The following is a 55,148-nucleotide window of genomic DNA, read 5'->3' as shown; positions in this document are numbered from 1 at the left end:
ACCTTTTAAGACCTAAAAAAAAATGAAGATCTTAATACTTCACACTGCTCTACACATTTCATATCTGTACCATAGGCTGTCTTCCTTTACGTGCACTTCTGGGGGGGGGGGTCAGAATAGAACAGAGAGCTGCCCACAATAAAAACACCAACATGGCGGCTTGGAAAAGAAAACAGAAATTACCAGCATGTAAAAACTAAAAAAGAAAAAAAAAAAAAAAAAAAAAAAAAAAAAAAAAAATATATAATATATATAAGATATATATATATATATATATTAATATATATATATAGATATATATATATATATATATATATCTATGCAAAAACAAAAAAAAAACTGTTTAGAGAGAATGGCTATGAAGCTTAAAAGCTAAAAGGCACTGTTTTTCCCTTCTCAGATACATCATGTGTAAACATTTTGCTGAGTGAATGTGTGTCTGTGTATACTTTGTATGTTTGTGTGTGTAAGCGTGGTCAGAAATGCATGACTGCATAAAATAAATGAAGAATATTCCTCGACGTGTTTTTTTTTTTTTTCTTTTCCATTGGTCAGGTATATAAATCTGATTCATATCTTTTCAGAAAAGATAACTGATTCATAGCTGAAAGCAGTTCATCCTCAATGTCCTTGGGTCCAGAAGAGAAAAAAAAAAAGATTCTCTCATGTAAGAGTATGTTTCTAATTTTTTTTTTTTTTTCTGTTTAGGTTTATCCCCTTCATCGCAACAGTTCCCGGGAAAAGACAACAAGTGATCACTCACTACATTCTCTGCGTAGTGGAGCTGGGAAGGGCAAACGGAGACAAGCTGGGCAGGTGAGCAGGGGAACTTGGGGAAAGTCTCAATAGGCTGATAATCTGGCAATTGGACAGAATTTTAGGGGGCAAGTAGAGAGAGGAAAAGGTGTTACTCAGTGTCGTTAGTGAAAACAGCGATTACACACTGGAGGCAGGAGAGAGTAAGAGGCAGGCAGCCACCAAATGAAACCTGAGGACAGGGCCGTGGACGGAGGAGGGGTCAAAAAAAAAAAATGTCCAAAATGCATTCTGCCCACAAGACATTCAGAGTCAACATATTTCCCCTGGAGGACAAATTCTTCTTGGTTAGCCAACAGGAAGGGCTACAGGTCGGAGGGTGGATGTCCTACCATAGATTGGCCAGCGTGAACAGATTAGGAGGCCAAAGGTATTGTGCTCCGAGATTAGGCCGAATGACTGAGGCCTGGAGGGGAGTGGCAAAATTCCTAAAGGGGGCCCAGAAAAAAAAAAGAATCAAATCAGAGTGATAGGGCAGAGGCAGGACAAGCAAAGGCTTAGGGCTCAGGGTGAAAGCTTGGGGCCCCGGAGAGGTACACGGGCAGGGCAGAATTTAAGGCATCGCTTCACAGTTTAAGGCAGTCATTTCTGGTGAAACAGCAGAGGCTTGACGCTCCCGTCTTTGAATTTTGGTATCTGGTTGGAGATGATCTCCGCCAGCATCTCCGGGAATTCCACACTGAGGGTTTTATTCACGAAGGTGTAGAAACAGATCTGGAGAAGACTCTCAACCATCTAGAGGAGACATCCACAGGGGGAGGACAAGACACAGTCAGAATAATTAGTCAATAGAAACTGCTTTAATTTAGCCTGAGGTGTAAGTGTTTACTTCTTCAATAAGAACGCCTGAAGTATATGTGGTGTCTCTAATTGATTCGACTGAACCACAATGCACTTGGATCTGTGAGTGTATTCTTCAGGGTTTTACACTAAGCAGTAAGGTACAGGGAACTCAGAAGTACAAGTTATTGATGCATTTAAACCGCAAGATAAGAAAGAACAAGCCTCGCTGACATAAAAGGAGGCCAAGGTACACTTAAAATGCAAGACACATCTGCTGTTCAACATATGTAGCAAATCCTATACAGAACAATGTAAAGCATGCAGTATATATCTGTGTGTGTGTGTTTCTCTAACCTCCTGCATTGAGTCCAAAAGCTTAGTTAGCTGGTAGAAGCGCTGCCAGTTCTGACTGGCGTTCTCCTCTCTTTTGACGATGGCTTTTCCCAGCTCTTTGATGTACGTCATCCTGATCTCGTCAAACACTGCCTGGCTCTTCAGGCCATCTTTCGGTACTACATACAAGACACACACACACATACATACACATCAGTGTTCAAGTAGCAATGGTGAGATTGAAAAGAAAACGTTGATGACTCACCTAGCACTGATTTGGTTGTTTTATTTGTAGCTGGTGCCACTCACTGAACTACTTTAAAATCATATCAGGACGTTGTTGCTCTATTAGGCTGACAGTTAACACAGAGGCACCCAAAGCCAAACTTCAAATAAATCCACATTAGACTGAGAACACAACCCCACAGATGTCCTATCTAAGAGGATATGAATTTTGATTATGTCTATCAATTCACTGTCTCTCTGTTGTTGATGAGGAGATAACAGTGGAGGCAGGGAGTGCAGTTGTACATACAGTAGTATTTATCCTTTTATGTAAATAAAATGAAATTGCACCAATGTCATTTGCACATACACAGTTATTTATAACTCTCTTTTGCCTTCTGTACAGCTGTTTTTATGTGCATGTAAACATCTGCCTCAAACTGATAATCCATCAGCAATATTGCTTTTTGTCTATTCCTTATCCTGTTCTCTGCTGCAAATAACAACACAGGGTATTAAAACTTCATTAAACCTCACTGTGTGGGACCCAAACAAAGACCCTTAAGAGATGCTGTCTAAACATACACAGATGCATGCACGCAACTCCTAACCAGAATGCCGTAGGCAATGGAAAATATGCAAAGCTAAAAGTAACATCAATAGTTTCTGTGCAGTGTGTTTCCAATGTGGATGTGGTGTGGATGAGAATCTAAGAGGAGCAGGAAATGTTGGACACAAATGGACACACACCTCATAAAAATCAGGAGCTCAGCATGGATTTAGACTTCGCTACTGGCTACTGCTAAGACGCCAAAAACCACAAAACGGCTAAAAAGCATCCGTATGCAGTTGTCATAGCGTCCACGTCAACACATCGCGGTCTCCTTGTCAGTCTGGTGCCTGGCAGTGGGCCCAGGCAAAGCCACAGCAACTGACCTAAAGATTATGCAAAGCCACAGAGGGCAGGGTGAAACAGTGTCCGATTTACATAATCAGATAAATGGGAGATACTGCAGTGCAAGTGCTACCTGGCTTCTTCATTATGCATGTTCAGGTCTGGCCGAGAGACAAAAAACAGATTGGCCTTTCTGCTCTCTTCTCTGGATTATTTTCTTAAAATAAAATACCTGAATATAATTTAGTAAGTGCATTTGTGGCCTGCCTTTTGATGTTAACAGGCACGTTATCTACGGTAAATATGTGGGAATTTTCACTCGCGTGCATGGGAAATGATTAAAACAGCTCATCCTGGTTGTCCTGACCTGATAGTAATTCCATCCCTGAGGGGAACAGATGGAAATAGCTCTCAGGTATGAAAATGCAACTAAGGCTCGGTATGGAAATGTCATTTCCTCTGCATAACTAGCAAACGCACTTCTAAAGTGCATCCTTTACCCTGCTGCCAGTCACCAAGAGCGAGGTGGAAGGGAAAATTCTCTCCTGCTAGGCAAAGAAATTTACATAATAAGGCAAAAGTTTGATTTAGACTTTTTTCATGCTGTATTGCTCCTTGGAGATAGTAATAGCGATAAATAAATAGCTTAACGGGTGGCCTTCAACCTTTATAACTACATGTCTGTTCTTTTACTTTAGAAAGGAAACTGAATCTTTGTTTTTCCCCTCTCATTCGAAGACCCTCCTCTAAATCCATTAAGAAAAACATTTCTCGGCTGAATCCCATTTTCAGTCGACAAAATTGAAATGAGCTAAATTGGGGAAAAGGTTTGTTTGGTTGGTGATGAGGTTTTTCATTATGCAGGCAATCTGTGATTGTGGCGATTACAATAGCAAGCCAAACAACAGGCTGTTTTCTCCTCTGAGATAAAAAAAAAAAAACAGAAAGTTTCAACTCATTTAACTCTGAGAACTTATTTAACTCGTCTGTTTGAGAATTTCCAAACAAACTCTGGAAGCAAATGTGTTACCACAAGTCAAGGCAGCAAGTGTTCCCGTTAATGAGGAAAACAAACCAGCTGTCTGAAGAGATGAAGTACCTGTGGGACCTTTTCACCTGAGAGTGACAGAAGATGAACAGGCTGTACTTTCACAGAAAGTACAGCCTGACATCTCAGGAAACTGGGTGGAGTGACAAGGTTGTAACGAGAGGCCCCTGAAGGAAAATTTTTACCTTGCAGTGTTACCGATCATTAATCTGTGACAAAATGCTTTTAGATGACTGCCAGACACCTGACAAGGTTTGTAACATAATTTGAAAGTAACAGCATGAGCATGAGAAATCTGCGCCGGAATCTGGTATCTGGTATTTTAGTACTGATGTGTACTTCTGTGTGAGAATTTTAGTGCAAAAATAATCCTGAGAGAGCTGTACACGTAAAAAAAGACACCGTCCGACCAAACAATGGACTCTTGTCTTAATGCTTGACACGTTTAAAGGTGTCTTCTTTAATCCCAGTGCAAACAAAAAGAAGGCTCCGCTGAGTGACTGACACTTAAATGATCATAAGAAATGTGTCTACAAATATGACAAAGGTTGTTTTTCACCAGCAGCTCAGTTTCAACACTCAAACCTTTAATTACTGAAAAAAAGGACGTCAAATAAAAGAAAATCATTTGTATTTATTGTTTTTAGGCTATCTGATTCTCCCTCAATCTGCATTGTCAGAACTTCTTGGGCTTTCGTTCTTTTTCTGCTCCGGTTCATATTTCCAAATTCATCAATCCCCCCTAATAGCTTTCAAATATAGTTAACTGTAGCTTGTCATACAGCAACCTGCTTATCAATAGATAAACAATGCCATTGCTAGGCAACTGGATGTAGCGAATGTTGAGCGCAGGTTTCTATAAGAGGTAAAAATGATCTGTCTGTGGTTGTAAGTATAGATAATACCATCTATTTATCTTTCTTTTTATCCCACATCTCCCATAATTCACTAAAATATGATGAAAAATGACCCCTTAGAGGTTTTAGTGTTAAATATTCTAGTGGAAACAGCCTCTGTGAGCTCTTAGATGAAGAGCTGCAGGCGGGTTTCTTACTGCAGTCTGTGAGAAACAGCACACCTTCAACACACAGTGTTATAAACTGATACAACACTGACAGAGCAGGTGCTCAAGGAATATTTATAATATTTAAGGCACTCACTTGAAATGGAAAGTTTGCATTGTTTGACTGGATGACTTCAAATGTGATCAGAGAAAACAAGCTATTGGCTGGAGAGAAACTTTTTTAATGATGGACTGAGTATGTTTGAGCCCTAGTTTGCACTGTTGTGTCAGAGTAAAAAAACATTTGGAGACGTCTACTTTGCATCTGCCATCACATATTCATACGTTCATCCATGAACAGCTTTCCTATCTGTAGCCATTATGAAACACAGAAATGTGTACGGATGGCACACGCAACAAGACTATGTCACTCATACATTCTCATTCAATAACGCTGAGTGGAAATCTACAATACAGTTTGCTCTAATTTCTCTAAATATACTTCTCTGCTGCGACAGAATGAGCCTACTTCACACTAATGAAAAGGCTGTGGCAGTGTAACACAGTTATTACAATGGAAAACTGATTTACGTTCTGTGTAATCCCAAAATAATTGCAGTTACAGAGGTATGAAAAACACTGCTGTGATTTTTCCAAAGAGAAATGAGTTCCATTACCTGTACTGAGCAGTAACAGGACCTTCATGCACAGGTACTCGTCATAGGACACCTGCAGTCTGACAAACTCATTACAGATCTTCAGCATCTGCTCGCACTGGTCGGTCATGAAGGGCAACTTCATACGCTCTCTGAAAGGCAGGCGAGGGAGAGAGTAAAGATGAGGCCAGAGAGATGGGGGAAGTGTAGAATAGATGGAGACAGCAGGGGGAGAAATGGATGGAAATGGAAGGAAGAGAGTTAGATTAGACTTTTTCACTCATCCTGTTATTCAATTCTCAATAAACAGCCCCAGCAGGGAGGCACTACAACCATGCTGGAGGAAACTGGACTGTGAAATCAGTCCTGATGGATTTTCACACCTCACTTCCACTAAAACACTTCCCACATTACTCGCTACCTCTAAAATCAATACAGCACATACTCCAGATAGATTATATAGCCCTAGGTACAAGGCTGTGTATTCATTCTGACCAACTGCAGCACTGCTGGCAATGACTTCTTCATCTTCCATTTTTTTCCCCTTCAAAGTCAGTAGTAAAAGCAATAGCCATGACCAGAACCAATCACCAGGTACTTATCAAACTGAAGTAATTAAGATGTGCCAAAAGCAACACCTATTAAAATGTAATTAAAAAGTTGGTCAGACTCAGTCTGGTTTACTTGTTGTTTAATTTAATTATTATTTTGCTAATTTGTTACTGTTTTTAAGTTATAATAGTTTTTAATAATAACAGTTGAATTAAGTATCTGAGTAATCTCTGATACTTTGATATGTTGGTAGCGAAAGCAAGAGTATTGAAATCACACCTATCCCTACACAGAAGCTTGAATTGAATTTTAACAAAATAAGTTTCTCTTTGTTAAAAATGATTAGCTGTTCACTGGTGGGAAACAGCAAAAGCCCACTAAGGATGTTTGGTAAGTTGAGGATGTTTGACTACTAGCACAGATAACGGATAAAATGGGACAATGTTGTTTTACCCCTAAGTAATTTAAAATCTGACCGGTGCTATAGGAACAGACAAGCTGACAGGAGATGAGCCTCTCCCTTATCCTGTTTCCTGCAGGGACTACAGAGACTGTGGCAATCGCAGAAAACTTCTGAGCACAATCAATTTCTGCAGCCGGTGATGTAACTGTGGCTTTGTAATTAATACGGTGGAGTTGTACCTGAGCCGTCCCTCTGTGACTTCAAAGGAGCACAAAAGGTTATTTACTGTTGTATTCTCTGTCTGTGTGAGGAATGTGTGTTCTTGATTGTGCTTTGTTGTGCGTATTACATTTCCTATAAATATTTATCTCAGTGAATCACTACTAATGCTTAGAATTTAGTTTCACTTCACTCCTGCAACACAAACCAGTGGTTTCTTTAGCTTTTGGGATGGAGTACATGTGTGCACTTTTGTAATATTGTGAATCTTGATCCATTTTCTAAACTTCACACTGCAAATTGCCTAACAAAATGTGCAAAAGAAAAGCCTCCATCAATCTATAATAAACCTAACAGTGGCACGTACTCATTGATGACAAGATCAGGGGCAAAGCAGAGCATGCTCCCGTTACACTGCTCGTATGACCTCCACCCAAGACTGAAGGACATGAGGAAGAGCCAGGAGCACTGCAGCAGTGTCATCTGGTCATCCAGGTGCAGGTTTCGGAAGCCTAGAAAAGTCAGATAAAGTGGGTTAGAAAGACACTCAGACCAAAGCAGACATAAATCAAGTCAACAGCTAATGATTTAACATTAAAAAAGAGGTTATTACATTTGATCATTTAGTTGTTCCTTAAACAGAAACGTAATGATTACACAATTATGTCTGTCTCAAGATGAAGGTGTTTTTCCAGATTGGAAAATAATGATTTCTTGTATATGTCTGATTGTGTATGTTGCTGCCTGTGGTACTATATAACTACTGTGTCTGTGTTATTAAAAAAACAAGCAGCAAAGAGATACAGAAACAGAACAGAGTGAAAAGTAATTGCTCAATACATCATTAAAACACAATTACCAGAGCGGCTTACACGAAACAAAAAGGACAGTCTAGTGAAGTCGATGTTCAAATTGGAATGAAATTGCAGTTCAGTCATAATGGCACAGTCAAAACTCTCAAACTGCACATGAAAGCTCCTTTCACGTTACATTTGTTTTAAACCGCAGCTCTTTTACGCAAGAGCTTTTTCCCCTCACTATCACACTGGCAGACTTCCAGCTGTGGACAAGGCATTCACAACAAGATCGGAGCCAGATTTGTCCCTTCATCATACTGTCTTACAGAGAGAGATCACAGCTTTTACATTACGGTTTCATTTTCTGAGAAATCTGATCTTAAACCTTCAGTGTGACCAAAAGAAACAATTAGAGTGAGGAAAGAGAAAATCTCCAAGCAAATACTTGAAGCGATTATCAAGTCATGTGCCTTCTTTCTCATGATTAGAAAGTAGCATGGGTTGTTAAAAGTCCAAGCTCTCGTGTTTCCATTTTTGGTTTTGTGGAAATGAAACAGAGTAGTCTTCATGCCCAGCAACTCTCTTTGTGTCTTATGGCCATGAACAATAAAATATAAACATCCCTTGATGAACTGAACTCCCATAGCAGGTTCAGTCTAACACCAGAGACTTGTTCTTCTCCTGAGACGTCACGTCTTTCGTTGCGCTGTGACACTTCTAGATAAAATAATCCAAAAAGGTCATTTTAAAGCGAAATTGTTCCCTCATAAGTGGTCATTACTCTCCTCTTCTGCCTGTAATTATGGATTCAGCCATTACAGTTGACATTTCTCCGTTTTTTCTTTTTTTTTTTTTTAAATGGCTGCCAAACATCTGTTGTTCTTTGGCTCCACTGCCAAGAGGAGTCATTTAAACATAAAATCCTTTTCTAGGAGACACAATGGTTGGAGATCAGTTTAGATAACTCTCTGGCTACCAGTCTAACCATAATTAAAATCAACTAAATGTTGAACTTGAGTTTCTCATTAACTGTAGGATACCGCTTGTTCAGCTAGAAGCTGCAGTCTAAATCTGACCAGAGTAATCTCTTAACACCTGCCCTAATGACTAGAAGGAACACTGACATTTTGAATGATGGTTGGTTCTCTTCAATGAAAGTTATCCAAACCAAACCAAAGGCAACACATGGTAAGGTGCTTTTTGTTACCTGGCAGTGACTTAGCCCACTTGACTGCAGAGATGACCTGCTGTCCTCCAAGCCTGTTCAGAGTGGTCATGAGCCTCGTGGAGGTGTCAGGCAGTGTACTGTCATATCCCGAGTAGATGACTTCGGGCTCGATGGCCTTGAGCATAGACAGCATGGTGGGCACGAGTTGGGGCATGCACTTGGGGATGACTGGAATAGGCATGTTGTTGATAGGCTGTGATGATCCAGAGGGTTTCTTCATTAGCTTCTTGTTTTTCCTCGCTATGGTTCAGGTCGGAGTAGAAAAAGAGGGAGGGAGACGGGAACCAGTGAGCAGTTTTACTTTTTATGTTATATTTCTTATTTCATAGACGAACAAAAGGATACAAACAAACACAGATCAATCGGTAGAATAAGTTAAAAGATCAAACTGTCTGTTAGAGTTTAATACATGAAAGTGTAACACACTTAGATCGCCAGAATGAATTCGTTGAGAGGTGCGGTGGTGTTGTCTCCAGAGAAACATACTGTTTGGTACAAATGTGCACACTGCCTACAAGAACGAACAAGGTGAAACAGCCAGACCTAGCAGGCTACCAGAGGGTAAATCCCAACTAAAAAGGAACATCGCTACAGCTACATTCATCATATTCATCATTCATAATCATTTGGTCCATCTTCAAATCTTCTGTTTTGTCTGATGAATTGTCTAAATTAAGATATTTCACAGATCTTTTCTGCCCTAAACATCACTAAATAAGGAAGGAAAAAAAGCTTAATAGTGAACCACATGAAATAAAAATTCCACTGCTTGTGTGACACATTTGTTTTCAGGAATCGTGACTAAACACCAAGACCACCAACACCACAAGAGATGAATAATGGTGTGGGTATGAAAGCAGCCTGATATGTTAACATTTGTAAAATTAAAAAAACTTGCCCAACCACAGCTGGCACACATAAGGAATTACACTCTTTCCTGTTTCTCCTTTTCAGCTAAGAAATCTCACAACCTATTTTAAGAAGGAAGCAGTGATCAATCCACCCTATGTTACACCTCACCTCAGCATGACAGACACATTAAAGTATTTCACACTTAATATTTTTTGTATTTGAAATGTGTTGCATCAACCTATTCTCATTACACAGTATTTTCCTCTTTATAACAGATTTCTTAATAAAGAAACTATACTTCTTTTGGAATTTAGGCCCCTAAATAAAGGGACCATACATATTTCTTTCATTAAAATATGATGTTACAATATCTTATAAATCAGCTAATTATCTAACAAATGCTCTTAAACAATATAATATCATGTCTTTGGAATGTTTTTACTCTTAATAAATCAAGAATAATCAAGAAACACAGTGGGTGTGTGACTTCCTGTTATAATATTTAAATCAACTTTCTTTAATTTTCACATCGGTAATACAGGTGCATAAACCTCCCTTGTGTGCAACACAGTTTGCATGACAGCGTCTGAGTGAATGTGAGAAGATATGCTGAGCAGTTGGCATCTTACATGGCAGCCAGTGCTGTAAGTGCAGGAATTTGTGAATGAGTGGGTGAATGTCAAGTGTAGTGTAAAAGCAGGTCGGAAGACAAAAAAGGCTCTAGTCTAGCATGCTAGTGCACTATAATAAAGCCATAAAGTCTTCACTTACTTACTTTTATTAAAAAAAATATTCCCTTTCTCTTTTAACATTTTTTTTCCAGTTTCTCTTGACAGCTATAGCAAATTGCTTTGCATTTGCGCACAGTATCCAGATAATCTGGGTGTCGTTTTGACATTTTCTACCACTAAATGTGCAAAACATGTCATGGGTTGAGAGGTTGCCATAAAAAAAAAAAAATGTTTTTTTCTACTCACTACCTTTTTTAATTTCCTCTCCTGGAGTTTCTATGGCAACTAAGAGCCTTTCTGGTGGGAGTCTGTCTGCTGATGTGTTGACGTTCATCAAATCCCTCTCTCTGTCTTTCTGTCTCTCACGATTTGTGCTAACAACTGACAGCAATTTCATGCCTCGTAGGAAGCATCTGCTGGAATATGACGATGACCAAGTTACAAGCACTTAAACTGTTGTTGTGCTTCACCTGTTGCTCCCCATGTCCATCGTCTGAAACCTCAACACAGCTTAACTGTTGCACCACAATTTAAGCATTTTACCCTGGAAGCAGAATCTGGTGACATGGGACTTTACAGTGGATTGTGCACTGATCAATGTGTGTGAGATTGTGACATTCTTTCAATCTGCCTGACCTGCATACCAGGACACATGCACAGAAGAGCACATTCATAAACAATAGCCCTCATGCACAAGGTCACACATGAGTGACCAACTAGATAAGCAAACTTAGGACAAAATGTTCGGGAGGAGTTGAATAGAAATATAGACTTTTCAATGATGAACACAAAAGGCAGATAACACGGAATGACACTGTAGGTAAAATAGAGAGATATACTGTATAGTATGTTGTTGATTTAATAGTGTGATGTGTGTGTGTGTGTGTGTTTCAAGTGAATTTTATGAAAGGGAAATAAATATGAGATGATATTGTTACATATGTTATGGTCTTGTGATAGTGTCTTTTGTCCTCTAAAAGACAGCCCTAATTAATTCCTGTAGTAGACTGATCATTTTTAATATTTGCAATGTTAGTATAAAAAAGAACTTTCATGAACTTTTAGAAAATATCATTAATTAATATTGTGGTTAGGGAAATGTAACTAGTACAATTCCGTTGAAGTAGATTTTACAAGTAATTTCAAATACTTTTAAATTTCATTATTGATTTTCTCACGTTTGAGCAAGATGTGTATTGACATCATATTGGAACCAACGTGACTTTTCCATTATCTTGGCTAGTACAAACCAGACACACTGGAGGTTTTAGTGCAGGCATGGGGAACCTGTTCCACAAAGGGCCGGTGTGGCTGCAGGTTTTCTTTGCAACCAAGCAGCAGCACACCAGACTTGATTCATTTATTTAACTGATCTCAGTCTTCAGAGAGTTGATTGGTCAAACTGTGTTCTTGGTTGGTTGGAACAAAAACCTGCAGCCACACAACCCTTTGTAGAACAGGTTCCCCATGCCTGTCTTAGTGGAAAGAGTGGGTGGCATCGTCACAGCCGTTAATGGCAAAACACTCACTGAAGGGGATTTTCGACAAGCTACTTCTTAAAGACACAGTGAAAGAATAAAAAAAGAAAAAATTCTAGTCATGTGACCTGGTGTTAATCTCTTGGCATATGCCAACACATGTTAAAGTTGAATATATTTTTGATGAAAGCACTTGAGGTTTATATATAAATGTGTTCAATCAAATATGGTTTGGAAACAACACGCAGTAAACGTGTGGATGGACATCGCGTTCAAAGAAGGCAGCCCATTCCATCCCATCACATACGCTTACTGGCTGCATACAGTATGCTGAGAAAGCCTGTGTAGGCTTCCACGTTTCCAAGTTTTTGGGCGTAGAGAGCATAGAGCACCCAGAAGAGTCCTTCTAAAGCTGAACCAGTCGACAGCATGTGCTTCTGAGACTTCCACTGGTCAAACTGGCTGACTTCCTGTTGGCTCCATTAACACGTGAACGGGATAAAATAATTGAATCATATGGCTCTGCTAGACTTTCCAAATGTTATTGGAGGGAATTAATCAAATTCCAATAAGAACAAGAGCCTCCTGGGGGCGTGATGAGCCCCACCCATCATTAAAAAAAAAAACAGACAAAAAAAACACTTGACTTTTAGCTTGTGGTTCCTGGAACATGGAAAGTGAAATGTTAGTTGGAGGTGTGAATGTAGATGTCGGTTGGAAAAACCTTGATGGTTTAATTATCTGTCACCCCCATCCTCCACCATGTGATCTAACAATGTGGTTGAGGAAAGTGGGGGTGGGGGTTCGAGGATGGGTCAGACTGTTTACCTTCCAAGTTCATTCCGGCTTGAAGACATTTCCTGAAGCGACAGGCTGGACAGTTCTTCCTCCGGATCTTATCAATGATGCAGTCATTTCTCCCCGCGCACAGGTAGTTGTGTTGGCCTGTACAGAGGAGAGGAAGAAGGAGAGGCTAAGAAGATTTATGAAGGATTAACCTGAGCAGTATGTATTATGACCACACTAACCACCTACTGATTCTGCAGTAAGCCTGACAAGCCCGAGGCATCCCTCTGGTGTGGACAGCTTTGCTTCCTCAAACTTGCACATTCAAATTGTGGTCGAGTGCACTAATGTGAAAATGTTCCAGATCTGTTTGCTGATGATGATTAGCTCCCTCATAATAACTCTTTTGCAATCTCAGTTTGAATACACTACATGATTAGGATGTGCAAAAATAAACCAGAGATGAAACTGTGATTAGATTCATTTAATTAAAAAAAAAAAAAGAGGAAGCAATAAGTATTCGACCAGAGGGAAGAAATTATGAGTTGGTGACATCAAACATTTTCAGGACAAATGTTTGTCAGTGAAATGCACACTTTCTATGGAAAAACAATCTTGACTATGACTTTGAAAAACTTTAAAAGTTTGGGATGTTAAACCTCCCTAACCCTGGGCCCCAAACCCGCTGTTCCTACTGAATACAAAAATATTTAAAAACTGTTCACAAATATATGGTTTCATATATATATATATCACTTAATTTACCGGAGGTTTTTTCAGAAGCCAGGAAATGAATATATATCTTATATCCTATTGTGCTTCCTTTTCATCATTGTAATCTCTGTACTGATATCATGATGTGATGGGAGATCTGAGCCATAGTGCAACGGTGCCTTTTAACATGTACGATACTTGGTGTGGCAGAGCCTGAGGAGTGTGACATGAATCTCATCTTACCAGAATCAACACATTCTTTGGAGTTCAGACTGAGACGTAATCAATCTAATAGAGAGAATTAATAAGGGGAGGTCCCACAACATCACACCAAACAGGCCATGGTCATCTTTTTTTTCATCTTAGTTTCACTCTGACAACTGTTTCCTGAGATCAGATTCACTAGAATCACCTCTGATGTGCCAGATGAGTGTCTAAACCAAAAAGAACACGGCATCTGCTGCTGTGAGCACACTGTGGGAAAACACACCGTACACAGTGATTTAGAAAGACTCATCACTGCACGTAATCTCTCTGAGAAAACGGCACTTGTTGGTTTTGCCACATCCTTCATTTACTGGTCACTGCTACCAGGAAGTCAGCAGGAATGGAAAAAATTCAGTGATGAGCTTTGTATTCTCGTCATGGCTAGTACAAAGTGTACTGAAGAAGCTATGCCCAGTCACAAATGAAAGTAAAAAAGAGATTCTTCCCTCCCACTCAAAAGCACATCTTATCTAAGTGCATATGCCTCTTCTGGATGGTTGGAACCAAATTATAATGTACTCTGCCATAAACAAGCACTTATTTTCAGAGGTAAGGTAAAAAGGACTGCTCATTAGTCACTTGGGTATAAGAGCATCCGATCTACACAGCTGTGAGGAGTGTCTGAAGCAGAGCGCACAATAAATAACTTTGTCCTTATATGTTCATCAAACTTGGCACTATATCCTGAATTGATACAAGACATTATCATGGATGACACAATAAATATTACACTTGTTTCACTGCTGACACTACCCAGCAACCCTCCATTTATTGTACACACTGCGTGACTACAGATTGGCCGAAACAAGACCTTGTACAAAGTCAACAGTGACAAAATGCCCTTTGGGACCATAAACATTGTTACTCATCTTTGAAATATCATGTGTTTGATGCAGGTTTTTTGAACTAAAGGGCATTCGATAATACTGCTGACGTCACATAATAAAATGTCAAAATAATACTGTACAGTTGTTTTCCTGTATCATAAAATCCCAGAGGCGATGCCAGCATTCAGTTCTATATATTAAAATGATATTCTTAGTACTGTAAGAGGCAAGAGCTGCCTTTGTATTCACAAAATGACTTTTTCCTTCAGATACACTGTGAACGGAACACTGTGTTCCGTTATGTGTCTACCAATTAATCATATCTAATCTAAAATCACAAGTTGGCTGGCCATGCAATGGATATTAATTTCCATTCCCAACAGTGAGTAAGCATTAGTGTCATTTGTGATGATTAAAAAGATCGTTTCCATGATGAAAATGAGACTAAAAGTTAGTGAAAGTCAAACATAACCTTCGAAAATGAAAAAATAAATACCAAAGAATGGATTAAAGCTTACACCAACAAATAAATATGTCTGTGATGACAGTAATGACAGCTACAATCTGAAAACACATCCTGAGATTTGACACGGTAAGCATGGGTGCAACATTACTACGTTACTTTTTATTGAAAGTTTTATGTTTTTTATGTTCATCTATTGTTAAACTTAGACAGCAAACATTATTTTAGTGAACATTTTACTACCTATTCAGTATTTATACAAAAATATCTTTTGAGTATTTATGTCTGAACAACCACTGTTCATATTTGATGTGCTGTCCATGCACTGTATAGCCTCGGCTGTCAGACCTCTGTGGTTTCCTTCATAACAATGAGTTGGTTCATAATAAACTCCCTACCTCATGCAGTTCTTTACATTATTTTCCCTCCTCCTGTACACTCACACACACTACGAGAGCCTAGATGCACATGAACACCAGTAAGCAGTGGATCTGGGACATCAAGCAAATGGTTAACTCAGCTTAATGATGTTCCAGAACAGCAGTGCAAAAAACATTCTGTGTTCAAGCTGGAGCAAATAGGTGTCTGTATAGTTTCATAGTTGGGACTACTACGGCTACATTTCATTATATTATAATCAGGTTTATACTTATATTAGTGCCAAAAGCAATGCTTTTCTAAAGAGTGGAAATTAAAAATAAGAAATTAATTCTGCAGGGTTGCTGGTGTGATGACAAGATAGCAGCCTGAGGGGCTGCCAGTTGCAGCCATCACTGATGTCACAGGAAGTCATTGGAAACAGTAAACAGCCATCTGTAGTGTCAAAACTGCCAGCTGAATCCTATTGATATCCTGCCCTGATGGGCTGACCGTGCCAAGCTTCTGGGTGGGCTTGTAGCGAACATTAGCATGTAGCGTTAAAACTAATGAGTGTTTGCTCAGTGGGCCAGTGGTGGTTAGCACTGTCAACTCACAGCAAGGAGGTCCAGAGACTGAACCTGACCACGTATTTTCAATTCAGCAATAATTACTAGTGACTTCATCTGAATGAGCAGGGAGGGACTGCTTGTTTGTGTGAATCCATAACCAGCAAATGTTTAATTTTTTACTTTTTAATTAACCAAGACAATTAAAGTGCAATCTGATAAAAATCACATTTTGTGAGTGTAAAAATGTTCACTGTTTATCTAACTACCCGTAGGTAATTGGAGGATGTACAACCCACTGCATTTTCTCTCTGTTGTGTTTTTCTGCCATGCAGCAATCACCAAAAAAAAACACATAACTGCATTGCAAACAATGCATTTTTGCCTAAAATCTACTATTAAGCCATTGTTTCAAAGGCTTACTATGATCTTGAAGAGGAGCGAATTTGTGCTACGAACTTTAACACACCAAACGCTGAAAAAAAACAACAAAAAAACAAACACTGGAGATGACTGAATATGATGAAATTTTGAGGACGATTGTGCCAAACTGAACCGTGAAAACAACTGTTAAAATAATGTTCAAATTTTTAAGTAAAACATGGAAAAAAATTAATCATAAATCATAAATAAGTCAAATAATGCTGTTAAGAGTTACTTGTGAGTGTGCAGTTAAAAAGTTGGGAGACAGGGGAGGTGAGGATGTTGATGATATTATATTTACCTACCAGCTGTTATCTAAGAGTGTTCAGGGCTCCCAGTGTGAAATGAAAGCTGGTGCTCCTGAACAAAAACCTCCTGAATGTTGTTTTTTATTATCAAAGCTCACTTGTCACCCAGTTTGTGTGTTATGTTATTTCTTTGTTCGCGTTATTCAATCTCCTTGTGGTTTGTCAGCAACTTAACTCATGAACTTATTCTGAACCGATGGCCTGCAATTTGTTGGTCTGACTGTGAGACTGTGAGTCTCACTCACTGTGTAAACACATTATTTCTTATCGTTGCTGTCAAGTGAAAAAAACGAGGCGATTATGAAATGTTGAGATAAATTGAAGGATTATGTGTTGATAACATTTTCCTGTTAAAAAACCCAACTAGATTAAATGAAAAAAAAAAGAGCAGTCATGAAGATAAATGCAGGGCTTCTGTTCTCAGCTCAAAAAGATATATGGTTTTCACAAAAAAAGGATCCTGGAACCTGAACACGGCCTAAATACGGCTATCCGTATGAACAGTCAAACACACAACATAAACACACGAACAGCACAAGGAGGGACCAAAACTGAAAGGTGATTTTTTGACATCAGATATCTGGAGGTTAATGTGGGTCAAGTGCAAAAGAATAGGCCTAATTAGGGACTGGGTGTGATTGTAATTATTGGATCAACCACCTGTGATGAGGTGGAGCATTCCAAGCAGAAATTGAGGAGCACAAAATCACTCACAGGCAATTTATGCCAACTTGAATTACCAAATCAGAACATTTGCATGCATTAACAGATAGCTGGCAGAAGAGGCTATGCATGTGTCTAGGCAGATTGGTCATACTTCAGTGCTGAAGGAATACAGGCAATGGGCAAATCAGAGGTGATAGTATTACCATCATAATCATCATCATTACTATAATTATTATTATTGTTGTTATTATTAAAAGTGCATTTATTTACCATCTGTGTTTTGTCGTGCTCTCCATCCTTCACCATAGAGACAACGACCGGAGAATAGAGAGGGGGAGAAAAACAAAAATAAGTGATGTAACTTTCTCAGTGCTACTGTAGACAGCTCTTTTCAAAATAAAACTCACACTTCAGTTGGAGTGCTCTGCATTTACACCGCCACCACAGAATATAAAAAAAGCTGATAATGCTAGATGTCTGTACAACATTCAAGAATCACACACAAAAAAAAACGAATTAACCGTAGCAGATTGTCCAATGTCAGAAATTCACAAAATATATCCCCAATTACTGTTTTTACACATGTTTTCTAAAGCCTCAAATAAATGTTTGATTCTTTGCAGGAGACTAAAAGTGTCCATCAGCCATGTTTAGGTCCTGAACTGCTGCAGAAGCAGAAGCAGAAGCAAAGATTTCCCTGTGCTACGTTTGCTCACTATTATTATTTCACCAGCAATGTTAGTTACAGATAGAGATAGTGAACACGGTAGCAGAATGAAAGAGAGGCTGTCGCCCTGCTAACTGGGACATGGAAGCAACACATTAGTGTGGGTCAATAAATAAAGAGTGAAAGGTAAGACAGAGTGGTTTATTTAGTGTTTATTAACATACTCCTCAGAAAGCCTTCTTAAAACTAATATAAAAACTGTGGAGAGATTTACATGGAGAGGAAATGAAACAGTAGCGGAGATGGAATGCATGACAGAAATGACTTTCCGTTTGTCAGGTGCATTCCTGCCTCTCCCATCTCAAGACTGTGCTCAAACTTCTCTTAGCCTCAGACAAGAAATGAATACTGTATGAGAAGAGATCTGTTTGTGAAGCAAAGCAGAAGAATGACTGCCTTACAAGCTCATTAATATACTAGTGCTCTATAAGACAATACTACATTAAAGGACATGTATTGCTGTAGTAATATTATCAGAACAGGATTTTTTTTTGCATATTTTTATTATCAAAATGATTTAGCAGTCATCTGTACTTTGACACAGGGCAAACAGGAAAGCCAGCAGAAGAGGAGGTGTTGACATACAAGGTCAGGACTAAGACTCAAACCCACAAAAATGCAAGTATGTGACATGTGTCTGCTAAAGCTCAACAAAAACCCTGATCTTCCACTCTGGCCTTGGATTTTGAGAAATCATTCAGTTTTCTGCTGCTGAACAAGAGAGACAGAAGAAATGTGTCTCTGTTGTGCAACAGCTTCAAGAGCTCATCTTATGTAAGTCAAATGAATGGGACAAGATGTACAAAGTTAATGGATGCTAACCATTGCCATTAGGTGCACATGTACAAGGTTGTGGCTGCTTAATCTAAAATACACGCACATTAATATGTAAATCTGATTATGCCCTTGTGTAAATGTGGCTACAATTCATCGCTTCAAAATGAGAAAAAGAAAAAAAAGAAGGACGTTTTTCATATTTGCATTCTCAAACTTTTGCTAGATTTGTGCGAGTGAGGTATGAACATGTGTGAGACCAACCTTCGACGGCCCTCTTGAAGAACACCTTGCAGCTGCCGCAGGTTACAACCCCGTAGTGGCATCCTGAGGCTTCGTCTGAACACACTAAACAGATCTTATGCGACTGACCACTGGGCTTGGACTGGACCGGCACCACAGGACTGCTGGTGTCTCCTGCTCTGGGTGATGAGCTGAAATGCATACAGAGAGAGAGACAGAGAGAGAGAGAGACAGAGAGAGAGAGAGAGACAGAGAGAGAATGGATATAAAAAGCTTTAGGTTTTTTAAACTCAAGGTAGGCTGCATAGGTTTGTTTTTTTTCTTTTTTTGGCATAGACAGACTCAGTGGTATATTGTGCTGTTGCTAAGAGACTGCTATGGAAAATATCTGAACTGAAAACAGATAAACACTTCTCTGATCGATGAAGCCTTTTCGTTTGGCAATGGGTGGATAGGGCTTGAATGTTCAAAACAAGGTTAAAGAATGAAATTATATCGTACTGCAGGAAAAAAAAAAAACAAATAACTGAAACAACACACTGTTATATAGCACAATGATGCAAATGATTAACTTTAGTGACTGGTAGATTGTCCTAAAATGAAGCTCTCTGACGTGATAGAGTTGATTTCTTTCATTTTTATAAGCTCACTGGTAGTTCTTTTCACCAGAGCCAAACCCAATGAAGCCTATCACAACAGCAACAGCCTCTTCTGTGCAGTAACTAAATCTCATCCCAAGCCTCCAATTTTTGTTACAATGCACGTGAGAGCCTTGTTTGAACCTCTGTGTGAGTTGTCATTACCACCAATTGTCTATAATTAGACTTAAACTAACCAACACCTTAAATGCAGAGAGAAGCTCAAGGCTGTGACACCAATTTGTCAGATATATCGCAGGCAAAGTGTACTGTATATCGCCGGTGTCAGGTTTAAAGTTGCAATGGAGCCAAAAAGCCTCCAGACTAGGCTGACACTGTTGTGTAATCCATGACAAGAATTTGACCGCATTAGGAAGGCTTAAGCCTTCGCTTGTTTGTTTTGACAGCACAGCAGTTGGAATGTATATGGTTATTACGTAATAAAGTTGGCTTGCTGAGCTTGATAATGACTTTATGTGCTGGCCCATAGATATCTTGCCCTGGTGATGATGCTGTCCATCAACTAATGCTACATTTGCAGGACAGGGAGGTGATATAACTAAAACTTATTAATGTCTGTTTCACAGACCAGAAGCCACCCCCAACCATCTCCCCAAACAAGCACGATCTAAATTCATGGCAGTGCCTCATGGTCATCTGAAAGACGACACTGTGTTATGCTAATTGGAGTGCGATCAAGGGGGAGTAGAGGTGGTAGACCTTGGAATATGTCCAGATAAAGATTTTAGCCATAGCTTAACACTGAACCAGCCAATATCATTCCCAACACATGTAGAGAGGTTCAAATAGTAACAGGATTCAAACAGAGATGCCAGCTTATGTTTTGGCAGTCATCTGAACACAGGGAAAGGCAGAATCTATACAAATGTGCATCATCAGAAATGCTACAATACAAAGTCAAATATTTTCCCTTTTGCAGCAAAAAATGAATTCATGACTCTGACACAGCATGCTGCAATGGTAATTAAAAGACGATTAGATTAACTGAACCCAAATGAAAAATAATGGTGAGAAGCAGAGCAGGGCTAAACATTTAATGAAATAACAATGACTTAACTTACCTACCTAACTTATCTAGATGACTATGCATGGCTCATTCTGAAACTTATCAAACCCACAACTTGTAACCGTCTTTAATGCTCATAGAGATACAGTAATCGATCTTATCAAATATATCCTAACTCAAATATGTACCCAACAGTCATTCCTACCTTTATGCAACTGATCCTGCACATACTGTAAACATCACAGACAATGTGCAATGGGCATGTTATTAGTAAAGTTTCCCCATAATAGTTACAGGATTTCCCAGTGACACTGAAATGAACTAATTCAGCTCACCCTTATCATGACCCGTAGACACTATGGTTAGACTTTATCTGCAACACGAGCTCCACACATTTTGGCAGACACTTTCTAATATGTACCGGCCTTAACTTTGGATCATCAGTCTGGCAGTAGTAGGGTATTAATAGAAAAGGTCCTCTCTGAACCCCTGTTATGAGGAGCGGTGTCCTCCTGCCATGTGTTCATCTTTCTAGTTCTCTCATTATTCATCTACTTAAAGTAGCTCTGGGTGTATTTGAGAGAAGATGGTGTGAACACTAATTATCGGGCAGTGCTTGACCTGTGTTGGCTCTCTTTAGACTGCTCAGCCACTGGAAAAAAAGACAAGACTACCAAGTGAAACAGGATATCTCACGATACCGAGTCGAGCAAGCGGAGGCATTTACACGGTATTTGACTTAGCCATTTGAGTTTTCTCAGATCATTAGAGTTTTTATTAGTTACAACTGCATTTTTTCATGCGTGCAATGTATTTTATGCTTAATGGGCAGTCTTCTTTATCAGTTCTTATAATTTGTGCCATTTTTCTTTTAGTATTTTGAAGTGCGTTAGAGCAAAATTATTACATTTTTGCTCTAAGATGACTTGAAATGCTGGTAATGTTAAATGACCACAGGGTGGTGTTTAAATTAAACATTTATATTCCCCCACCCTTATTCCTGGTCTCCTCACATGCTCCTCCCATTGCTGAGCCAACAAGTGTGGCTCTGAGCCATGCAGCACAGATTCAAGCCTCATTAGGAACGCCTTCGTACTGGACCAGAGTGCAATAAATGGGCACTTACTTGCTCTCGCTCCCGCTCGCTCTCTCTCTAGCTCACACACAGAATGTGTGTGTGTGTGTGTGTGTGTGTGTGTGTGTGTGTGTGTTGGTTCTTACCAGTCAAACACCGGGTCTTATAAAAAGGCAAGTGTAAGAAAAATCTGAGCAGGCTGGACATTGTTTACACACTGAGGCATGCTGCCAATCACTTCCCTGGATATTTTACTTCTACCTACAAACATCTCTCTCTGAGTGCGAACACATGCTAACAATATGTGTCAATATAGAGAGACTGAGCAGATATATTGGGCGGACTTGGCAACAAGACATCAGAGCAAAAACAATATATTAAATGAAATCCTGCTACAACAGACAGCACAGGTCTGCGGGGTTATGTTAAGAATCCACAATCCTCTCTATCTATACAAATACAATATTCATAGAATGTGTACAATGTACAACTGGAGATCTATTTTCACTTCCCTCCCAATGACAATAATTAAACAGTGCCTCCTTGTACATTATATTTCATTGCTGATAAGCATAATCCAATAACCAGGATGTTGATCTTCAATTAATCACAAAGACATGCCAACCGTTAATTGAATTTACATCAGAATAAAATCAAACCAGAGCTGATATACAAGTAATAAATTAGTTATACGTCTTCTTAATGACATATCATTACTTGATGAGGCGGTGGAAAAGACAGAGCAGCACTAATGACAGCCCACGACAAATAAAGTATTTGTTGCTACTATGGAGGGAGAAGTGAACTGCGCTGACCCTCTGAGTCACTGGGGAATCATATACCAGTAACTGTAGTGGGAACTGACGAGAGGAGAGTTTTTCCATTAAGATCAAAGCTTTTTTAGGCTAATGTGTGGGAGCAGAGTTTGAGATGTGCGGCGGGATAGTGAAGCAGTTTCTTTCAGCAGGGGAGATGTACAGTATGAGAACAGTCATAGTGCTGAGGTTCGACACATGGAAACTGATTGACTTTGCCAAAAACATTATGTTGGACAGTTGGGAAAACAAATGTATGCATTGGTGTGGTTCCTAACTCGATCTGTTGAGTAAAACTGTCTTCTTTTGATAAAATAAACTACATTGCTGTGGAAACTATGTCCAAAACCATTGGACAATATTCAAAAATACATTGTCTGCCTCAATTTAGTCGCCCAACATTTCTGATGACAAACACAGCTGCTTTCTGGATGGAAGTCTACTGTTTCTGGTTATGGTTTGCACTGGAAAAAAAAAAAAAACCTGGAGGGTAGAAATGAAACATTTTGATTTTTATTGTATATATTCCAAGCACATTTATCTTCACTGAACAGTTATGTGTTCATGTTTGTCTCTGCAAAATATGCATTTCCATCTCTGGCACATAATGAGCATGCTCACTCATAGTGAGTGGGCTCTTTGAAAGGGCCAACCATTATTGGAGACCCAGAGAGAAGAGGCTGTGATCTACATTCAAAAGGCAAAACATGACATTACTTGTGTTCACCAAGTAATGTCAGAATAGGGTGATATTTTCTGTACTGTGTGCTTATTAGCTTCTGACTTTCTATATTGTGTAATTTAACAGTTTTACTGTACTTTTCCTTTCCTGCCTTTCCTAACTCTCACTTCCTCTCTCTCTATCACATCCGTCTCTCACCGACTCTTTCTCTCGCTCTTGCTCATTGCTCATTCCCCTTCTTCCTCTTCCCCTCGCGCCGCCTCATCTGCCAAGGTTATATAATATTCGTATTACTGCTGCTGGGGCAGACCCCCTCCCCCTCCCCTAGCACACAGCCTCTCAGCCAATCGAGTGTCACTACTGGCAGAAGTATGGAGGAGGTCAGGCGAGTCATGGGATTATCCAACTCACCTACCTGGAGACAAGCATACACGTCGTATGTGTGTGTGTTTTTCTGTGTGTGTCGCTAATAGGAAGCTTGCGTGTGTGTGTTTGTGTGTGTGTGTTCATTTGGTCTTTGAATTACTGAGTGGAGCCTTTGGTTGCTAGAGAGGAGCACAGTTATAAAGCTACCCTTGTTTCAGAAATCACCATGTGATTGTGTGATGGCTCCCTCTTTTCTTCTCCCTCTATTTCCCCCCCCCCGCTTCACTCCACCCACCCCTCCTCACATCGGAGCGTCTACGTCTCCTACACAGTGCTGTCACTTCAATCATCATTTCATGCCATCAGCCTGTTCTTTCTTCCCCCATCGTAACTTGAACTATTCCGGTTGTTTGCAACTATTCACACAACGCATCTTCCCCAGTGAAATAGACGTTGAGGCGGGACCGGAATTACAGCATTTGTCCAAATTCTACGTTTACCTGACTGTGACACCGTGGATTGATTTATTACTGTTGCCTGAGAGATGAAAGGTGGAGGAATGTTGTGAGAGAGCTGCAAAACCTGTTATTGCGGAGGTCTGGGTGTATGGATGAGTCAGCAAATTATGTGACTTAGACATCTCCAACCACTGGTGGATCTTTCTACATCTATAACACAGATTTAAAATGAAACCGCAGTGGTGGAACTTTAGAAAATAACTAAACCATGTCGCCATACAAACAGGGACACATCAAACTACCTAGAGTTATTTTATTTTGAAGGACCTGTTGGCCGAGGAAAAAAAAATCCTTCATTATTCTATTTTGTTCACTTTCATTGATTTCATTTTTATGAAAGAGAAGTGTTTATCTGCTTTTTTTTTTATCATTTAGATTCAATAGTAATTTTAGAAATCAGATGTGAAATCTGATGTGTTTACTCAGCAAAGGCCAGAGTGAGAGCGCATGAGAAGTGAAAGCTCAAATAGGGAAAAACAAGTTTATAATTTAGCCAAGCACTTTGACTTCCTCTCGTGCACAGTGACAGTTAATGTTTCTGCATCCCACTATTGTTTTTTTCAAAGTTACTGTTGCGTGTCTCTCTCTCTGTGTGTTCTGAAACACACCAGCACCACTTCTGTCTCTGTGTTCTAAACTACACCAGTAGAGATGTTCATAAAGAATCATGAGAAAAGCAGCCCCAGTGACATGTCATTAACTGTAATTGCCACTGCGCCACTTATATCAGTTATTGCCGCCTTCTTTTCATCAGGCCCTGAATTCAATTTTCCTCTTTTGAGCTCAACTATTGTGTCGATGCCTTGTCGGTTCACGGTGAAGTGCTCACAGAGATTACAAAAAACATGAAAACATGTGTCTGAGTAGTTGACACTTTTCAGTCAGATTGCCTGCAAAATTTGAAGAAGAGTGACTCGAAATATAAATTAACTACGCAGCGATATATAAAAATTGGGGGGGGTATATCAGCTCTGGGGATCCAATATGTGCCCCTTCCTGGAAGCAGACAAGAAAGAGAGAAAATGAAACTTCAAAACTGTGACTGACCTCGCCTCAGGGGCTGAGCAATAATTTAATATCTGTTTATTTTCTTTCAGTGGGATCGTGTTGTGATGATCAAGGGATATTGAGGGATATTGTGATACATGATTATGTTGAAACAGATATTAACAAGTGTATTGTATTTAGAAACTGATCAAACAAGGTTATAAAACATGATAAGGAATATCTGAGGATGGTCTGACATCACACCTGCCTGTTATCTCACTGTTTAATACAAGAGTTTTCTTACTTTTATGATATGAAAATCATCACTGCGATAATTCAGACATCACCCGACCCAGTCGTCTCTTTACACGGCTTTACTTATATATAGACAGAGCCCAGGCTGGGAGTGTGTGTAGGCAGCTCAGTTTAACCAAGAAAAGAGCAGATCACGATGAGGAGACAATCGACTGTAAAGTGTGCTAATGAGACAAACAGTGCAGTCTTTTTTTGTAGCTTTGATGTCGAGGATAATGTCGAGAGCTGTTCAAAGCAGCTAAAAGGGAGACACAACTTCTACTGTTCCTCTCTGAGAAGGGAAGGTTTAGGCTAGATGAGGTCACATGTTAAATCCCTGGAGCGCAGCTATGCTGTACTGGAATGTGGAGCTTTGCAGGAAATTGGGCCACATGGTGCGGACCACAGGGAGCAGAATGAAGGGCAACGGCACAGTCTTTCAAGTTTATCCTTGTTTAACTCAATATGAGTTCAGAAGTACGACACGCCATAAGAGCATGCTTATCGTGACTTTAACAAAAAACAGATGATTCAGTCGAAACTTCAAACTGATACTATTTCAGAAAACAAAGATTTTATGTTTTCTGAAGTGTATACAGGTCCTGCAGCTATTTTAAACTCATTTATGTGCAACATTTCATTCACCAAAGCACCATAAAATTGTGGTTATTAATATTGCAAGGTGCTTTTTTGATGCAAAAAAAAAAAAAAACCTACACCGAAAGTGTTGTAAGCAGGTGATTAAGGATGACACAGAAGCTGATTTAAAGAAAAAAAATACTGACTTGTTACAAATCATAGACTGTAGCCAGCATTGAAACAATATGTCCTTCAATCAACAGAAAATTTACCAGCAAATATTTTGACAATCGATTAAATTTTCAACGTAAACATGACAAAAAATTCTCAGGTTCAAGCTTCTCTAATGTCAATATTTATATATTTATATAAAAGTCTTCTATGATATTAAAGTCAACATGCATTTTTTTGTTGCAGCAGAACATTTTTCCTCTTTAATGATTAAGATTGTATATTTTTGTAATGAATTATTATTCAATAAAAATAAATATATATGCAATCTTCAAATGTCATACTAATGCTAAATGCCTCAGCCTCACTAACAGCTAAATTATTACACAGTGTCTGAAGAGCACTGGCTAAAATTTTGCATTCAGCAATAACTAGCAGATCTTCTCCTTTTTAACTGATTAAATGATCATCTTTCTTGATTACTACAGACTATAAGACAGAATTAACTGATTAGTTTAGCAACCACTGACAATTGTGCTTAGCTTTCATTAAAGCAAACATTTTGCAGTTTGTACTGTGCCTGTAAACACCACCCGTCTGCAGCGTTGAGGTTAAAACAAATGCTCAGCGTATTCTGCAGCCGTTCTTTGGCGAGCATCTAATTATTAACATGAGGAGGAACTCTATCGACCCACCCAGCCACAAAAAGCCTAAGTAGGTGGGGATCCTTATCCACCACCTGGGACAATGATTCTAACATTGCTGTAATAAAGCTTGTGTGTGTGTGTGTGTGTGTGTGTGTGTGTGTGTGTGTGTGTGTGTAGGGAACCTTCAATTGCTCCCTGCAGATTCGATTTGCTGCTGACACATTGTGTATCTTAAATCAGATAGATGGCCACGGCCTGAGGACACACAGCACCCATTTCCCCTGGTGCCCTTATGTAATTAGCTTTCATTTAACACCTTAATGCTTTGACCCCCCACAAATTACCCACAGAAAGTCTTCTCACCCCCTTTTCACCCACTCTTCTTCTTTCTCTAGCAGCAAGATCACAGAAAATAACCCGTTCTTTCTTTTTCATAATTACTAAAAATTTCTATAAATATCACTATAAATATCAAAACTACTATATAATATATATAATAATATCTACTACTATTCAAAACATTTACTGATATTAGCTTGTATTGTGACTTTACATTCTATTGCTATGAACAGGAAGCAGTGACATGTAGCAATCACATGACAGAGAGCTTACTCTCACTCACAGCTATATAAATATTTATCAAGGCCAAAAACATGTAAATCATGATGACACAAACATCCTACTGTTGGAGGGAGGAAGATGTCTACCTGTTCAAATTCATGTTCAAACCCAACTGCATTCTTTCTGAGACTTTATATCATGCTAAGGTGCATCTACATGATGCACGTGAGTTAGATACTCACGATAGAAGGAAAAATATCATTTAAAAAGTCCTTGAATATTATAATTGATCAAGAAAAAGGGAGTGGAAATGGGCACTGTGATGTGCTGTGCTGTGCTGTGCTGAAAAAAAAAATCTACAACCCGTTCCACAGTTTGGCCTACATTTACCAGACCAAAACACATAAAAGGTTTAAACATACAACACGGCACAGGAGGAGGGCCAGAGCTGACGAAGTGCTGAATGCCAGGCTGCTATACACAAAATACAGCAGAAGCCTGAAACTCAATATGTGCACACAGTATCACCCCCCGAGGCCTGGCCTCGCACGACTTATGAAAATACATGTTTGTGTCTGAGGAGAGACAAACAACAGTGACGACAGCAAGCTAACATTACTGGCATTACTAACATCGAGCAAACATCATTGAATTGGTATTACATCGCTGCCCGCCAGCAACAAATGAATACAACCTGTATTGACCGAAAAGTGTTGTGAGCAGCAGCAGCCACATTAGCACAGGAGAGAAGTGACATCTTAAGCTGACTAATGGAGGGTTAAATTTACATACGCCCACCATCTCTGTCTGCAAAAAGATTCATGAAAATGAAGATGCAAACTGCATGATGCAGACAGGGAGAAAGAGCACGAGACATGGCCATGCAGGGCACTGTACAAGGCTACCTAGAATTATGTTTGTTGTCAATTATGTTTATTGTATCGGCCGTTATGCGTGCATCAGGGCATGTGCAACACAGCAGAAAAGCCACAGTGAAATGTTATCACTTTGCCAAACTAGTTTCCTGTAGTAGTGACAAAGCATTTACTGCAGTGCACAAGGAGACAGCGGCGTCACATGCATTTCAAACGGCACAGATTGTTTACACGACCACCTCCAGATGTTGTGCACGGAAGGAATATTTACATTTTTCAGCAGAATAGAAATCGGATTAGGATCAGAATCTCGAAAATCTAAAACATGCCCAATCCATGTGCCGTTGTGACAAACAAGCTAGAACTCTCCTTATAAGGACTCAATCATTTTGGCCAACATGATTTCTCTCCAACGTTCATGATTCATGATTCATGCCTTATCAATGATAGAGCAGAGGAAGTTGGCACTCAGCTACAGTATATCATCAAATAAGGTTGCAGCTGTATCTTCAGAGAACGGTGCAACACACTGTGTGGGTTTTAGGCGAAGTCTGCTAGATGTAATGGGGTTTCCTTCTTCCTATTCTCTGCTGGGAAATGTAGTTTAGGTGAAGACTGATCAACAGATCTGCCTGAATGATGCATCCACACATAACTGTACATTGGTGGAAATTTACTGTACTTCCTTCCTGACTGGTTATCAGAAGTAAGCATTTTTTCAGACAACTCCCAAGTGCTGGCTCACTGTATTTATAAACAGTATATCCACATACAGTATACAGCACATAGTTGGCATGTTAGCTCATGCGAGCAGCTGTGCTGTAACCGAATATAGCTCATAGCAGATAACAAACTGTACATGGAGGCACTGCTTTCCTGAATTTTAGATTCACGATAAAAACTGTGTGTTCTCACAAGCTTTAAAGATTGAAGTCCATGTGCAAATTTTTGTGAATCCAAGCGTGCAAAAATAAAATAAATGATTACTCTTTCTTTATCCAATGGCAGTGCACTATAAGACTCTATTTTAGATCAAGCTTCGGCAAAAAGAACCACGACACAGTGAATTAAGTGAAGATGAGTATGAGATTTTCCTGAACTGCAAGGCATTAAATCAGTTATTTCTTTCTGGACAGTACTGCTGGTTATTATGATACAGATGATGAAATGCAAGCAAACATGGCAGATATGTGATTGACAGCTCGTGAATGAAACCTAAAATCCTTAAAAACTATGGCAGTATTACAATTTTCCAAAGAAAAGCAAAACAGATTGTTCTCTGCTGCAGCACTTTAACTTTTCAAATCTGTACTGAAGTACTGCAGGAACACGACTAATCTATCGAGCTGGTGCAGTGCTGACACAGGGTTTCCATTGAGGTGCAACTATGGTGTTTAGTTCTGTGGTGTATAACCCGTCTGGTGCTTTTTTTTTTTTTTTTTTTTTGCTTTGTTTTTTTAACTTGTTTAACCAGACTGTTGACAATGCCTCAAAGTCCACAAGAATCATGATATACTTTTATAGCACAGATAAAAAAGCTGGTTGGATCCTGATAAGACATCAGACATCAAGATAAATGATTAATCTAGACCTCTATCAGTGATACACTTTCTCAGGATCATCCATGGTTATACCCAGAAATTATGGGGAGATGTTTATCACGTAACATTAATATTATATGTTAACGGTTAGCTTTCAAATTGTGTTCTGATTATGAAGAGAAAACAAAAGTCATGCCACTTTAACTGCATTTCAAAATCCTGAAACCGACACAATCTTTGTCGAATTGACCTTCCTCCAGGCAACAAAACGTCTTCATGACTAGTCGTGATTTTGTTTACTTTGCATTCGTCTCATCTGTAAGAGACTTATTTTTAGCTGACAGAAATACAGGTCAGAGAGGCCACTCAGTCGAACCTAACAGAAACAATATAGCACTACACAGCTCAACCTGCCTGCAGGCAAAGCTGTAAATAAAAACCACTAATAAAATAGAGAAATGTGGTTGAGAAAAAAAAAGGGTTTCTCTCTCTTAAAAACCTTTTTTTGTGTGTATTCGATTTGATTCCACTGGTGGAGGCGAAGTTGTACTGCAAACAGTGCAGTCTGGCACATCACAAAAAAGCAAAAAGTTAAATATTTATCAGCTATTAGAAAACTGAAGCAATGTTTGTTTTTTAACGGGTGTCAAACTGCCAGTGAGGATAAAGCTCGGCCCAACTGAGAGTTTTCTGAACAAAACTCTGAACAAAAGTGAAAAGGCAGTAGTCTTGTATTGTTCTGAAACATAATAAATATTTTATCAGTTAAAAAATGCTAAATAAATACATTTTTATTGGTTTTGTGGTCGATACGACTTGACTTTGGTGCCGTATTTCTGCACATGACATCCAAAAAAGACCAAGCATACTTTCACCCTGAGTCCGTAAGGGCACAACATTGCTTTTATTTGGTTATCCTGTTTATAATGCGCGCACACACACACACACACACACACACACACACACACACACACACACACACACACACACAATCAAAAGAGGTCAATCATTAACTCAGAGAAGCATCTCTCTCAGGTGAAATCATGCCAGGAAAAGAGGCGTGCACTTCCATCAAAGCGAAGGGGAGGAGAAACACTGAAGGGATATATGAGGTGAGAAGCATTTGAGAGATGAGGGGAAGGGAAGGAGTAGAGAGAGAGAGAGAGAGAGAGAGAGTGGAAATGAGATACACTTACTAAGATAAGATTAGATAAATAAGTTAAGGTAAAAAGGACAAGATTGCACACATTTCTTCCTAGATTTCACAACTTCATAAACAGCCTGTGCTGTTACACCCTGATTCCAAGACTGCAAGTAAGTGATGACAAAGGGAAAAAGGAAAGTGTGGAGAAGAAGAAGAAAAAGGAGTGAGAAGAACGTTAAATGAACTGCAAAACTCCCACTCCAACATTTCAGTTTCCTATGAGAAGACCGGTGGAATATGAGCCTCAGCGCTGATCTCTGGCCTTTGCCTTAGGAAGGGACGGATCCTCCAGATGTTAGCTTTCACTCAGGTGAACTCAATGGCTAAAGAGAGGAAGAGCTGAGAGGGATAAAGAGCTTGATAAGGGCTCTGGAGCGATGATTGACGTGGCTCGGCTCCTATTATTGTTATCCAAACAACGACAGATATAGCAGCAACAACAAGCTTACAGCATGTAGGGGGGAAATTACCTCTGCCTCTGTCAACAGCACTGAGAATAGTGCATGTTTGCTGGAACATTGTTGGTTTGATATTAGATTCACAAAAGGACAGTGTTTGCTCAAACAGCTAATGACAAGAGCTGTAACATAAGCATACAGGAAGCCAGTGATTTAGAATGTGTCCAGAAACATACAGAATGGACAAGAGTAATATGAAAAGGAAATATATAAAGACTCACATGATCAACACCGGATCTCCACAATTTTCCACCTGCCGGCCTAGCAGCAGTGAAAATGGGATAGATTTAATGGAGGTAAACAGATCCATTAGTGGTAAAAGCAGAGTTTTTCTCCATGTGTCAACATTAATGGAACAACCACAATGAAACATAGACTCCACAATGCAGTGCATTAGAGGTGAGCTCAGGAGAGTGTGTGCCAGTTCATCCCACATACATACACACAAACACATAAACACACACTTATTCCTTGCAGCTTTCCATGCTGTTCTCTTCTCAGATGATGCAGCCGGTTGAAATCACAGCTCGCCCAAGCGAGTGCGCAGAAAAGACATGTCAACAGTCAAGCAAAGATCCGCTTAGTCTGTCGGAGACATGTCTGGAGAACTGATGGGAACCAGTTTATTGTTTTTTTATTGTGCTTTAATGGATAACTACAGTGCTGTTGGGTTTTTTGCAGTTGTTTTCTTGAATAATACGACACCTTTAAAAAATGGAAGCAGCCACATCAGGTACAAATGATGAGTGTGAACCGTACGCTCAAGTCTTAAAACTGCAAAAAATCTGAGACATTTGTCTACACTTCTTCATCACTCACAGACACTGTGACTTTGATGATGTGGAGGTGTTAGGATCAGGCTACTGATATAGAATGCTAATTTTGTGATCTTGTTAGCGCTTTGTTTCAGTGCATCATTTTTGACATTTTAATATCTATCAGTGGGAGTCAGGGCAGAGCAATTATCATCCTGTGCAGACCGATTTACTATCCCAACAGGCAATATCAACATGATAACAACTTGTCTATGATTAAACTTCTCTATCACAACTCTATACTGTAGAGCTCAAAACTGAAGACATTTTAGGACAGGGATTTTAATCATTTTACAATGTTTGAAACAGTTTTGCGGGTCATTGCAGCGCCCACGAAGCCCCGCCTCCTCTCACTCAAACACATTTCTGTCTCGTCACTCATCTCATTGGCTCCTCTTATTATAGATGCCAACTGAATTCCTGTTGAAGGATAAAGCCCATATGCAAGCGATGACACACAGCAGTGCTACCACAACAAATTTAGCAAAGCACCTGAACAGACAGACCCTGAATAAAAAGAGGTTGGTGACAGCTCGCTGAGCGATTAAACAAGACGAACCCTGTAAACTGTTGTTGATAAGTGTGTTGTCATGCTGTTGGCCCAACAGCCGTTTGTAATCCTTAAAGCTAAACTAATTCCTTCTGAGCCATCAGGCCTGAGGAATCTCGGAGACAGCGGAAACACAGTTGATAGGAAAATACTTTGACTGTGGTCAGTAAATTAACTTAGATGCTGTTGTGCTTATCTACTAGCTTTACTTCTTTTATATGCTTAGTTCGTTAGATTTATTTTAAAGGTCTGATCTAAAGACCAAATGTTGTTTACATTTACATTTTTTCCAAATGTAAAAAAAAAGTTTTTTGTATTTCGAATCTGTGTCAATCATAGTGGCTTTTGAGCAAGTGCAGTATTAGGTCAGGCATGCGCTCGTGTTGCGACCACGATTCTACATTTCACAGTAAAAGTCAAGTTTAATTCATACATTGAACAAAATGAATATGTGGAGTCCCTGATTTGCACTCAAGGTTAAATCTGTTATGGCGAGATCTAGAGAGTGTGGCACCTAAAATGAACTTCTTTTCTAGACTGTCTACCAAGAGTGTTCGTTGGTTCACTCACTGGATCAAATGACAAGACTGACTACACAATGTAGTTCTCAGTCTGATCTAGGCAGACTTTACAAATGTGTTTTTCATGCACGTGTTGCTACAGAAGGTGTCATCATGTATTCCCAAACGGGTGTTGTACAAGGACAGTCATGTGTCATTAAGGGTGTGTCTTGAACTAGTGTTTGAATTAGTGATCTGACAGATAAAACACTGTCAAGGAGTTGTATTTGCAAAGTTACACAGTGGTGTCTGAGTTCAAGGGCTTGTATCTATCTTACTGTCAGTAGAGGTTTTGACTGTGTTGTTCGCTATATGGCCATGAGGAGTGAACTCTGGAGGTCCTTTTCTCTTCTTCTTAACTCGTAGCCAGAGAAAGAGAATTATTCTGAGGCGATGTCGCTGTTTGAATATTATCAGAGATAGGGATGTAGCGGTTAGTGGTATTACGGTAAATCTCTCTAAATCAGTGGATTATTGGGATATGTAATAACAGCTTCATCCAAGTCTCGCGATGAAGAACATACACTAATTTTCTCATACAGGCACTCCTCTCTCACACACAGGCACACTTCTTATGTGTGGATTTTCCTGTGTAATGATGACAATTAGATGGTATGTTAATGTCTATACTATGTTTATGAAGGTTATGAATTCTAAATTACTTTTTTGTGGTTTCCTTTTCAGATTTTGGCTTCTAATCTTTTAGCATGATAAGAAAATCACAAGATTTTGTGAAATTATTTTAATGTATGTGTTTTTTGGACTTTTGTACAGCAAAAAAGAATATTGTGATAATATCGTTAACCACAATAATTTGGTCACTATAATTGAGATGTCAAATTTTCGAGATCACAGATGCTGTGGTCATCATCTGAACAGTTTATGTCAAAACATTAGATGCTACAGTTATTAAACTGGCAAGTTTGTCTGTTTTTTTTACCCCTTGCTTTGCAAGTGACAAAGATTTCCCAGGCTGGTGTCACGTTCCTGATCTCATGCACTAAGGGGTGACCCTGTTGCATCCAAAGTACAACGTGAGGGTGTATACACAGATACAGTCAGTGACAGATCAAAGTCTGTCACTGACTGTATGAACTTTAGAGCTGGTCTTCTACACAAGTTTAACTTTCTCCCTTTGGGTTGTATGGGGCACGTCAATTAGATTGTGATCTAATTCCCTAAAGTAGTTGTTGATGTGGTGATCACAGTTATCTGGATCAAGACGTTCCACGGTCAGGGTATTGGTTTACTGTGACAGAAAGTGACCTGCGGAGAGGTGCGACTGGACACACAGCTTACATTACACAGTAAACGTCCAGTTTAATTAACTCAATGAGTCCCCATGGTCCCAACACATTATTTGGCAGCAATAAATTGAAAGGTGTCACCCATGGAAAACCGGGATGATGTGTTTGACACAGAGCCTGTATGAACTCCTTCAACAGTAACTGAGAGCACCGAAACTTGGTTTATTTCCAAATTCCAAATTCCAATTTAGTAAAACAGTTTCAAGATACACAAACAATGTACTGCACTCCACTTCGATTCTATTGATGTAACATGGGCTGGATTTATTTTCCTCTGATATGTTTGGGGCCCTGTGTAGTTTAAGTTTGCTAAACAATCTTATCTATACTTTGGTCAATTCACACGCTAAAGTTTAGTATCTTTGGAGCATTTCAAGTGCTTGGATTGACAAACTCTGCCAAATCATTGACAGAAACATCTGTAACTTCAAATTCACAGATTTCATGTTATTTAATCTGAACTACCACCGTAACACAAAACAAAATTTAACATGCGATCTGTAAAAATCTGTCCAAATCCAAAATTCACAGTATCTAAGACAACAGTGAAAAACATTTCCTAGCTTTGTGGAACTTTAACTGCATCTCTGTCGCTGTCAAGAGTCAAGACTGAACTTAAAACTTGTAAAATTGAGTGTACATGCAACATGTCGTTCCCTGTGATTGAGAAGGTGATGCTCACAATAGTTGTTCTCTTTTGCAATGCAAAATGCAGAAAATAAGACCACCAGGTGGAACAGATAACCATGACATTAAACCAACGTAATATGCGGAATTTAAATTTTAAATTTTATAAAACCGATTGCAATGACATAAACCTATTACATTACAGAGGAGACTCCTGTGTTTCTGTGTTGAGCAAGATGGATGGTATCGTTAAAAAGGAAAAAATATTTCTGTTCCCTTCCACTTTGTAACACTGCAGTGACTTGAAACCTGACTTTGCCTAATCCCTACAGCAGTCTAGATATGACCAAGCAACCCAAGCAGTGGATCAATGTTTATATCTAATCAGTGGGCCCTAATGGGTCCACATTCATAAGGCAGAGAATTGACAGATTTGGGTTGCTTTCCTGCAGCAGTAGCCACAAATTTCTCCCCTGACGTAAAAAAAAAAAAAAAATCTATAATAATTTTTCAGATGGCTCATTGCTCACATCAGTTCAAAATGCATCGTGATTTCAGAATTATAGTGAAAAACTAGTGACCCTGGAGTTCAGCTCCATAGCAACGGCACTGAGAGAACAGCATGACTAAGTGCAGTGAAGCTGTCGCACTCACTGTTGTGTTTTACACAAGCATCTGCCTTACAGACATCCAGCAGCCTGCAAGCAAAACACTCTTTAGTAATAAATTACAACTCCTGCCCACCAGCCTATGACCATGTCCCACGGATTTGGGTTTTGATGGTCATATTTCTTCATATTTTATCTTACTGTATAATGTTTTGGGGATGGACAGAGATTTTGTTTAAAGACAGTTTGACATGATCTCTGTCAAATACTGAGAGGTGGAGCTTGGACTGAATATCAGATATATTTAATTATGTACCTGGAATTTCAGAAATCTCATAAAACAGCCATAAAAGCTTTTTTTTTTATTTGCAGAAATATAAATTAGCTTTCCATCTTTATTATCTCAACTGTCACATCCACCGCTATAAAAACCTTCAAAATAAATGTAAGTAATCACTAATTTAAAAAAAAAAGAAAAAAAAAATTAAATAAATAAAAATTGACTCAGTAATTATGTTGGCTAAAATCACAGCGGCAACTGAAAACCAATATATTCTGACAAACAGAACGCATGAGGGAGGTGGAGGGAGAGGAACGAGAGAGCAATGAGCGAACACAGATGAAAGGGGAAAGGGAGGAGACAGCACAGAGGAGAGCAGATTGAGGAAAACAGGAGAGAGTGTCAGCTGTAATTACTGGATGAAGAGGCTGATCTACCAGTGAGGAGGAAAAATGTGGAGGAAAGGGGAACAGCAGACATTAGTAGGAGGCGTCTGACTGTCACAGAAAGAGTTAAACTTGTTTAATTTGCAAAGTCAGAGGTGAGCATGCATCAGCTGAGCTGAGCAGGCGCATCATTAATCATGTAAGACATAAAACGGCAAAGTCCAGACTTGTAAAAGTGAGGCACGCTGAGGAGGTCTTATTTATGCTTGTTTTTTCTCTGCATTGTAGAGCAATTTGAGCTTCATCTTGTGCATGAAGGACGAGACACAATATTTATTATCCTAATTTTTCAAGTCAACAAGAAGAGGTATCAAGTCACCCTGGAATGTAGAGATACTGTATATGCATGTTGTGGCTTTTAGGCTACAATGTGCCAAGAACATAAAAAAATCAGAAGACATTGGTCGCAGGACTTCAAAGGATTTGTGATATGACATGTTTTCTGATTTTTTTTTATAATAAGCACTAGGAAAAATAATAACTGTAAAGAAACTTCCTGTATTATTAACTTTAGGTTTAATAAAAAATGTCACTGCAATACTTTTGGTTCTACTCCTGCTCCTGCAGTGCTTTTTCTTGGCTCTTCTTTTAACTTTTTTTAAAAATTTTATTTAACTAACCCTAAGAAAGTGCACCATCTTTCCTCAGTGTTTGCAAGACGTGAGAAGAAATCAGTGACCTGACTGTGGGAAATGGGAAGCTTGTCAGAAATCTCAGCGAGAGCAGCCCAGGTCTGCAGCTTTAGAACGAGAACAAAGTTAGAGCGGGCTCTCAAACAAAATGAAAGCACAGTACACAAACAAAGCTGAGCCTTGCACTGGTGGGTTTTTGGCTGATTTTCAGCTACAGAGAAAACAAAGTCTGATAAATAGGGTACAGTAGCTTCAGAGAAAATGTCACTGGCTGCAAACAAACTGAAATGACAGAGGAGAAGTTAAGTTAAACGAAACAAGTTAGAGGGGGCTGGAGAGTGAGAAAAACAGGAAGAGCGAGAAAACATCAGGGATAAAGCTGCAGACAGAGACAGATACTGTATAGAGAAAGACTCTGGCCCAGCTGGACTATGGCCCATTTACAGTGGGGCTTGTTGGACTCCTCCTCCTCCTTTCCTTTCCTCCACTCCCAGACTGAGGATGGTCACAGAAGGAAGAAGGAAGAATTTGTCTTGGTTGGAGCAGAGACCATCAGCAAACTGTGACCACTGGCTGTGTCTGGTTGTGTACTATATATATATATATATGATTACATAGATTTTCATGCTTAGACCATTTTCAGTGCTTCTTTTACATGTTCCTGTTGCCTCCTCTGCAGGATGGCAGCCAGACAAGTGAAAAGAAGACTTTTTCATTCATGCATGTAGCTCTAAGGGCCAAGACAAACCATTGAATTTAGCCCACCCCTCTATATCTTGTCCTTTTTATGGCGGTCCATCATGGTTGATGGAAGAGCAACCTTCATCATAACTGCCATGGAAAGTAACCTGCTTCCTACTTCTGCTACACTTTAAAGACTATAGGTCTTAACAAAGCACTAAACCACACCACTAACAGAGTTCGTCACAGTTTCTGGTCTAAGTTTAGAAGCATTTACGTATATCAGAATAACTGTGACAATGTTTCTGATCAACATTAACAACAAGTCCCATGATCCTCCTCTCAGACAAAGCAGAAATCACATCATCTATGCAATGGGAAATGTACTTCCATGGTTGTGATGGATTAGTTTTCATGATATATTATTTATACAGTGACATAAGCATAAACATGCACCGTGAAACTGTGATAGTACATACTATGGTGTAATGCATGTATAAGAGAATAAATTAAAGATGCATCCGTTGAATAAGAAATCAATAGTTTAGTTAGTAGCTCCCTAAACGTTCAAAAGCATTTTAAAAAAGTGTTTGTTAACTGACTAAATTAACAAAAATTATATTTTAAATATGTAGCAAACAAGAAAATGTACAGTCAACATGTCAATTTAGTTTAAAAGAGGTTTAGAGGTACAATTTAGATATTTCGGTCTTCTCGGCTGTTTTAGTGACACTCATCTGCCTTGTTGCTGAAAGCTTGATCCCAGTCAGATAAATAGCTGCAGGCTCTGCTCTACTTTCATTTAAAAAAAAAATCCCACATCAACTTATCAGTGTGAAAAAAAAGAAGGAGTAGAGTGATTAGAGTTCACTGTGAGAGGGTAAGCATGTCAACCTGGGATTCATCAACTTTAATCAATAACACTCCCCCATGTCCTATAAAATGTGACTTTATATTCACATAGAAGTGAGTAATCTCCTATTTAATGTGCACCCTGTGTCAAAGAACCTTCTGCAATTAACCTATCTACAAGCGACTGTTAACTGCCAATCTCTGATGTGCATACAGCAGTTAATGTGTTTATGGCCCGTAACTCACCACCATACTTAAAGTCGATGTAAGTTTGGAAAAAAATAAGTCCATGATGAAGAATAATCCAGCGAAATGTTTATTTGAGATCTATGCAGCCGTTTTGGTTAAGCTAAATCGTGGCCTTGTGTGGAACATTCATGCCTTGCCAAAAATGAGCTGCCTCAGTCAGTTAGAGTACAGCTGTGAAAGTTGTAACATAACACTATTGGCTAGCTTCTAAGTCTCAAAGAAAGCATATGAAAAAACAGACATGGGGAAGCTATAAATTGCCCGTGACTGAATTCTTTGCAAACAAATCCAACCAATCAGTAAGTACGATAGGGTGCCATTTATCGGTATCCTGAATCAAGGGCTCTCTGTAAGGATGCATTTATCTTTACATTTGAACCTATGCCCAGTGCCAAACACATTTGCCCCGGTGTTAGAACTAAAGAAAATGCTTAAACAGTTAGCTAAGGTCCCAGCAGACCTACTTGTTCAGAATTTGAATCACTCTGGGGCAAGTGCACTTTTGCACTTGGCATGCATGGTGGTTCATATTTTCAAGAGTGTACTGAATTCCCAGCTCTTTCAAAACCATCATAAACAACAATCTTTCCAATAAGTAAACGGTTTCTTTTTTCACATCAATCATCTGCTCGGTTGCAAGACGGGGATAAAAAAAGTAGGCAGTCAAAATCCAATAAAACATGAAGCTTTCACATGGAATGATTAAAGGAAGAGCTGCCATTCTGGATGATTCTTATTGTAGCTTGGCGAGAATGAGGTCCTTTGGGGTCACCAGCTAAGGGCTATGCAGGTAACCAGTGCCAGTCTAGCTGCTGGATGCCTGAAATGTGCCAAGGTTTCACAACACAAGGCAGTGCTGGGCTGCAGTCCAAACTAGGATACCCTTCTCAAAAGAGAGAGAGAGAGAGCAAAGAAGAGAAAGACATTAAACAGACAGAGAGAGAAAAAGAAACGAGTTGATGAACCGCTGCTGGGTTGCAATTAAATTATCTGAATCACCATTCCTGAGAAACCGAGGCCACTATTCATGGTGGAGTCTGGAGTTTAGAGCGTGTGACTGCGAAGGTGCAGGTTTCTTCCTGTTGCAGTGACCTATAGTGATACTTCAAAGCAGCTCAGGACATATTTATTTAATTCAAACCCATTCACACAACAGCCTCTAGCCCAACGATATCAAAACATACAGAAAATTAAAAAAAAAAATTCATATGATATCCAAAATAAATGAAAATATCTGCATGGAAATTAGGCTAGATTTGCAGCCCAATTTACAGTTTCTACAGTTCAACAATACCATTTTTAGTTATGCCCTCCAACTGTTATGCCTATCCAACTGTACAACTTTCTCCCACTCAGGCCTGCTCTCTTCTTCTTATCACATGAAATTAACAGACGAGAGGAGGGGTGCGGGCTGTCCATACTTTACTGTTGCAGTAAATGTCAAGTGGCTGATTTATTGTATGCAATCAGTGAACCTGTTCAGCATGTTTGACAGAAATAAAGCTTAAGCAGTGAATGACAAAGTACCCGCTGTTCATGCATGCACTCCTCTGGTTTTAGAGGTAGTTTTCTCTTAACGGTGACCACGTTTCACCCAACTTTCAATTTACCACCACAATAACGAAGACATATAGGCATTGACGTGGGTGCTATTCTCTACTGTTGACTGCAAACAATGTCTGCACTGAGCGGAGAGAGCCAGAGAGAATGAAGGCAGTGAAGCAGAGAAATACCTGAAGAGACATTTAGAAATGAAGACGGTCTAAGCAGGAGGCATCAAAGAAAGAAGAGAGAGTCTGAAGGGAAAGGAAGAGGGTAGGTTGTGTGGGTGGGTGTTAGTTACACAGCTCTTAGACAGTTTTGTTAATCACTTTGTGCATCTAACAGCATGAGAAAAATGTTTTCAGTTGAACGCAAAAGCAAAAAAAATGTGGTAGATATGTAATTTTGTATAGCTGAGGTTGATGGGAAAGTCATTAGTGTTGCGGGTATTTGGTCACAAACGAAGCAACTGTTTAGCACTCTGCTTACAATGATGTTCAATTATTAATTCATATTTATCAACTAATCCATCAAATTGTTTTGCGCAGAACCGTTAACGACGGGAGGCTAATTAATCACTTTTAAAATGCAAACTTTGCTTTGCCAAAGTGAATTAGAAATGAATGGCTCTTCCAGCCACAACAATACAGATCTGTAACCGCCACTTTAATAAGGTAGTGTGGACCATCTCATGTTAAGTGATTTAAATGAGGCCGAGCTGGAGCAAAATGACAATAAAACAGAAGCTCTGAAATGATCCATTCAAAGCTTCCACAATGATGGTTTATCTTCGCTGTGTGGAGAGTGGTTTTCATTAATAAGCGGCGGCAAATCACATTTTATAATGAGAAAAAAAGACTTCAGCATAATTCCACAGCCATAAATATGGACAGTTGTACATGTTTTTGTTACGAGAAAACAGCTCTGACCTCAGCTATACTGTGTGCAATATCAGGGGCAACCCTAACCCCAACAACAAGTTGAATAAGCACAAGCTTTAAAAAGCCACAAGTGATATCACTACATTTGAATTATGGCCAATAAATGAGCAATAAATATAATCTGGCTGACAAATTTGCTTCTTCCACCAAACAGGTCTATTTCCAACATTGGTTTGGCGAAGAACAAAAATTGGCACACTGTAACTCACAGCAATGCATTATTATCACAAGCTAAAGAGGCTTTAAAAATAGTAGTTTGGCCTTAGCGCTAGCTCTGCTGTAAATAGACAAGCTCCAGACCCAGAGGGGGTTCTATTTTAAACAATGACAGCATGGTGGCTGTGAGGTGGCTCAATATTCCCAGACAAATGAACAGGGTCAATTTACTTTCACTTCAGTCGATACAGTGACTGAAAAGAAAAGGAAAATCTTGTTCCTGTTATTACATTAATATATGAGAGTGTTTCAGATTCAGCTGAAACTCAGCGGTTCCAAACTTGGTAAAAGAAAGAGAACGAGACAGATCTACCACCGTATCATCCCTGCAGCTAACCTCATGTGTCCTCCACAGACACCAGTCACTGATAAACACAGTCACCAACCAGCTGCTTGCTTAGTAAGCATGATATACACGTTCTACACCTGTTCCACCTTGGGCAGTGTTGATACTGATGCATGCTGGACCAGTATCGCACCACCCATCCAGACAAAACGAGCATATTTCCTTTCACAAACTCTGCTGCTACATCTATGTTCCTTCCTTTACAAAGCAACATCTGTTGCTAACCCTAACCCTAACCTGTACTTCATTGTCTTCACAATATGTGCCACTTATATAGCTGCAACATCATGTAGACACTAATATAAAGTCACTGGAGGAGCTTGATAGATTAAGGGCTGGGGAAAATGAGAAAGTACTTTCACAGCAAACCACAACATCTCAAGCGCTTCCCAATGTTTTCTTTGGAAAACCAAAATGTAGCCTCGATGTCCATCACAACCAGTGCTCACTGGGTGTACAGCAATGTCCTGGGCAAGAGGCAACAGTTGTAAACCTAAACAATAAGCAGAAATATGAATGTATAATTCCCCAGCTGTTTGACTATGAGGAGGCTGCCTAATCTAAGTGATTGTGTAATATTTAATGACTGGCAGCACTGTTGACAACTCGGACAGTTTACTATCTGGTCCACTGTGCTGGAAAGCTGAACAGATCTCGCCATCAGCTTTTAATTACGGCGTATTTTAATTTCTGGATGGAGCTTGAGCCAGCTCAGCAAACATACAACAAGAAGTAGGTCTCCTGGGGTTATAAAGGCCAGAACTGTGCCGAATCTCATTAATGGTGTTTTGACCAAGACAAAATGAGGCCATTATAAAGTTTTCCCTCGAACCAGCTGGCATAGATCATGAGATTACACAAGGTGGAAGTCTGAACGACAGCTTCAGGAGCTGAATGTTTGCCTCCACATGTACAGTAACCTTGGTCAGGTAAATTATTGACCAGTCTATGACATAAGGTCCTCCACGTTGTCTAGTGACAACCTATGGTATAGCCAGCTTTATACCTGCAGCAATCATGGCTGCAAATATACACTGAGGATTTTTTTTTCTGTCTGTGTATGTATGCCATGTGAACGTTACACAAATTAAACATACTACACGTGCATTTTGCCCAAGCAATTTTTATTCAGCTTACCATGGCAGCATAACAATCCACCTACTTTCACATCATTAGCATTCACAACTGAAGAACACCTGCACGAGTCCTCAAGGATTTTAAGCCATTTTACACCATCTCTTAAGAGCAACTCAGTAACAATTACTGTGTAAATGAATCATAAATGAACAATTATGATTAAGCAACTACCTGTTGGGGCTGTTTTAGAGTCACACATACTGCAAGTTATACTGCAGACGCATTTCAAAAAATCTCATCAGCTTTTCCCCCTTTCACTCCAGCATTTATTGGCATTCAGGGGGTATTTGTTGTATTCCATATGTCAGGCTAATCTGCGATTCCAAGCGCAAACAACTCTCACCTCAAACATATAATTTCCTGGCTTCAAAAGGAGGCAGGTCTGTGACATTGTATATTAGCTGTAACAAAGTGGCCCTCAGCAAATGAAAAGAACAGCAGCTCTGGGACTGGAAGGATTCAACAAGTTGCTCGCACTTCAATGGGTTGGATGTCTCCCTGGTTACTCTGCCACCCTGCTGACTGTGATCAGTTGGTGGGAAAACTCGTTTCTTCAAGAGCAACCAAGAAGGAATCACACATTTACTCCCTTTGAGTAAAGGAGCTTTGAGAAGACATGGCGTGACAGACACGTGTCTTCCTTCTACAGAATAAAGTCATCCCCTTCCTTGCTGACACAGAAAGGAGGGATTACTGATGATCGCATCAGTGTCAGATGAGAGCTGCAATGACGGCCGACAATCAGGCATGGTACAAACAGAGTAATAAAATATCCCGGAGCAGTTAGTAAGCGCACAGTCACAGAGAGACAGAGCGATAGTAAAGGGAACAGGGAAAAAAAGCAGCAAAGGCAGGAAATTCCACCAACTGTATTCATCGATCAGAAAACAAGTTTTGACACATCCAAGAATTTACAGAACTTGCAGTGAAACACGGCACTTACGAAAGTCGCGTTACAATTGTGTTCCTGCACAAAGCTTTTATTTGCTGATGCACCGACATCATTAAGACAAAATTCATCAGCGTTTTTGTGCTTACAGCAGCAGGGACGATAATCAATATGAATATTTTGATAATAAAAAAAAAAAACACCAAATATATCCTGTGTTTTAAATGGAAACAAACAAGGGGTGTGTTTCATTCAACTTTGATCACTTTTAGCAAGACTGTGTGTTTAAATGACATATTGCGACTACAAAATCAGAGATAAAATATTATGTAGGCTATTTCCTAATTTGTGACTTGTTACCCAGATTGTTTGGCCAAGACGCAACTAAAAACTGTATAAACCACTCTGGGGTGCAGATTCCTGCAGCATATTACAGCTGAAACTGTCATGAGAAAAAAAATATTACACTTTCAGAGAAGATAACCTTGAGGAAAAATTATGTTTCCGTGTATATTTCACAGCCAAGCATATGAATGAGTGAGGCATTTGTCTAGTTCTAAAGACTAAACCGATCCTGAGACATGCATCAGGGACTGCCTGAATCAGCTACTGTTAAAAAAAAAACAGATTAGACCCTGTAATATTTAGAATGTTTATGTTTAGTATTTACTACTGTAGGCTACTGTAGTTCTGATAATGTGCAGATGGGTCACAAACACGAGTGGACAAACATGTCAAACGATATATCTATGTACGACACTTTAACATGCTCGATCATTTTCTGCGTCATTATTATCCACACTATCACCAGCTTTGCCCACAGGCTCTCTTTGTTTTTTGCTTATAATCACCCATATTCAAATGGTCGGGTACATTTTGTAGATGCATAAGACGTAGGCCGAGAATAAAAGCCTATTTCATTTTTTTGCCGTCTGTGGTGGATGGCTTAGCTTACCACCTCAACTAACCAATTTCCTGGGGAAAACCCTGCACTGTACTGTTTCTGTTGCTTCTAGAACCACTGTAGTGTTTAGAGTGAATGCAAATGTTCTGCTCTTTGTTTTGGTTTATGTTTGTGTTTTTTGTGTTTTATAAATTTTAAATATAATATATTTATTTATTTATATACTTGGTTTGTTTCTGCCCAGCACCATATTGCTGAAAAAAATCTAATACATTTGGTGCACCTTAACATGGCTTCAATAATAACATTACAGCAGGCTCCAGGGTGTGAGCAAAACTCTGTCAAGTGCGACTAAAAGTTTTCAGTGGTTGCTCTGCTGCACCTGAAATTCAGCAGATCTGACAAAATGACAGCCCCCCTCCCTGCAGAGGGCTGTACTAAATATGGTTTGTGCATATGTATAAATTCTGCAGCAACCACGGTGTGAGGTCGAGACTATAAAAACATAGCGACTGAGTTTGTATTTGAGTAAATGAGTTGATCAAGCACTTTCTTGATTGATTCTTTAATCAACTGAGGTTTTTTGTGAATTCTTGTCAGTATACTGTAATTTAAATAAAATAAAAAACTCCTTTACTGCTGTTTACAATCATTTACATGTCTCAAGAAATTACTAAATAATAAAAATATATTTTGTTTTATCCTTTATGGATAATTATATTACTTCAGGCCGAAGAGGTCAAAGGGGGCAGCAGCCTGAGCCATTATAACCACTAGACTCTACACTTCCTGTCTACTGATAAAGCTGCTGCCAAACATAACAAGCACAATCCTCTGTTCATGAAGTAAAGTCAGTCAGTTCAGTTGGGTATATTTATGCTCACTCCTGACATATCCGAGCACAGTTCGCACCACACAATTTTTTATTCTGAACCTAGCAGATGAAGCATTAATGCGAAACAAACAGCCAGCACAAACAGATTCCATTATTGCCTTCTTGCTGTCGATTTCTGGCCCAATCATTGCGATCTGAGCTTTGTAAGCCATCGAATGTATCGCTTAAGCACAGATACGCACACACAGGAACTTTAAAGCATAGTGCCCACGGCAATCACATAATTCATTAGACAAGGATGGGTTTAGAGAAAATCTCTATTCTGAGAACTGGAAGTCCATATATCTTGGTATACCAAGAAATGCCTCACAGCTAGCTAGTCATCACATGATGTGCAATGAGGCATTTGTGAGTGCATATGTTTGTCTGTTTATAGCAAAGAGTGTGTGGACATACATGACATACAGCATATGTGTGTGAGAAAAGTTTTTACGTAAATCTGGCAGAACGGGAACCTTTAGAGACCGTTTTCTCATCTTGGTCTGAAAGATGGACAATGTTACAACAGTTCTTACAAATAAAATCGACATAGAGGCAGTGCAAACACCTATTTAAGAAGACCATGGATCAGGAACTTGAAAGCTATCGTGAGTGGATCGTGGGTTAAGAAAAACTGCTTTCTCAAAAGGTCAAGAATGAACTCCCTAGTTCAACAAAAGATACTGTATGACTCAACTAATAGCTATGACTGATGTCCTGCACACAGAATGGACTTCTTAATGTGTACTCAACCTGGTTTCAAGGCTGTGGATTATTGAAACACACCATGAAGCAAAGATACCTTAAGTAACAGGATCATTTCTTCACTTTCAACACTACAAATCGCAGCTTCCGAATTTAACAGCTCTCTGAAAAGAATTGCAAAAAATAGCACTGATCGTAGGGCTACTGCAGGCATAATATTATGTCTCTACTACTTTGTTTTCCCAAGTATTTCACAGTGTCTAAAAGGACTGGCTTTATCCAGCAAAAAGAGGCTAAATCCGTCATGTGGTCTGCTGCATAGGCCTTGGATAGCCGTATGTTCACAACACCTAACACCAGCGTAAGCATACCAGCAGCCACCAAAACAGCCTTAAAAAAGAAACAGCTTGGCTGCTAAGAGGCCTAGACCTCCTTTGGTTCTCTGCACTATAGTGACCCCAGACGAGGCCTGCGTCAAAGATTCAGTATAGTAGGCTGCAAAGCGGGCTCAGCGACTCAGGCAGAGAGAAGGAAGAAGCGTTAGAACCGTCATTGACAATCTGACTTGACACAAGCCTTTAAGGGACCATCAAAGGATTCCTGAACAAAAAACTCAGCGTGCCTCAGAGTAATGCAGTGCATCGCAGAACATTTTCACGCACTTGTAGCCTGGACATTCCACATGAACATATAAAGCCTGTCTGGTTAAACCTGATCTTCTAAATCTGCTAAAACTGATGGAGGATTTTTGGAAATAAACTACAAAGTGTTGGTATAGTAAGATGAAATGAGAGGCAGAGAGAAGCATACATACAGCAAAGGTCAAGCCTATTAAGCAACAGGAACTCAAACAAACGATGTAGATTGAGGCTGGCATAATCTTGGAGATTGCAAATCTGGGAAAGTGAGTCAACAGACAATCTGACCTAGTTTTGCTTTAGTTAGTGTGATCTGCATTCTGCCTCACTACCTGAAGAGAAATGAGCATGGGGAACATGTGTTGTATATTCCTTCATCAACAGCAGAGTTTTGGGAAATCATGATGATGATGATGATGATGATGATGATGATGATGATGATGTTGATATGATATGATCATCAAGAGACTAAAAGTGATTTACTGATAATGTTAAATTATTACAGCATGGCAGCTTGTGGTTTCTGCAAAAATGTTGACGTAAGTGGCGGATCATGATTCCAATTTAATTCAGTGACGCAATTTTGCGTGAGGATGTTTTTGTATTTGTTGCTTTTGAGTGTAGCCAAAGGGCAACTATAATAATCCAATCATCATCACCATTTACTGGCTAATCCTCATTTATGGTACACACCCCGCCAGTGCTAAAAACCATAAGTAGAACTCATGTTTATGTTTCTGCTGTTTCTGCATAACTTCTCCCTTCTGTTGGCCCCTTGGATCAGTCTCTAAAACTATCCAGAAGGAAGGGCAGATGTGTCTTCCACTGAGATCTGCCTGCAAGAGCTGCTGGTTGCAACTAAAATTAAAGTCAGGTTGTTCCCCTTTGTTTTTTTCCCCCCACACCAAATAGTAAACACTTAACTTTGGAATAAAATACCACGTAAGAAGTTCAGCAGTTCAGCAAATCTAAATTTAGAACACATTTTTACACTTAAAGAACATTGCATGCATTGCATAATTGCAGAACCTCTTGTTCTCTTGTGGCCTCTGTAATTTGCTGTGTGAATACCATGATGCTTCCAACAACGTTACGTTACACTCGAATATAAATCAGACAACAGTCAATGCAAATATTTGGCAAGTAGACATTTGCTGAAAAATGATTTAGAAGAGGTGCACGGACGTCATCTATTCATCTACTGATCCAACACTACTTTTAACACACCTCGCACACATCAAACAGGAGCACAATTATCTTGTAAAACATAAAAAGATGCATGCGTGTGTGAGTGACATCATTCTTTGACATCCTGAATCTGCAGCACATGTCTAACGTAACAGTGTGTGTGTGTGTGTGTGTGTGTGTGTACAGTTGTTACATGCCTCTGTGAAATGTGGAGAGCTCTGGGGGCCTCATCAGGGGTGAGAAGGTAAGAATATAAAAGTGACTGACAGTCTAAGGAGAGAGAGGAAGCAGCACAGCAGATCTGTATACGTGGCCTCCCAGCATCCCTGTGTGTACACACGCACGCACACACACACTATACACACACTACACACACACACACACACACACAGTCTGTCTTGCCATCCAAAGCTCGGCTCTGGCACACCCTGACGCAAGCAGCAAACAGACGCAAGCAACAGAGTTCCTATCAGCGTTAGTACTCTTAGTATGACTCAGATCATTTAAAGATATGAATTATAACCCAGCATCAAAGAGATGAAAAGATTTTCATGCTAAACATTCCGAAAGCAAAATACTGTACAGTTAAATGTCATCTGCTGCATGTAGGAAAAGATGTAAGATAAAGAACTGCATATACTGAATGAAACTACTTAATAAAAACAGTATCATGCTGTTTGACGAATTTTAAAGAATGTTTCAAGGGCCTCATTTCACCCTGGGCATGAAGCAACAACATTTGTCTATTTGATTATCAGTTATATAACTGAAGGCTGGAGCCAAGCAACGCGATTGTGCCAAATTGTGTTCCAACTGTGCTGAAGATTGCAGTTGATCAGCTAGGTAGGCTCAGTGATATACGGTACACGGAAGTAGGTTGCTATGCTAACTCGTGTGGTAACCAGGGAGACATCCATGTCTCTGTTTTCACTCCTACTTTATGTATGATGCAGATATATCCAGCATTATGTATACATAATATTAGCTTTGTTGACTTATAACATACAGTACAGTATAGCACTTCACTTTACTTCAAATCTAGGAAAGAATCGTGAACATTTTCTTGACCCAGCTTCTTATTTGTAAAGATTCCTTGCTTTTCTCTGTCTTACATGACTCACTAAAATCAATATATTTGCGTTTCGGACCATTGCTCATACAAAACATGTAGATCAAGATGTCATTTTGGAGTTTATGCATGCTATGATTGTGTCATATTCCAGTAATCTAGGTGATAATCTGAGAAACGGAACCACTTGATTAGTTCCCATTAATGCTCGTTTGTTGATCCAACCGATGTTCAGTTTGTTTTTCTCGTTTGTTTGTATGTTAAGCTGCTTGTAGTTTATTGCACCATTTAGACCATGCAGAGCGTCGGTGCCCTGCATCAGAAGGAGCACAGCATGAAAACACACACCATGCTGGTGCAACCAGAATTAAAATATCAGGAAGTAGAACGGGTACAACAGCGTTGTGGCACAGATTTGTGGCATTACCACATGTAATTTTTCAAAAACAACACTTTGTTGTTTGATTTAATTAGGTGATAAAGAACTTTTAAACCTGAGCGGAAAAGCAAACCAAACAACTGCTAGAAAACAAACAAACAAAAAAGAAACATCATGAAGTGATTACAATAGCAGCTCATTAGGCTGCCATCTTTGCATTACTACAAAGCTTTGTTATCCGTGTTTGAGACAGCACTCCAGTCTATTATCTCTCATATTTAAATAAAGGGAGTGAAGACAAACAGCCTGAACTTGTGAACCACCACGTGGAGATTTTGCACAGTTTAAATAGGTTAACAGCACAACAGCCCAGGAGCATATCAGCGGAGAGTGTAACAGTCTGACAGCAGGGAGATAACCGTAGCCTGACAACCATGTTCATCTTTGACTTGTTTACAAAGTAGTCGGAGCCAAACACCCCAAGGCTCTTCTAGGACAGTACTGACTTACATTATTACCCCACATTATCATACACCATCTTGTGATCTCCCCCATTCAAGCCGTGCTCACAAAGAAGCCCATAAAACAGCAAGCGGATCTGTCGCTTTCAACCTTCCTCTTGCAGCCTGTTCAGAATCAGTGTAAGTATTGAATAGTACTGTATAGTGGCAAGCAGAAGTGAGGCGTGTCCACCAGACACTTCGACGACTGTGTAGCACATACATGACTTTCTCACAGTGCTTGTTTCCCCTCACATTAAACATTGACCACTGAATCATTTCCTGTGGGATGACCCGTTACGTAACTCTGTGATATCTTTATAACAAGCACCATCTTACAGGACTATTTTGGAAAAATACCAGAAGGCGAGGCAGAGATGAATGACTAACGAGTTCCTGTAAATTTCACAATTTTTCCCCCCCCCAGAAAAATCCATTTTCAGTAACTGCCAGAGGTTATGGAATCACCAAAGCTGCGATAGTGAAAAAAACCCCACATGATTAGAAATGTTTATGTTCTGCCTAACTCTCTTCAGGGCTATTAACACCATATTAACTTCCTTTTCAACAGGATTTAGTTCATCTCTTGTCTCTTTGTAACCCTTCACCTAATTCATCAGACTTAGGAGGTTTTATTTGTGCATTTCATTTGTCAAAGCATTGCTACAATGTGGAATGAATTGGAAGAATTGGAGAAATGCGGCCCTTGAGTCATATGACGCCAGGGGTGCTAGTACTATTCTTAAAAAATAAAGTCTCATATAAAATACCTGACCTCTGGGCTTACTGAAGTGTGGTTTCCCTATTTCCTTTGCTAGAGTCACACTGGAACACTCAAGCTTAACTGCTGTGAAAGGTAGCGACTGCTTTCATTTCCCAAATGCACACTCAAGGTGTCCTGCAGGGAACTGAAGTGCCCTGATACATCACTCTGAACTTGATTTGATTTCCTGAGCATCAATAGAGACTGGCACATTTTTTTATATTTTTTTGTAGGTGCGAGAGCGACAGTGCAAGACAGAATCATGATATCGAGGTTCTTTGAGGTGACAATAATCTGTACTTTCTTTCTTTTTTATTTTTTTTTGCCATCACCTCTTCAAGCAAATTGCACCAACAAGTGGTATTAAAAGTTACACCCAGTGTTTTTTTTGGCCTTTAGGATTATATTCTATCTGACAGACAGATTTTTATGGCACACTGTTTGAGTCTAGAAAAGGTGGCAAAGATGAAAAAACAAAACAGGTTACAGAGTCTGCATTCTGAGAAACTCATCACAGCTACAACTGCAGCACAGTATGAATCATCGTCAAGCTACTCTTTTCCTTGCGCTGAAACCTTTACATATTTTAACATTCTACAGTACAGGAAAAACAAACTCAGGCATAACATGGATGAATGCAAACACCAAATCCTCCACAGAGAAAAAAAAGTAAACAGAGCGGGAGAAAGTAATTCCATGAGACCTACCCAGCGAAGCTGACGGAGAAAGATGCCAAGGCTGCGGCGGTGGGGAGCCCATCGTCACTCCTCTGTATCCCAGACGGCTCTCCATATCTGTTCCCCCTGGCCCAGTTCTCCCCAACCACAGGCAGGTTTGAGTACATGCCAATAGGCTTCTGGTCTTGTAGGCCCACTGTGGAGAACTGGTTGCCTCTGTAGTGGTAGCCAGGACCTGCTCTGACACCCATAGGTGAAGGCATGGGGCCTCCTCCATGGAGAGAGCTCATGCCGCTCTGGAGACACTGCGCCTGGCAGAAACCAGGGGTGTCCTGCTTCTCCTGTTTGACCACACCAGGAGTGCGGATGTGGATTAAAGGGTCGCCAGGATCCTTCTCTTCCTTGATCATAACGCTGGAGAGAAGCGACGCAGGCTGCTGCTGCTGCTGCTGCTGATGAAGCTGATGTTGCTGGTGCTGTAGAAGGTGGTGGTGCTGTTGCTGCTGCTGGTGAGAATGATGCTGAATGGGGTGTTCTGAGCCGTTCACATTGGTACGGTTTATTCCGTTACCCACAAGAGACTTTGTTTCCTTTAGCAAGCCGTCGCCGCCCCTGCTGTCGAGTAGGATGTTACCCAAGTGTGCTACTTCTGAATCCAACTCAAAATCACTGATTTCAGGCAGAGAGCTAGGAAGGTCCAAGTCTTGCCAAATCTCGGTATCCTCCATTAAGCGAGCACTCTTGGCATCCAAATCATTAGGACCAGTGCCTGTGTGTTCACTGTAAGTTTCCAAGTGTTTATCCAGAGAATAAGTCCCCTCCTGCTTGATGTGCTGGGGAAAAAGGTCAGGCAGAGGCAGGTTACCGAAGACGGATACATCTGAGGTGCTGATGACTGAGGTGGACGAGAGATCAGCTCTCTGTTTTAACAACAAGTCGTCCTCCATGTTGATTAGATCAATATCCGGGTTGTGTTGTTGTTGTGGTGGTTTCAGTACCCTGACCATTATTCCCTCCTGGTCTTTGGTTCCACCTTGTCCATTTGGGGGCATCATGGGCTGGGGCAGAGATCCAGGACCAGGCAGGTGCATTGCAGACTCGAGCATTGAATCAGCTGTGTCACCTGTATCACTGCCTCCTCCAGCTACTGCCTCCCCAAATGTCAGACTGTCGTCTCGATTACCGTTGCGCTTCAGTCCATGCTGATCCATTTCTTTATCCTGCCAGGACAGTGAGGGTGAGTCAAAGAGTTTACGAGACACACAGAGTGAGAGAGAGAAGAGAGAAGGTTAGGATATAAAAACAGACTTGATGCTGAATATGATGATATATACGCAGTAGCTAGTCCAGAAGAGAAAATGAGAAACCTCATTGAAATATCGATCTTTGGCAGTGATAGGTGTTCTAAAATTAAAAATGTGTTGTGGCGCAGTTTAAAAGCGCAGTGCAAGGCGCCACAACGCTACTATGACTCTGCCCGCGCTATTTAGTTTTTTTATTTTTCAAGAAATGAAAGCAGCCATATCAAACGGGCCATCTCCTCCTCTCACACCCACTCAGGAACAATATGGCTCTAAGCAGACTGGGTAGAATCAGTACAGGGAAAAAAAAAAAAAAAGGCCACCATAGACATTACATAACATAAATGCATATAATGTTCTTGTTATCTCTTTGAACTACGCCCTCCTCTCAACTCAAGCATCAAGAAGTTAAAAAGACATGCCCAGACATAACTTGTACTACAGACACTGCTACTGACAGCCCCCCACCCTCTCACACCAACACACACACACACACACACACACACACACACACACACACAGAACCAAGCATGTGTGCAACAACATACATCTGTCGAAAGAGATTAACCCACAATGGGCCTCTGGGCCTTTGCAGCAGTCACCAATAACTGTCTGATTTACAAGAGAGAGAGAGAGAGAGAGAGAGAGAGAGTTAACAATTCATTTAAAACTCCACTTACAGTATAAGATATCTAAAAATAAGATATCTAAATAAAATTAAATTAAATAACTCATCAAATGAATGCAAGTCAATTAAAATGGAATGAAATGTTGCAGAAACTTTGTAAAGAGTGTGTGCCTGTGGAAATTCTGCTGCTGGCTATTATCTGTTGATCATTAACAATGATAGTCATATCTGGAGGGGCAGAAAGGAGCTCTGTAACCAAGCGCTCACTGTCACTTCTGGCAGTTGTGCCGTTTCGTTTCATGTCAGTGCCCACGGACATACATATAAAATAATTAATATATATATTATTATATATATATATATATATATATATATATAGGAGGCAACAGGAAAATGTAAAAGCAGCACTGAAAATGGTCTAAGCATGACAATCTATGTAATCATCATATATATATATATATATCTCTATATATATATATATATATGTGTGTGTGTGTGTGTGTGTGTGTGTGTGTGTGACAAATACACACGGGCTCGGTGCACTCTGAACTTTGTCTGCCGAGCAGTTAATAACGGATAATTAATTTCCTGTGATTTTCGGATTAATACGAGTCATCGATCGGCTCGACTTGAGCTCTTTTTCTTTCTCTATCTGGTTCTGTGGGGCTCGAAATGGTTCTCTACTAAATATGAGGAATGTTCTTTTCCATATTTTTATGGCAGATTTTATTTTTTATTTTTTTTGCTCATTTTCCCCGCCCACAGCACAGTGTAAACATGTGTAGATTGATCGCAGCCTATCATTCAAGCGTCTCTAACCGGGGTTGCCGAATAAATGTATTTTAAAAAGGAGTTATTAAACGTCCTTGTTGTGTTAGAAGTTGAAAAAAAGTTTGCGCTCTACTCACTTTTCCGAACAGCACAGCCCATCACAAACATTATTAGTGCAACCTGTTGGCTGCGATGAGAAATTGCACTGATCACGCACAGGCTGATCATCTGTACCGTGCAACTTTGCAGTTTCTCTTTCTTTACTCACTTGTTTCTCTCTCTTACATCAAATTTGGACGCATCCTCTGTGCGCTGTTGTTGATATTGTCACAGTATGTCAGACGGCGCAGAGCTGTCAGTGCGCCTACAGCGCTGCAACAGGGACGCCCAACTCTGCGTCGGCCTACCTCGGGGGCACAACCCGTTTTTTCTCTCTCTCCCTCTGTGTGTCTCTCTCAGTTTCTCTTAATATTTCTCCAGCTGTTTGATAAG

At 39.8% G+C, this 55,148-nt stretch overlaps 1 protein-coding gene across 1 annotated transcript; it reads right to left on the bottom strand.

The window, feature by feature from the left end:
• Window positions 1-684: 684 nt before the first annotated feature.
• On the bottom strand, window positions 685-53,167 carry LOC104917777 (glucocorticoid receptor). Its single transcript, XM_027273424.1, is given in 11 exon segments — window positions 685-1,551; window positions 1,954-2,111; window positions 5,781-5,911; window positions 7,301-7,445; window positions 8,938-9,198; window positions 12,848-12,964; window positions 17,670-17,696; window positions 19,165-19,334; window positions 51,987-53,087; window positions 53,089-53,137; window positions 53,140-53,167. Coding segments are annotated over 11 exon segments (2,340 nt in total). The 3' UTR covers window positions 685-1,398.
• Window positions 53,168-55,148: the final 1,981 nt, after the last annotated feature.

The sequence above is a fragment of the Larimichthys crocea genome, chromosome XXII, assembly GCF_000972845.2.
Source record: "Larimichthys crocea isolate SSNF chromosome XXII, L_crocea_2.0, whole genome shotgun sequence".
In the NCBI taxonomy this organism is placed as follows: domain Eukaryota; kingdom Metazoa; phylum Chordata; class Actinopteri; family Sciaenidae; genus Larimichthys; species Larimichthys crocea.
Note: the sequence above shows the minus strand (reverse complement) of the source record. Positions and strands in the feature narration are given on the sequence as shown.